Source organism: Bacillus rossius, chromosome 12 (genome assembly GCF_032445375.1).
Source record: "Bacillus rossius redtenbacheri isolate Brsri chromosome 12, Brsri_v3, whole genome shotgun sequence".
Classification (NCBI taxonomy): Eukaryota; Metazoa; Arthropoda; class Insecta; order Phasmatodea; family Bacillidae; genus Bacillus; species Bacillus rossius.
This window is the reverse complement of record NC_086339.1, coordinates 5894172-5966026: the sequence shown is the minus strand read 5'-3', so window position 1 is coordinate 5966026 and position 71855 is coordinate 5894172. Positions and strand designations below refer to the sequence as shown.

Genomic DNA, 71855 nt, shown 5'->3' with positions numbered 1-71855 from the left:
AGAGTCCACGCGCAACAGAAGTGAAACTTCTTCCTTTTTAGGCACAGATAGCAATAAATTATTACTATTATTATTGAACAAGAGATAATAATTTAGAATAGTAAGTGATGCAGGTATGATCTCTTAAATTAAAAAAAAAAAATTCCATTTTCCGCGGCCTGTACTCTCGCATCCGTTCATTGGCCCTTTTTGGTTTCTCTTTTGGTGTTTTATTCCCACGTCGCCTTTGATAACATCTCTTATCTGCATCTGCCTTTTTATATTATGTTTAACCATGGTGTTAAATCACGATCTCCAGCTGAATAAAATGAAATAACAAAAAAAAAATTCCAATTGAACATAAATTTCACTTATCAAGTCCATCTCACAAGTCTGTAAGTCCTTTTGACATTTAAAATAATAGTGTTCACGCATTCAAAATTTAAATAATTCAATGCATCATTAAGGTTTGAATGTCCCACTTCAGTTGGTGAATTGACGGAAACGGTTGAAGTCTTCGCTTGCCGCTCGGCCAGTCCGCGGACTCCTGCCGCCTCCAGTCGGTTGGGTTCTGTGTTTGTTTGTTTTTCCTCTCTCTCTCTCTCTCTCTCTCTCTCTCTCTCTCTCTGTCGCGAGAGTTTCTCGCGGCAACAGCGCGTTCGACGACGTGCCAAACCGGCTAAATTAATTGCGAGTGGAGATTAGACGCGCTTCCGAAAGCGTTTTAACCCCTCCGCGGGTTGTTATCCATCCTCTACCTCCCCCCCCCCTAACGACTCTTCTTTTGTTTCCTCCCCCCTTTTCGCCCCCGCCCGCACGCAATACTGCTGAGTGCTTCTGTTCGCAGCGAGTCCGCTACTAGCGCCTCCAGTGTCAGGACCCCGAGCTACGAGTGGACTGGGCCGTCACGCCTAGAGCACGCAGCGGTCACTGCGTGTGGCTCTGCCCATCACCGACTCTATGGCGCCAGAGATATGTGTATACCACGAAGCCCAAGTATCAGCCTACTCCACGGGGGAAGCCTTCTTTTCACAGACGAGAGAGCCAAACGTCCGATCGTGCCTCTTCGGTTGTTTTTTTTTTTTGGTTCATTGTAAATAAATATGGCGGTGTTGATAAAAGGATACTAATGGCCAATTAGGTTCGGTTGGGTACGTTATAAATACTTTAAAACATTGTGGACGGTTGATTTGGTTAGGATAGCTACATTAAAGATACGGAAAAAAAGCATGAACTTCGGGGAACTTCGGGTTTTGGCTCTCTCGTCTGTGGAAAAAAAAAAGCTTCCCACTCCATGGAGATGTGTATCATTAAATAAATTTCTATTATTGACCTAAAAATATTTTGAACTAAAACGTTTTATTATTATTGAATAATTTGTTGGTTGAATTTATATATTATTGAATATTTGTATGTCTGTTTGAATAAAGTTCTAAAACAACTGGACAGTTTTTGATGAACCTTATTGCGTTTGAAATCGTATGATTAGAATTAAAAACTGGTATATATATTTCATCTCCCTACGATTATGGGAGCTGGATATGTAACAATACAATCAATTTTTTTTCCCTTCACAGCCAAGTAAAACAAATATGTATAAGGTGAGCTGCGATTTCTACCAGCACCCACTTCTACCAAATTGGTCGCTGTGCAGAACACGTAAGCTGTAAATAAATTTGTTGGAGAAAATCTGATATTGTCCGTATGGGCCTAGGCCGCAGAGAGGTTTGGCTCTGTAACAGAGTTAAATAGGGCATAGCTGTTCTGGTGCATGACTGCTTGACGTGTATTTCGGGAGCCCGCGGGTTGGCTGCGAGGATTATGAAGAGGAGGGGGGGGGGCGGTGAGCGCGCGGTAATCTGCTCCGTCCTGCTGCCCCGACAGCCGCCAGCTGGGGCAGGAGGGGGGGGGGGGTGAGGGGAAGCAGAGATAACAAGTGGCGGAGAAGTGGCGCAGGAGGAGGGGGGCACAGACGAGAGCAGCGTTCCAGAGTGGCAGTGAGTGGTTCACCGCCAAGATTAGCGCCGCGCGGCCAGGAGTTAGTAGATGGAGGAGGGTGGTTCTGGACCAGTCTGGAGGGGGCCTCCTTTATTGAGCCATTCGTCACCGCGCGTCAGCCAACACGTCTTCCTTCTCCTCGCCACTTAACTCCCTGCCCTCGCCTTTCGGAAGATAGGTCTTATAAATGTGCGTGCGTCCCTGGTTAAATAAAAACTAAACTATTCAAGTAGGAGATGTATTAGTATAAAGATGCCATCTTGGTTCCAAAACACCTTAGACTACAACAATGTCCGATAGTTTAAATACGTAAAAACTTGGCCTCGTTAAGGCACTAGATACCTCAAGATTATAGTAACTGGCTGGTACAAATAGTTACCCCTTGACACTCAGAATGAAATTAATTTTTGAGAATGACTAAAACGGTAACGTTCAGTCATTGGAAAAAAAACTCACGAAAAAGAGTTTTTATTTATAGTTTTTTTTTACTGCTGACCTACTTTGAATTTTCACATAATCGCCATTCTGTTCAAAGCACTTTTCGCAATGCTGCACCAGGTTATTTATATATAAGTTTGATGCCTGAGAATTAAACCAGATGGCAATCGTAATTGTTATAAATTTTTTCTGTATTTGTTGACCCATGTTTCCAAAATGACACGTTTTTCGTCCCAAAAAAAACGGTAGCTCGACTCGAGTACCGATATTACCTAAATTTTTTCCACATATGTTTACTAAGCGCCTGTACTCAGGCTACACGCAAATCGTAGTCGAAGTTCGTGATGCCTGTAGCCAAGGCGTCCGTTACATTTTCACCGGAGATTGGAGACTTGTTTATACACCTTCACCTATAAATTCGTAATATTCGTGAGCTAAGTAACCTTGATGCTAGAATGTATGCTGACTCGAGACGATACTGGCATGTCCGATGTCCTGCGATGTCTCCAATGGCGGGGAACAGTCCTGTGATTACTTCAGCGCGGACTGGCCACTGTCTCGCTGGAGCAGTAGAGATCCAGGCACATGCATTTGGGCCTTTTCGGAATTTTTTTGAGTAGCCGTCAGATGGACATATTGATTTTTATTTTGAGATTCAGTTAGTTTGTGAATGAGCTTAGACAGAATAGAAACATGCCAAAAATTATCGCGTTTCATTGAGTTGAAGGTTTTTTGACGTGACAACGTCTAATAAATCGATGAACGCCGGCTGCACGCACGAAAAAGGATGACTCATTGTCCCGTTACGCACATTGTCCCGTTACACAGTGTCCCGTTACGCTCATTGTACGCTTGCGCCGCATCTATCTCTCTTCCACTCGATTGGAAAAACCATCTATTTGACTTTTTCGAGGCACATTAAACTTGAAACACTCCCATTCGTTTCCTACTTTTCCTATCATCGTCCTATCCTTAACAGAATAACACAGATTGGAATAATTTGAATAGCAAACATATATAAACGTTATAGTTAAAATAATCTCTTCGTTAAAGTAGTAAACATATTTGAATTAATGCGTGCAAATAAAAGAAAATTTATCAATTAAATTGTAGATTTAATTTCACTCCTTTGCATCCATACAAAATAGTGATAATTCAATAAAAATGATTCAATTTTATTCATAAAAGTATGAAATCAATTAATCAATGTTTTGTTATGACGTCGCGTTAAACTATCGTCCGTAAGACGACTTTACAGACATTCAATTTTTTTTTTCATAAATAATTTAAGCAACGTTAAAGTGTCTAATTACTTATAAAGATGGTTGCAAAAAGGCGCGTTGTAACGTCTGACGCACCATCAGTTGTAGAGGCGTGGCCTGGAACTAAAAGCCAACAGGTAGTTAGAGACACGACAGCCTGCGACCTAATTGAGCCCTATGTGGATCCAGTATTCTTCCTCTTATCTTCTGACATTTAGTAAGTTACAAAGTTTTCTCACTGAAATGAAAGGATAATATTTGGGCAACGCTTTACAGGATATACCTAACCTCGATGTCTGTCCATATCTGGATCCAACGTTCTTCGTTTTATTTTCTGACTTTTAGTAAGTGAAAGTTTTTTCTTGTAATTTCAGGATGTTAACCGGGCAGTGCTAAGCAGGTTGATGTCTGCGCGCGACCACAGCGCAGATGCAGTGCAACCATGTAAAGGATGCAGTCTAGCGGCAAGTCAGTGCCCGTCAACACCCGAGCTCCCGTCCTCACAGGAGCTGTCCTCACACTCGGAAGAGGGCAGCGGGCTGTGAAAAAGGAGAAGTGGGTGGGGAGGGGGGGGAAGCAGTCCGCGCCGCGCGGAGATCGAAATTCGCGGTCGGGAACATCCGAAGGCAAATCGAATCACGGGGAGGAAAGGGTCGGAGGGAAAGCGCCCTTAAAGTGCGTCGCGAAACTGTTTACCTCCTCCCGCCCCTGTCCGGGACGACGCGTCGACGAGGGTCGTCGCCTTCCGTCGTCTCGGGGCTTTGATCTGAGTTCACTTCTTCCCCCCCCCCCTTTACCCCCCCAGAGTTCACACCCCGGGACCGGGCAATTATCCTCCCCGTAGACTCCCGCGGGCAAACACCCTGCCAGGCACAGTCGCGAACACCTTTACCTTCCCCTTCACCTTCCTTTCACTCCCGCGCCGGCGAGCTCGCAGATTCCTTCACCGCGTCCGGCCTTCACTCCGTGCTCGCCAGGGGGAGAGGGGGTGTGGCAGGAGGGGCAGCGGAGCTTCAAGTGAGAGCTGACTCCGGGAGCTGGATGTTTGTTTATTCCCCTCTCGCGCGCGGCCAGCCCTCAGGGTTTCCAGGTCAGCTCACACCTCACCATCTCGGATTTACACTATTTTTTTTCTTCAAAACAGCGGGCCATACCTAATTAGGTACTGAAAAAAAAAATTTTTGGCTACTAACTTTGCAGAGCTAAACTGCGTATCATGCTAGGATATCCGGTATTTGATATTTTGATACCGTCACGAGAAGTCAGAATACGTACGGTATGATTCCAAAATATAATTTTAGTACTTTATAAAATTATGTTAGCAACCATTACGAGTTAAAACTAAATACTCGGCTGAATGTAAGTGAAAATCGGAATTTAATTGAAAATTTAAAGTATGGCCCGGTAACGTAGGCCGGTAACGTGTTTGTCCCTGACTTGATGTAAGCTTTTGGACACACGCCATTGCTAAGCACATGTATGTCATGTATTCCTGTTATGGAATATTATGTGGTGTTTATATCCTGTTGACAACAGCAATTTTTTTGTTTAATTTGTGTTTTTGTCTTTGGTTTTTTTGTAGTTTTCCTCTACAGACACACATGTGCTTAGCAATGGCGTATGTCGAAAAGCTTACATCGAGTCATGCACTCCCATTGCACAAATCTTTCAAAGATAACGTGTTTGTCCCTGACCGCTCTGCGGCACTCGTGACGTCAGCGCCTGATGGCGCGCCACCCGCAGTGCTGCCGCCAGACTGCGGCTCGAGTTGCGCGGGGTGCTTTTGACCGTTAGCCTGAGACCTTCCGGCCACGTGGAAGCCACTGCAGCGTGGAAGCTTCCGTCCCCGGAACCGGGTATATAAGCCCAGGTGCCGAGCCGGGAGGGACAGCGTCTAGCACCGAGGTGACGTCACCCTGATGCCTCGCTAGGGTAAGTGAGCCTGCTCCGCCACTGACAGTCTGCGGACTTGGATCCATGGGGGGAGAAACTCTAATTACCGAGACTGGGACCTAGTTTTTTGAAGTAGTTATGGGCCCGTCCGCTTTATAGTAGTTTTCATAATATATATGGCTGACATAACTACATTAATTTATTAGGATAAGTAATGTATAAGCTATTATCAGGCAAATAAACCAGTGAAAATTCACTCTGTTTAGGTAGCCACTAATTTTGTGGTGTGTCATACAGTGAGTTTTTGCACCTCCTACTCCTTTATTTGTTACATGACGGTTTATTACAAAACAGCATTAAGTATTTTCGCATCGATTAAATTAGTTTTGCGCCGCCAAGGAAATAACTTAATATAACCAAAAAAAAACGTTTCACCTCACACGAAATATCGGCCCCAAAGGACTTCAATGTTGGAAGGGACAAAAGTGTTTGTATCTTTGATTGTAAATACCTTAATGTAAGTGTATCAGATGTTTTCTTCCATGTTTTTCTATTTGTATTCTCTTTTTTATAATAAAGAGCTATTTTTTGGCGGGGCGGACCCCCTGGCGGGGGGTCTCCCATTCAAAAAAAAAATTGTATGAGAACCTCTATTCCGATTTTTTATTTGCTGGTAGTTATGAGCCCGCCCAACAGATAGCGACACATGTCGCGTGAAACATGGTTTCAGTTTCCACTGTAAGAGTCGCTCTTGTTTATTTCCCTCCTTGTTCCGTGCTTGGATCTCGCGCGCTGTTTGACTTTGAGTCTGAGCTGAAGTCGTTGATGGTTGAGGTGGAACATCACAGTTTGGACTCGTGTTCTCGTCGAAGGAACGAGTTGGATGCAAGAGCAGGTGGCTGACCTTCGCTCGCCGATATACAGGCGTACAGAATGTTCCAACTTTGATCGCGTATGTCAGAAAAGGGGATGGATAGCAAGGTGCAGTTTGTGGCATGATGTTCACACACACACCTTAAGTTTTGTTCTATATTAACAGTTACATCACGTATACACGTCTTTTTTCTTATAAAGTTCCTTTTTTTACAGCAGGTAGGGTAGAACATCGAATAGTAACACTAAGTCCGAAACGAAAGGTTTATGTGCCGAAAATCGAATCGTGGGTAGAGAATATTTTAGGTGTCGGAAAATCGTACGTGAAAAAATAAGTGCAATCGTTTGTGACTGGAGAACTCGTTAGAGGGGAGGTGGCATAAACAAACCAGGAAGGACACGTGCGGGTCGTTACCACAACGCCGAAATACCATAACGCCGAATGTCAAAATTGACCACAACGCCGACAGATAGAAAACTGCTGTGTACCACAACGCCGAAATAACAACTGAATGAATTCGTGTGTGTTTCTTAAATGTACCTTAACGCCGAAATTCCACAATCAAACCTAACCTTACCTAACCCAACCTAACCTAGCGTAATATAACCTAACTTAAACTAGCCTAACCTAGCCTAGCCTATCCTAACCTTGCCTAACCTAACCTAGTTTAACCTTACCTAGTCTAACCTAACCTAGTCCAACCTAACCTAACCTTTGTGGCAGTCATGAAATGACATTTTTCGGCGTTAGTGTATTTCGGCGGTGTGGTATTTCGGCGGTGTGGTATTTCGGCGGTGTGGTATTTCGGCGTTGTGGTGCGTCCCCGACACGTACGTATTGGCTCCCGCGCGCGGGGGGTCGACAGTGTGATTATGCAGCGGTGGTTAAGGTTCTTATCCGCAAGCCTGCCTGGATGGGGAAGTGCGAGCAGCAAGGAGGATCCAGTGTTGTGAGGGACGTCTCACGGGGCAACACATCCGCGGTGCCTGGCTGTTACAGTAGTCTGGTCTGTGGGGGGGGGGGGGGGGCAATTATTCGGTGGTCGCCGGCGGACTGCGCGACCTGGGGGGGGGGGTAGAGGCCCCTCTACCGGCTGCAGAGTGCCGCTTAAACTTTCATGTCCCGCCGGCGGGAGAGACCGCTGGGATCCTCCGAGGCCGGGCGTGTGGTGAATGGCTAGTAGTGGAGTGGGGTGACTACACTGCAACACTCGCAACACCGATACCGTCCGGAGCGTGATTCTCGTTACCAGGGAAAACAGGCGGGTACCTTATTTACTTTACCTTATTTGCTTCGCCCACGCAGGTACAATGTTCACTTACATGAAAACACATTTTTTTTTTTTTCGGTAGTAGCTTTGAAAAAAAAAATTAATCAGACCCGTTATAGAACCGTGGATATTTTAAAATGCGTTGCTGTCGAACACATGAACACTAATGTTACTCGGACAAGCAGTTACTGCACTTTTCATGTTCTTCACATATGTACATGCAGAGCGTAGGTACGCCCGTTACGGATTTTTTTGTTTTTGTTTTTAAACCCAAAAGCAGGTAAACGGACTTGGAGTTAGTGAAAAATTAAGAAGTGATGCAATCGCTCGTGTGTGGGGTCAGTGAACCTAACCCAACGCGTGGTCGACCTGGGAGCGCGCTGAACTATGTCAGTCCAGGGCCAATGGGAGCAAGCAAGCCTTCTGTGTGGTGTGTGATGCCACAAGCAGTCGGCGTCGAGCCGACGTCACGAGGCCGTCGGAAGCGACCTCTGGCACGGGAAGGCAGCCGACCAATGAGGAGAGGCTCATGGGGGGTCGCGGGTTCGAGTCCACTCTCGCCTGCGTCGACGTGGAACTGTCCTGCGGCTGGTGGGAACAAGAGGTCGCCTTGAGCTGCACACGTGATCACGGACTATGACTATAGGCGGTGGTGAGGGGCTGATTGGTTCAGGCGGCAGGCCTTGGCACTATTAGCATTGCCCACAGTGGCCTCAATCCGCAACTGATGTGCTCTGTCTCGTCAACAACTGGTAACTTCGTTTGAACAGCAAACGTATTTTTTGACGTGACAACGTCTAATAAATCGATGAACGCCGGCTGCACGCGCGAAAAAGTGTCCCGTTACGCACATTGTTCCGTTACGCGGTGTCCCGTTACGCTCATTGTTCCGTTATGCGGTGTCCCGTTACGCTCATTGTTCCGTTACGATGTGTCCCGTTACGCTCATTGTTCCGTTACGCTGTGTTCCGTTACGTTGTGTTCCGTTACGCTGTCGGCGAGTGCAGTAATAATAGGTTATGTTACAATTGACTAAAAAAAATTATGGTGATTCATATAATTGATGATAGATATTTGATTACAGTTTATTTATATGAAAACTTGTTCATTATTATATTTAAACTTTATAGCTAAACGCCAGTTTTTAAAATTAATTACAAGTCATCTACACGTGAACTGTTTAGTCGACTGTTTATAAAGTGAAGTGAAAAGTTAATGTGGTTTTCATTGCTTATTACAAAAATAATTTCGGCAATATAGGTTAATTATTATTGTATTTTAAAAATCTGATTACTAGTATAATTTCAAGTATTTGTTCTTTTAATAAAATAAAAATGATTCAATTTTTTATAAAAGTAAGCAATCATTTCATCAATGTTTTGATATGACGTTGTCCCGTTCAACTATCGTCCGTAAACCTACTTTACAGACAACCAATTTATTTATATATAAAACAAACCTACTCCGTTGAGGAATATTTGCTGTCCTTTAACATGTAACTTTAATTCATGGAAAATATTTCCTGCAATCCAGTTGTTTATGTATGTTATAAATTTAAGATTTATATTAAGGTAAAACACAGTTTATTTAAGGTGTTTTATATGAAAAATACAAGAATAATTATCATTGCATCAATACGCATTATGTGTGCAATGATCAATACAGTCAACATAAGACAGGGAATGTCCTTGTGAGTTATGAAGTGTTGATCATTGAACCACGTTGGATTTTGTGAAAAAGCAGAATGAGCGGGCCGCAGTATACAGTAATTGTTCTTGCCTTCCTTTTGTCCCGTCTGAAGTCCCCCTGGACACAAAGATCACAAAACGCAATCACAAACTAAGAGGAGCATCTTACAAAGGATTTCATGTCCTTCACACAAGTATATGAAGTTGATTATTGTTCATAACTTAAAAAAAAGTGCGTGTACTTATATGTACGGGCGATAGAAGTTATACTTAATTGGCGTAATAAAATACTAACTTCAATGTTGCATTCAAATAATTTATAAAAATGTAATAATAAAAGGAATGGAGTGAGATTATAAATACGGTTGGTTGAGTATAAATTTTATCAAATTAAAAATTTAAATAAATACTCAGTTTTTAATATTAATATAAACACGTGTTTTGAATCATGATTTAATTTAGTATTATAATTTAGATAAATTTTTAATAAATAATGAAAATCAATAAATATGCTGAATGTTTATTCTAATTTATTTTAATTATGTATTAAATAATACTATAATTTATAATGCAAATAAATTATATATACGGGAACATAACCTCACACACACTCCCATGAAAACGGCCTGAAGAATATTTAACCTTCTACAGACACTTCCTGCCAGCGACAATGGAAGCTTACAAGCAAATTGACGTCGTTATATATTTGGGAACATAACCTCACTTACATAAATACACTAGAAAATTTTAAAAACACATTTAATATCAGTAACAATCACAGTAAATAAATGTATTTTTTATTTTATGAAAAAATTATCAATATCAATCACTTAATTAGATAGGCATTACGTTTAAAAGCGAAGCGGAGTTTGATGGAAGGCTACATAAAATTAAAATACATAGCATATATATTATTATTTTATGTAGCCTTTTTTTCATCGTGAGAAATTTTATTTCATGATAAAAATTCACTCTTAACTTTTTTTTATAACTTGTATTACTGAAAAAAAAATTACATATTCGTACAACTTTCATCAAACACCGCTTCGTTATCGATTATCGTTATCAGTTGTCTCGTAATAATCAACGTGGCTAAGCATGCAATCGCACCCATCCGCCATCATCGAGAAGACGCTCTCGATCTCTGTGTTCGACGCATCGATTTTTCTTCACATCTCCCCGACCGGTCACGGGAGTGGTGGGGGGGGGGGGGGACAACGCATGACAGGCTGAAATGCAGAAATAAAACAGTCTCCCTGCCGCTGACAAAACAATTACGTTGAGCCGGGAAGGGGGGGAGGGGGGTTAGGAAAATAAAAATACATGCACGTCGAGGGAAGTCGCGCTGGCGAGTTTCCGGCCCCGGACTGCTGTTCCCATTAGCAGCGTCGACCGCGCGGTCGATGGGTCGATGGGTCGATGGGTCGATGGCCCTGACCGCCCATATGCGATTCATCTCTGCGCGCGGCCGTCGCAGCGGTCTGTACACGACCTCCCCCCACTTCGCTCCTGCTCGCTGCCACTTGGGCACGCCCACCGCTGCGCATCACGTCAACTGGAGTGTTGGCATTTTACAAAACTGCTAAAATAGAAATCATTAATGATTTAACCAAACAGAAACAAAAAAAAAAAATTTGAGGTGAAGAAAGTATCTGATCGCTAGAGACCGGAAAAATTCGCGGGTTCAATGACCTCCAGGATGGACTCTACTACACTCTACACACTCGGGCAAATGCCACCTGTTCATTGGCTGTTGACTTGTGAGTCGTCTCGACAGAGTGTCTGTGATTCGACACCTTCTTTGAGCGAGGGGTCTCTAATTGGCCCTCAGTCCTCCAGATTAACAGTGAACCAATGGTAGAAGCAGCGCTAAGGTATAATAAATTATTTGAATTGTAGCATATCACGAAATGAATCCGCGAATTTTGCAGGTCTCAACTGATCGCACAGTCATTACAGAATTACAGAATTTGCAATGTAGGATCCACGTCAAACGAAGAGTTAGTTATTCGTGATTGATAGATCAACCAACGGGCACGCGAAAAGAAGATGGGCGGTTTTCTTCAACTTCTAACTCAGTTATTTCACACCCCTTAACATATGTAACAAGAATTTTGAAACATTCTGCATATTTCTCATGAATTCATGGGATCTCTTATCATTTTTAACACGCTTTTATTAACGTCACTTGTAGCTAACTAGCGAACTATGTAAACAAATCATTGGAAGTCGGTTCCAAACCTGCTTCTAATTGTCGCATCGATTTGAAACTTGGGAAGTATGCGTAATCCGGATAACAGTACAATAGCTTGGTTCCGTCGAACTGGCCTGATGATTGAGCCAGGAGGTGGATGGTGGACCTCTTCAATGGCTACCAGCGAAACCCTCACTTGGTTTGTTTTAGCGAGTCACACATTGCACTTTCCGGATTACACGTACGTGCGAAGTTTCAAATCTATGCGACAGAAGTACCGTAAGTTAAAATTGATTTTCAAGATTTGTTTACATTATTGGTTATTTACGTATTTATTCGGGTGTCTTCAGGGGCGAATGCGAAACAAAAAGTAGAAAACAAGTGAGAATCGTTTAAACAAAAAAAAAGCTCTCTCCAGTACTTAGCGTATTATTTTTTATTTATTTTTAAACGGTAATTATTAATGAAAACTTAAATGTATAGTACATGAATGAAATTTGTACATTAAAATTTGCCAAACAATTGTGTAATTTAATAACTTGTGAATTAAGAACGCACCGGTCTTCTTCTTTTTTTTATTTTTACATTACAGGCAGCTGTGGAGATTTCTGTGAATCTACATTGTTCACTAACAATTTCTACGTTTCGTTAAAATTTAATAATAGTTTTACTTGTTTATTTTTATTTTTTTAAAAAAAACTTATCACTCTCGCGACATCTTATCACCAGGTGCCTCGCCAACTTTAATCCTACTGTCTGAAATTGCCGCATTTGTTGGAAACGTTCCGCGGAAAGAATTACCTTGAAAGGGACCGCGGGCTTCTTAAAGCTTGGTTAGGGCATTCCGCGCCGGCGCAGGAGAACTGTCGCCGCGGCGCACTCGCTCAAGATGGCGGGGGAGACTTCCCAGCGAGGAATGATCCAATTCCTGACGTCTGGCACACGTGCTGGGGGGCCATCAGGGAAGCGATCACAAGGGAGTCCTTGGAAGAGGGTTATTACAGTCGGGAAGAGGGTGGGGCAGCGACCCCGATGAAGGGGTGCAATCCCCTCCCTACCCTACCTTACCCTCTTAGGACGAAGATGGGGCGAGCAGAGAGCCCAGGTAACTATTACTAATGGAAACCTAATTCCAGTTCCGATTATCAATTACCTAACCCCCGCTCCCCCCCCCCTTGCCGAGTCCCAATAGGATGACCCACCCCGACGACAACACTTCCCACCCCCCACCCCCCACCCCTCACAAGCCACCCTCGCGAGCCCACAATTGCCACCCGCTCGCCGTAAATTCCCGGGTCATTTGAAAAGGAAGAGTGCTATTGATCGGCCGCTGTTATTGTCGCGCGGAACTGCCTGGTTCCTCGGGCCACCCAGTGGCGTGTCGCGAGCAAGTTGCCGGGGAGGTCCCTGCGGCCGGTTGTACAGGGAACACCTGGTTGCTGGTGCGACGCGCATCCTGCTAAGTTATTACTCTTGGTAAATGCCCGGCATGCGTTGTAATGCCTCGAATCATTATTTTTTTTTTTGTAATTTGTTTGAAGTATGTAAACACGTACAAAACACTTCTCTATTTATCGTTCTATGAATATATATATATATATATATATCCATAGGTGTGCCCAGACATTTCCATTAGGGGGGGGGGGGGGCGGCGCTAAATTTTTAAATCAGAAGCTGAATTTATAATCTTAAATAGCCTAAATACATTCACTCATTGACTTGTTTATATTTTTGTACAGTATCAATGAGATATTTTTACTAGTTAATATTTATATCCATATAATTTTAACAATCTTGAAAAAATATGTTTTTTTCCCATAGACAATGTTTAAAGGGTACTTACACATTTTTCTCCCTCGAATTTCCAATAGCTTGGTCCAGATCTACCTTGAAATTAACTTCTTTTTAGTGAATGCAAACACAGCAATTCAGACAACAGAACTTTAACAAACCTCTGAAAATATTTTTTTTTTGCTTGGCCATTTTAAGGGTCCTCATGTTTTAAATAAACTAAGGCGGCTGTATTTCCAAAACGATAAAATGTTTAAAAATATTGTTAATTAGCATGATGCAACACTGAAACACAGTTTGAGTGTCACAGTGCCAGGAATACACGAATATTAACGAACGCATTAGAGAAAATGCCGATCTGAGTGATTACATTAGGGGGGGGGGGCAGGTGGGCCATGCCCCCCCCCCCTGTAGGCACGCCTATGTATATATCTCTGCCTCTCTATATCTATATAATATATATACAAATATATACTCTTTATATTTCTATATGTATATATACCTTTGTCTATATATCTCTCCTCTAAAAACATATCTTTATCCCTATATGCCACTCTATAGCAATGAAAATATTTAAAATATATGTTTTTACGGAACCCTAATATTATCTATCTTTTTACCAGTCACAAGTGTGCAATGCAGCGTTGTGTCAAAATTTAAAAGCAATCAGTTGAGAACTTTCATAGATTTAAGAAAAATAAAATCTTTCAAATTTTGAAAATAGTATTATTAACTCTAAACCAATTAGAACTAAGGTAAACACGAAGAAATATAAGTAAAACAATAGACACCACATTGGAGTCGAAAGATGTTTTTTAAAAACCTTAAAATTTATTCAACCAACACCTTGTCAATTAGACGGCAAAGATTATTTATTACAGAGAGAATGGGTTACGGTCCAAAGATGAACAAAACATCGCAATGTAATAGCCGTTGTCAAGGAGCCTATCGAGTGGATGAAATCGAAAATCGCTAATAGCCTATAACCCGCGGCTTCGCTCGTGGCTGATATCGCACCACTGTCGAACATTTTTGTGAATCGTTCCAATGCCTTTAACTGAAAAAAAAAAATTGGTTGTCTGTAAAGTCGGTTTACGGACGATAATTTAACGTAACAACGTCATAACAAAACATTGATGAAATGATTCCATACTTTTATGAATAAAACTGAATCATTTTTATTGAATTATCACTATTTTGTATGGATACAAAGAAGGAGTGAAATGAAATCTACAATTTAATTGATAATTTTACTTTTATTTGCACTCATTAATTCAAATATGTTTATTACTTTAACGAAGAGATTATTTTAACTATAACTTTTATACATGTTTGCTATTTAACTTCTTCCAATCTGTGTTATTCTGTTAAGGATAGGACGATGATAGGAAAAGTAGGAAACGAATGGGAGTGTTTCAAGTTTAATGTGCCTCGAAAAAGTCAAATCGATGGTTGTTCCAATCGAGTGGAAGAGAGATAGATGCGGTGCAAGAGTACAATGAGCGTAACGGGACAATGTGCGTAACGGGACAATGTGCGTAACGGGACAATGAGTCATCCTTTTTCGTGCGTGCAGCCGGCGTTCATCGATTTATTAGACGTTGTCACGTCAAAAAATCGCATTGAATATCATATATATTTAAGATTTAATATTAACAAAACTATATATGGATGAAATTAGTAATGTAAATAAATGTACCTCGAGAATCGACACACAAGGGTACCGTCTGAGGCAAGGGTCTACGTGGGTGCAATGGGGCTGGCTGTCCTATCCGAGGGAGAATGCATGAGGGGAAATTATATGGGTAGTTGGAGCACCCAGAGAAAAACCCACAGGCCATGGCATCGCCAGCCACATTTACCACTTGCGAAAATCCAGGTTCGAATCCGCCGGGAATCAAACCCCGGTCGCCGTGGTGGGGAAGGGGGTGTGTATGTATGCTCTAACCTCTCTACCACCGCGCCTCTTACTGGTGCAATAAGTAATATTGATTAATTTTAAATATATGTTAAGTACACCAATTTTATAAATCTCGGTTTAGTGTGTTTTGAGATGTATAACCTTGATGAAATCACACTTATTACTTTTTTTTTTTTGTATTCATTTTTCGAGACAGCCTATTTTAAATTTTGAGAAACACGCGCGTTTGTATTTAACTTCAATATTTATAACTCTGACATTTCCACTTCCATTTGATTTGATTGCATGCAGAAGATGATTAAAATTAAACTTCCCTCTTTATCACTTCATTACAAACACCTACATTGTTTGAAGATTTTTTCCAAGCAGAACTGGTGGTAAGGGGCGAATCACTGTCGAGCCTGGCTCCAGTGAGGAGTGCGAACTGCGGAACTTGACGGACATTGAGTGACTTGCGAATGAACATTTTTAAGTGCCAGTGATTGGTGATCAGACGTTTTTAAGTAGAATTATTAATAAGTAAATATTAGTAATTAATAAAACTGTAATAAAACTTAATTGGGATATACCTTATGAATCCAGTTCCCCACTTTATACTCATAACGATGCGATGCGATTTGTTCGCTGTGTAAAGAATCGATTCTTAGAGAGTCGATTACTCGAGAGCTGAACGCGATTATGGAGGATATATAAAACGCAGAGCGAACGAGGAAAGTGACCCGTTCGTGAGATGACTCGCGACTTTGCGAGACACGGGAATCAGCAAACGCAGCGTCCGTGTTCACAATAGCAGACGACAACTGATCAAAGAAAAGGGGGAACATGAAATTCGGTGGTAGTGAGGGGTTTTACGACTCGACAAGTATCGCGGTACAAATATGCTTCATGGATTGTCTAAGTTTATTTACTAAATTTACCGGGAGAGTTTTTAAGTGCGTATACGCGTCTTTTTTTGTTTTTATATTTCAGTCAGTATACGGGAAGCCTAAGATGTACATCAAGTTCTGTCCCTGCCTGATTACACCTGAACAATTCACCTTCAGCCAACCTCGGGTTAATCTATATATATTTATATTTCTCTGTTTATTTTAATGTAGCTATACTAACCTAACTAACCGTCCATATTTTTTTAAAGTGTTTTAATGTATATAACCTAACCGACCACTTTTAATATTTGAATTCATTTTTCCTGCGCAAAAATAAAACAAATCCCGAAGTTGGCCGAAGGTGAATTGTTCGGGTGTAATCGAGAAGGGACAGAACTTGATGTACATCTTAGGCTTATCGTCAGCATACAGCTTGACATCTGGAACGTGAACTGTCCGTGCCGACCAGACTGCGAGAACCGGCCAGGCGAGACAGAGGCCAGCCGCTTGGACGTTAGCGGAAACCTGAACGGGTGAACGAGTCACGACTCTTGAGATGTGCCGTATCCATGTAGTCGTCGGGAAGTGCAACGAACGGATCTTTCGAGGGAACCGTTACACGGAACTGATTCAAATGAATGGAATCTTCTGCTCGTTAGCCGCCTCAAAGCAGTTTCTTCCCTCGAGAGAACGGCGTGCTGGCGGCGGTTGGACGGTTGTTGCCCGGGGCGTGAGGACAACTCGCAAGGGACCACCGCGTTGTGACGTCACTCACAAGGGGATGTGGGGGGGGGGGAGGTCCGGCTGAGGTAGGCACAGAGATTACCGGCGAACAGCGAAAGGGAACGCAGAAATAACGCGTCTCCCCGCCAGGGAATCCCAAAATAATCCAAAATCGATGGCCCGTGTAAGAGAGCCGAGGGCTGATGGAGTGATTGGCCGAAGAGCTGGCCACAGGACTAGGTAGGGCCTATCTGGTTGCGAGGAGGGGTTGAAGAATTACGATCCCGTCAAAGAGAGAAAAAAATAACCAACGGAACATAATTTTTTTTTATGGAACAGATATATATTCTTTTTAAATTACAGATATTTGTAAATTATTGCAATTACATAAAACAATTACATACTTAAAAACTACTGTATCACTACTAAATAGTGTGGGCAGTAATGCTGGGCTCGGATTATTATTATTACCCGGGCATTTATGCTGCGTGTTGCCCCAGTTCCTCCAATGATTAAAGTTATTTGTAAATGCGTTCCCTGAATAGCTTTCCATTGTGGTTTGAAGGGAAAAAAATTATGCTTGAATGAAACATCGATTTAAATATAAATTTACGCCTTTAATTTTCGTAAGAAATACTCAGTCCCGAAAAAAAAAATACACATTTCAGACATGCAGAGTGGTACTACAGACTGTTTCTCGGCAGCTGGTGCGGAATGTTTGTCTCCCGTGAAGCGTCGTGCAGATGTCCTGGCCAGGGCACCAGGGGCGGGCCTCGAACCAGGTTCCCCGCGAGTGGAGGGACGTGGCGGACGTTTCCGCACTCCCGTCCGCTCCGCCCTTTCATCTCCCCCCGTGTCCCGTCAGCATCTCCACGTCTCTCTCAGTCTGCGGCGACCCCCGATGCGGACCACCCATGACTTGGTGTGCTTCCCCTGCTCTTGGCCTTTACTTCATGTGCAACACCTTAGCTCTCGGCTCACAGCATTCGGTGGTAGCGATTACGTGAATGCAACGGAAACGTGCAACGACGGTGCTGCCATACGTAGCGGATGGCGCAAACAATTTCAAAGGGAGACTTTATAATGAAGTTAAACAAAACGGGCAGTACTGTAGTAAAATTCCTTGTCGAAAATCATGTCCAAAGCGGAGTTAAGATAATTTTTTTCAAGGTTTTTTTTTTTGCACTTTCATCGGTACCGTTTGTTAATATAGTTTAAAATTACGGTCTGCAAATCGAACGATTTCGATAGTCGACGTAGCTGCTCCGGCAACGAATTCTAGCGGCGGATGCGAAAACTACGTGTGATACGCGTAAAAAAAAAATTGTAGTTGAAAATACAATTTGTATATATTTATCACGCTCGGCATTATTTTAAAGAATATTGCGGTAGATCTAGTGTTCGAGTTGTGTATTTAGTTATAAATGTATTTGCAACGTGAGAACACGTGAATTCGCTTGTTAACGAGGTTAGGTGTTGAACATATCTGGCGAGTACTGGAAGCCTTGCTTAAGTGTTTATATTTCATGACTGTATTACATGATTGAATTTATTAAAATTAATTGGAATTATTATAATTAAGAATATTCAAACGCATACGAAAATATTAATAATTTTTTATTAAATAAATATTAACTCAATAAAAATTACTGACATTCTTAAACAGAGAGACAGAGAGAAAATACCACTTACTCAATAAATTATTTTCCATAATCACGAGAAGGTTTAGTTGTCAAAACTAATTCGTTAGAGACAGTAAATTTTCTCGCCGGTTCAGTGACCTCTAGGATAGACTCCACAGTTTGCATTCTTGGGCGAGTGTCACTTGTTGATTGGCTGCTGACTTGTGAGACGTCCCAAGTGGGTAGCCTGTTATTCGAAAATTCCTGTGTTGGGGGTTCATCGATGCTTTAGAGTAGTTACTACAGATGAACTGTGGGCCAATAAGAGCAACCCTAAAGTTTAAGTATTAGAATTTTGGTGTATCACGAAATGATTCCGGGAAATCCTATCTCCTGAATAATTTTGGCTAAAAGAAAGTTTTTTAAAAATACATATAACCATCTGTAAAATAATTTGTAATAATTTCTAAATTAACAGGTCAAATTCTTAATACAGCTTAGTTCTAGTGTAAAACATGTATATACGAGGAATATTTGTAATGTAAGTTACGTTTGGTCATTAAACAAATTAAAATCGCGAGAAAAAAAATTATTGACAAGTTTTAGTTTACTACTTGAGGCCACTTGTGGCGGCCTCAGTCGTCTTGATTTTTATTATTACTTTTATGGTGCGTAAAGTTTGTTTTAAGATGAGTAAATTGTTTTATAATATTATTTATAATATTATACTAGTTAATGGTGTATGTAAATTATTTATTTATTGTTATTTTTTAATCATATACTTGTGTTATTGTACGCTTATTATTCTTATTCGGTAGTGGGACCCGCTAGAAATAACGAGAACGATCGAGCGGAGTGAGGGGTGGCAGTAGAGGAGGGGGGTGACGTCAGCTGACGTGAGAAAGTGAGGCGACGGCCAGCTGTTTTGCGTGAAGTGTGTGTTTGACCGCCGGCCGCGGAAGTACTCGGTGCAGACGAGAATTTGCATTTCAGCGATGAGCTACGAGTGTTACGTTACGTGATTAATATTGAAGATGACGGTAATGCCACGACACCCTCGGCGAAGTAACACCAGTGGTGGCATATGAGAACGCGATATCGTGGGCCTAGTGCACTGGCCATCAATGTAGCGCGATGCTAGAGGCGCTAAAAGGTGAGCGGGGTTTACATCCGACCCCGGCGGACACCGACTACAGAGGTATGCTTCTAGAACAAGTAAGTGCGAGAACTGGATTTGTACTTTTTGTTCGGCTGGTTTGACTTGCGGGCAACGTGTTTAAAAACAGAGTGCGGCGATGGAAATTGCTGGTAGAACTATCTAGACTGAAGGACGTCACTATTTCGTTTTTCCACCCTCCCCTCCTCCGTAATAGACTTTGTGGGACTTTGGTTTATTTTAAGTATAGTGTAAGAGTGTTTGTATGCAAATGTCACCAACGTACGTTAAATTTAATTATAGCAATTTAAATGGTATCACGAATTGAATTTATAGGTTCCTTTCCTTTTTTACAGTACTTAATGTTGGTCATTTTATTTCTGGTAATTCATTATATATATATTATAACTATCGCAATAAGTTTGGCAGGGCTGTCGGTCAATTTAGTACGTTAATGATTCCTTTTGCGCACTGGTCAAATTTTAAGCCAGTCCATGCGCGTCTATTTAAGTTAATTTTACTACACTTTCATTATCAATATGTCAGTGGAGACGCGTATACAGGACTGGCGTGGCGAGTGCGGACGTGTTCAACTACCCCGGTATAAGGGGGGTTGGCCACATACTTATGTATTTCATTTTTTCACATAATCGCTTTTCAGTTCCAAGCACTTTTCGCAACGCTACGCCAGTATATTTAACCCTCTGCATAGAAGTTCGCCGCCTGGGAATGGAACAGACGTCTTGCCCTTAGGCATCACGCACTTCGAATACGCAATGCGTGTAGCCTGAGTACAGGCGCTCAGTAAACATCTCCGGAAAAGTTAACAAATATCGGTATGTACTCGAGTCGAAAAATGATGGCCATCGTTTGGTGATTTAATGAAACGTGGATCTAACAATACGGTAAAAATTATATAAATTACTATTGTCATCTGTTTCTATTTAGAGGAGTTAAAGAAACTGATGCAGCGTTGCCAAACGTACTTGGAACTGAATGGTGATTACGTGAAAATGTAAAGTAGGTCTGTAGTAAACTAAAACTTTCAATAAAAACTTTGTCTCGTGAGTTAACATTTTAATGACCGAACGGAGCTTAATTTACGAACAGCCCTCGTACTTGAACTTAAATCCCTAAATATGGTCAGCACCTTAAAAAGGGCAGAAGATAGGCGGAAAGAGGGGAATGTTCGGGATGGGAAATTTTTTTTTTTTTTGCTTTTAAAGCTTTGTTGACACGAATTTTCCCAGGTCGGCGAAGCGTGCGCAGTGGCGTATCCGGGCGCTGTGGCAGGGGAGGTCTCGTGGGGAGGGTAATGTAATATGTGCCGGCAGGGAGGGGGTGATTGTACTCGAACGAGATAAGCGAGCGAAAGCCGCCGCAAAGTAGCGTTCAAATATTTAAGTTGGCAGCATCTTGCGATGAGTTCGGGTGTTATTAACCGCCGCGACCCGGCGATAGGACACGATCCCGCCTCCCGCCGAGGACTATCACTTTCCTGCTGGCGCGGCGCGCTACTGTGCGCGCTGAAAACATGCAGTCGCTCTCAACAACACGAACCGCATGTTTTAAATGCATCTGTGTTGATATCGGATGTTTTTTTTTAACGTATCAAGTAAATATGACGCACTTTTTCTGGGAATCTTGTAGTTGTGTTTATTTCATGTATTATTTAAACGCTGTTAGAAAAAAAACAGTAAACTTACGGATTTTAAACGAAGAAATTTACTTAAATAAACTAAGATTTATTTATAATTTCAAATAATTGAAACTTGGTAGAAATTAAACTTTATTTCGACTTCCAAGTTGAATGAACTTCTTTTTTTTAAAAACAAAGGTAAACACACAAGGATAAAATAAGAGTGTGGACATTGCCATTTTTTGAATGTTATTTTTATTAATACACCGATTCACGTGCAAAGTGAGTGAACCTAGTGTCCGTAAATTTACGAAGATCCCCGGATAATTTGTGACCGGAGTTATTAGTAAATTGAAGGAGGAATTTTTTTAACACGAGTGAATGTGCCAACATCACGAATCTACGTTTTTATTTGTGTGAAAAATATTGTCTCGGCTAATATGAGAATTGCAGAAGATTCTGGCGGGCAAAGCTTTTCGATGGTGCAATGTTCGTCTCCCTCTCGCTGCAGAGCCGCGCCGGGCCTGTGTATAACGAGACACAGAGCCCTGCAGCCACTCGCCGCGCGAGTAGCGGCGCCCTGCAGCCACTCGCCGGGCGAGTCGCCGCGCGAGTCCGACTGGATCCTCCTCCAGCTGCAGTGGCGTTTATTTTTGGTAATGGAACAGAAATATTCATGTAAAACTACAGGTACTTGTAAATTGGTACATTTACACGAAAACAACTGCACCACCACAAAAAATGTATTCGCATTTCTTACCCGGGAATTTAAAGCTTTTGTGATTTCCCAAAGCCTTGAATAGTTAAAGTTGTTTGTAAACCTACACCTGAATAGCTTTCCACTATTAACTGCGCATATAATAAGCATGATACAACAATATAAAGTCCATTTATTGAGTATTCGATTATATTTTCCATAGTTTAGAAAATTTATGCTTGAATGTAACATCAATTAATTTGTAATATTATGTGTTAATTTTCGTAAGATATACTTGATATTATCTCTTACAAATGTAACTTGCAAGTGCTCAACTCTTTTAAGTGTTACAAATGTTTATCTCTTTTATGTGTTACTTACAAATGCTTATCTCTTTCAAGTGTTACTTACAAATGTGTATCGCTTTCAAGTGTTACTTAAACAAGTGCTTATCGCTTTCAAGTGTTACTTACAAATGCTTATCTCTTTCAAGTGTTACTTACAAATGCTTATCTCTTTCAAGTGTTACTTACAAATGTGTATCGCTTTCAAGTGTTACTTAAACAAGTGCTTATCGCTTTCAAGTGTTACTTACAAATGCTTATCTCTTTCAAGTGTTACTTACAAATGCTTATCTCTTTCAAGTGTTACTTACAAATGCTTATCTCTTTCAAGTGTTACTTACAAATGTGTATCGCTTTCAAGTGTTACTTAAACAAGTGCTTATCGCTTTCAAGTGTTACTTACAAATGCTTATCTCTTTCAAGTGTTACTTACAAATGCTTATCTCTTTCAAGTGTTACTTACAAATGCTTATCGCTTTCAAGTGCTACTTATAAGTGCTCATCTGTTACAAGTGCTACTTGCAAGTGCTCACCTGTCACAAGTGCTACCTACAAGCTTGGTACCCACGCGAGTAGGAAGAGACCTGCGCTGCTCGCTAGAGAGGAACGCGGTCTCCAGTAGCCGGGGCTGGTAGGAGACAGTCTCAGGGGCACCGTGCCCCCCCCCCCCTCGCAGATTTACTCCCGGCCGAGGACCCCCCAGGGGCGGGCCCCCAGGCCGAATAAAACACCATGACCCGGGCTGTCCTGGGGCGAGGGAGGTAGGGGGTGGGGGGAGCTACGCCGCCTCGCAGGTCGAATAAATTATGTTCTTTCCTCCGACCCGCTGTCGCTCCTTTCCTCGAGCTCTCCTCTCCCTCTCTCTCTCTCTCTTTCTCTCTCTCTATCTCTCTGTGCCGACGCGCAAGCAGTAACCATGATCTGTACTTATTACACATTTACAACTGGGATTTCGTCCGTAATTTCCGGAATCTTTCGGAATCTTTCAGTACTCGCCAAAGACGTGTAAAAATCTAACTTCTGTGTTCTGACTTATAATACGAAACTCTAAAACGTATTTTAAAGTAGAATTCTTTTTAAATAAAAAATGCTTAGCTTAGTAAAAATACGAAAAAAATACGAATTCAACTACATTTCTTGACGCGAATCACACGTAGTTTCTTCACCCACCGCTAGAATTCGCTGCCTGAGCAGCTACGCTGACTATCGAGTAATTTGATGTGCAGAGCTAAAGTTTAAACTATATAATAAAACGGCTCCGATAAAAGAGAAAAAGATATTTTAAAAAATATTGAACCCCGGCTTTGAACCTGATTTCGACATGGATTTTTTTTTAAATACTGTCCATCTTTAAAATCTATTACACATTTAATACCGTAAAGTTTCACCTTGTCTCTAAGAACATTGGTTCATGCCATCTGTCACAGATGGCAGCACCGTAGTTACCCATTTCCGTTCCTTGCGACTTCCGTTTCATTCACAATATAACGCAATAGTTCAAGATAAAAAGTACATAACCCCGTTAGTAGTATCGAGCCCCGTTAAAGTCATTGTAAACGTTCTGAATATTAACTAGAAACGTTTCTCTGAAACAATTTTTGATGCGACGAACCTTTACTGCAAAGGTTTACAGTTGGTTAAACTGGACTTTGGCATTTTCAGAATTATTTCGTCCTCTTCTCTATCTTACAGTAGCACGAGTGTTATTTGCTACGCAACGGAGCGAACGGCATTGATGATAACTACGTATTATGGAAAGAGAAAAAGAAAGACAACTGTTTCTGTTACGACCGTACGTCTTGAGGTTTTCTTTCTTTGTAACTCGCTTGTGGAGACAGATTCTTTGTTTGAAAATGAATGAGGGGGAAAAATGCGATCTTCCATAAATACGTCTGAACGGTATCTTCTAATTCCTGTGCTGCTTCTGAGAAAACTTGTTTCCCTCTTTTTCCCCTACCAAACCCTTCCATCAAACCAGACTTTCGTTTCCAACTATACGGTAACTTGTATGGCTTCCGAGTTTTCAGAACATCATTTATCGCCTGTATGCACTTCCCCGAATATTTGAACAGAGACGATCGAAAAGAAAACACGAAAATAGTTTGACATCGCTGCACAAGTCAGGTACATAAATTTATTTTCCAATTAGTTTTTTTTTGTTTAAAGTAATTACTAAGTTATCAGACCCCCCCCCCCCCCCCCGGGTCCGCCCAAAAAAAAAATCTCCTGAGAACATCGAGACGAGAAGCAACTAGTTATCTACGACAAAAAACATAAGCAACGGTTCTTATCTTTGGAGCTAACGCCAGAAATACTCTATTTAGTATTTCACCTTTATCAACAGGTTCCGTTATAGCTGACGATAACTCATTTCACTGATGATCATCTTCAATTACGAAACTATGCGTACAGTCCGTTGGATGTACTTGTCTCAAATTTAACAGTTCTCAAAAAGTACCAATGGTACCCATTTATAGAATTTCACTTCAAAAGTCTCACATAATGATAATGACAGGGGCAGAATAGTACTAATTATTATACCTGTCAAATTTGAGACAATATTACATGACACAGACAATAAGAAGTAAAAAGATTTGTCTCGGGAGCAATTTTCATTTGTACAAAAGGAAAAACTTTTGTTATGGATTTTACTTCGTCATTTATTTAAAACACTTTAGAAAAAATTGTTTCTACTTGTTTGTTACTTAAAATTAAATATTTCTTGCGAAGAATAACTACTGTTGTGGCGGTACTTGTATGCTGCACTGCAGTGAACAACGCAGCACCTGGGCCTGCCGGGAATCGAACCAGAGACCCGTGTTTCCCCGGCCGGGTCCCGTCCACTGGACCACACCACCGAAGGACCGCGCGAATGATCCACCAGTTCCGAACAGCAAGGTTTGGTTCGCATTTTGTTAATTCACTGTACGTCCTTCGAGGATCTGTGGACGCGTGTCGTGTTCCCCTGGGTGCGGAAAAGAAACATTCGCGATCCTGCTGAAAGAGGAGAAGCACTTTCCCTTCATCCGTGTTATCATCCTTCCGTTTCCACAACGGACTCGTCTTCAGGAATTTCATAAAACGCACGGGGAAGGGGGGGGGAGGTGGGATGGAAAAAAAAGAAATAAAACAATATTGTGCCGTAATAAGGGGTTTATCTTCTAATTTATTTTCTTTCTTTTTTTTCTATTTTTTTTTTGACCATACGTAATTTCAGGTGAAGGAATTTCGTTGTTCGGAGGGGCTTATTACGAAATTAAAAAAAGAAAAAAAGCTTTTCTTTGAGCTCCTGGGCTCTTGGGGGGGGGGAGGGGGGGAGGTCCGCGTGAGGCACTGCGCTCCGCTTCCTTCCTGCACCGCTATTCATAACAATGCACCAGCCCCCCTCCCCCTGTACTTCGACCCCACTCTCACCGCCGGAGGAAGAGCAGCCAGGATTTGTGGTTATAATATACATGGCCGGAAACTCACCCCTCGCCGCATTACCATATTACTTACATAACCATTTATCCGTCCACGGCCGCCGGTCCGCCCAAGTGGCGGGGGGGGGGGGGGGGGGGGGGAAAGAGCAGGCACGCGTGTCTTCTGTCTTCACGTGATCCTCCGTCACGGGTCTGGCCTCGCCTCGCCTCGCCCGAGGACTCTAAGTGTATCTTCAGTAGAGCAGACTTTGCTCGTGGTCGTTACATATGGCACTCATCTGGTTAAAATTTGCAGTGATGACGTAATAAGTGATGGTGGGGAGTGTCGAACTGAAGTCAGTGAGAGCTGTGACTGCGATTCGCGTGGACACTGGGTTGTGAAAGATGAGTGGAATAACTATGACGTTACTAACTTTTGGTTTTGGAGCCATTAATCGCAAAGTAAAGACGCAAACACGGGTTATGTTGGAGAAAATAATGAAAACAAGCGATATAGCCCGAGCAGAAGCAACTAAAGATGCAGGGAAGAGCGGCAGGTATCGAACGAGGCAGAAAGTAGCCGAGAGAAGCGAGCCTCAGCCGTCCGCCTCGCGAGAAGCAGACAGTCGGGTGATGGGCGTGGATGTGTTCTCTGGTGATCCTGGTGCTGATGTGGAGTCAGTCGGGCCGGCGCGGCGGCTGTGAACGATGGGCCGAGATTGTCGAGGTTTGGTGTCGGCTTTTTCTTTCGTCAGCCGCCAAACTCTCAAGAAAGAGAGACTAATCAGACAATGGAAGAAAGGCCGGTATATTTATTCCACAACCAATAACTAACGATCCCCTTCACTTCTCTCTAACTTTGTTCTATTTCCGGCTAACCCCTTCACCACTCTAACTTTGTCCTGTTTCCGTTTAACCCCTTCACAGCTCTCTTATATTGTCCTGTTTCCGGCTAACCCCTTCACCTCTCTAACTTTGTCCTGTTTCCGGCTAACCCCTTCACCACTCTAACTTTGTCCTGTTTCCGTCTAACCCCTTCACCACTCTAACTTTGTCCTGTTTCCGTCTAACCCCTTCACCACTCTAACTTTGTCCTGTTTCCGGCTAACCCCTTCACCTCTCTAACTTTGTCCTGTTTCCGGCTAACCCCTTCACCACTCTAACTTTGTCCTGTTTCCGGCTAACCCCTTCACCTCTCCAACTTTGTCCTGTTTCCGGCTAACCCCTTCACCTCTCCAACTTTGTCCTGTTTCCGGCTAACCCCTTCACCTCTATAACTTTGTCCTGTTTCCGTCTAACCCCTTCACCTCTCTAACTTTGTCCTGTTTCCGTCTAACCCCTTCACCTCTCTAACTTTGTCCTGTTTCCGTCTAACCCCTTCACCTCTCTAACTTTGTCCTGTTTCCGTCTAACCCTTCACCTCTCTAACTTTGTCCTGTTTCCGTCTAACCCCTTCACCTCTCTAACTTTGTCCTGTTTCCGGCTAACCCCTTCACCTCTCTAACTTTGTCCTGTTTCCGGCTAACCCCTTCACCTCTCTAACTTTGTCCTGTTTCCGTCTAACCCTTCACCTCTCTAACTTTGTCCTGTTTCCGGCTAACCCCTTCACCTCTCTAACTTTGTCCTGTTTCCGGCTAACCCCTTCACCTCTCTAACTTTGTCCTGTTTCCGGCTAACCCCTTCACCTCTCTAACTTTGTCCTGTTTCCGTCTAACCCCTTCACCTCTCTAACTTTGTCCTGTTTCCGGCTAACCCCTTCACCACTCTAACTTTGTCCTGTTTCCGGCTAACCCCTTCACCTCTCTAACTTTGTCCTGTTTCCGTCTAACCCCTTCACCTCTCTAACTTTGTCCTGTTTCCGGCTAACCCCTTCAACACTCTAACTTTGTCCTGTTTCCGTCTAACCCCTTCACCTAACCCTTCACCTCTCTAACTTTGTCCTGTTTCCGCTAACCCCTTCACCTCTCTAACTTTGTCCTGTTTCCGGCTAACCCCTTCACCTCTCTAACTTTGTCCTGTTTCCTGCTAACCCCTTCACCTCTCTAACTTTGTCCTGTTTCCGTCTAACCCCTTCACCTCTCTAACTTTGTCCTGTTTCCAGCTTACCCCTTCAACACTCTAACTTTGTCCTGTTTCCGTCTAACCCCTTCACCTCTCTAACGTTGTCCTGTTTCCGGCTAACCCTTCACCTCTCTAACTTTGTCCTGTTTCCGTCTAACCCTTCACCTCTCTAACTTTGTCCTGTTTCCGGCTAACCCCTTCACCTCTCTAACTTTGTCCTGTTTCCGGCTAACCCCTTCAACACTCTAACTTTGTCCTGTTTCCGTCTAACCCCTTCACCTCTCTAACTTTGTCCTGTTTCCGGCTAACCCCTTCACCTCTCTAACTTTGTCCTGTTTCCGTCTAACCCCTTCACCTCTCTAACTTTGTCCTGTTTCCGGCTAACCCCTTCACCTCTCTAACTTTGTCCTGTTTCCGGCTAACCCCTTCACCTCTCTAACTTTGTCCTGTTTCCGTCTAACCCTTCACCTCTCTAACTTTGTCCTGTTTCCGGCTAACCCCTTCACCTCTCTAACTTTGTCCTGTTTCCGGCTAACCCCTTCACCTCTCTAACTTTGTCCTGTTTCCGGCTAACTCCTTCACCTCTCTAACTTTGTCCTGTTTCCGTCTAACTCCTTCACCTCTCTAACTTTGTCCTGTTTCCGGCTAACCCCTTCACCTCTCTAACTTTGTCCTGTTTCCGGCTAACCCCTTCACCTCTCTAACTTTGTCCTGTTTCCGGCTAACCCCTTCACCTCTCTAACTTTGTCCTGTTTCCGTCTAACCCTTCACCTCTCTAACTTTGTCCTGTTTCCGGCTAACCCCTTCACCACTCTAACTTTGTCCTGTTTCTGTCTAACCCTTCACCTCTCTAACTTTGTCCTGTTTCCGTCTAACCCCTTCACCTCTCTAACTTTGTCCTGTTTCCGGCTAACCCCTTCACCTCTCTAACTTTGTCCTGTTTCCGGCTAACCCCTTCACCTCTCTAACTTTGTCCTGTTTCCGGCTAACCCCTTCACCTCTCTAACTTTGTCCTGTTTCCGGCTAACCCCTTCACCTCTCTAACTTTGTCCTGTTTCCGGCTAACCTATTCATCTCTCTCTAACCTTGCCTTGTTTTCAGCCAACCCCTTCATCTTTCCAACGCCTTGCGTTTTTCAATTGTTTCCAAGTTTAATGATGTCCACTGTATTTGTTTGGGCCTGTCTCGTCTCCTTTCATCTACAGGTTAGTTAGAAGCCTAATTTTAAATAAATTATAAAAGTTTTTAAGTACTAGTTAAAGATGTGTAACATCTAAGACCGATAACGAACATATTCAAATGTTTTCAAGGTTTTGTTGTTGTTTGTGTAATACTACGGTATTTACAGATTTACTGCACTGAAATTGACATTTGAAAGTTGTGCATGTGCCTACTGTAACGGATCCGATTTTTGGAATAATAATTTTGTTATTAGGTTTCTCGAGATAACTGTTACTCTGGTCATTTATGTTACTTATGTCAATTATTTATTATAAAATAAATATTGATTTTTATTGTTATGTCTAACGGCCATTCTGTGTGTTTCATTAATGATCACTAGGTTAGGTTAACCGTAATACAATGCGCCCAAATTAATGGTATTCTTAATTGTGTTCATTATTATCTTTTAATTTAACATTTTAAGTAATAAATTAAATTACAGAGAAGTAAAATAATATAAAAATAAAAATTAAGAGCTTACATATGAGTGTAAATACGTTTATAATAAGTATCTCATACAAATTTTTTTATTATAATTCTCTGAAACAATGCCTAGCGTGATAAATATACACACATGTTTTTAACTACTTTTCTTGACATGAATCACACATATTTCCCGCACCCGCCGCTAGAATTCGCTGCTGAAGCAGTTACGACTATTGAAATATTTCATTAGCAGACCGAAATTTTAAACTAGAAAATGAAACGGCTCCGATTAAAGCGAAAGAGGCTTGGAAAAAAAAAGCTAAACCCCGACTTTGGATGAGAATTTCTACAAGGAATTTTATTAAATTACTTTTAATTTTGTTAAAATTCACTAAACAGTTATTAATTTAAAGTTTCGCTTTGTCTTTGTGAATTTTGGTTCGTGCCATCCGCCACAGATGGCAGCACTTTGGTTACGCATTTCCGTTCCATTCAAGGAATTACTCCTACAAAATGCCGTGTACCGTGAGCTAAGATGTTACACGTTAGGAACATGATGAGTATGTTTCAGTGACGGTGGGGTTGTATTTAGCTTTTGTGTGCGTGACGTTGTGACGTAGATCCTCTCCACTAGAGGCGGGCATGCAGTTCTTCGCCGCTGATTCACTGCGCAAAGCCCTAACGAGCGAGATCAATAGCTACTTCCCGTCGTGTAGCTCTTTTAGGCATGGGGGGGGGGGGGCGGGTAGACTCTCTAACAAGCTCGCAGTCGACCGCAGATACCGCGATCCCCCTTCCCCCCCTCCCTCCCTCCAATTCTAACTCTGCCGCTCCATCCCTTCTGGAGTGACGTCCACTGCTACAGTTCGCGATTAATTAACCTAACTTAACTTACCACGAGTGTAATTAATATTTGCGCAACACGACCTCGCCATTGTTTTAAGCGAATGAATGTGTTTGTGAGTGTGTGAAAGAATGAAAATATCATAACAAGATTCGCAATTTTATTTTATTTATTTTTTTCTATCTAAAACAATATTTAATATGTTTACGTTAGTTATTTAATTGCATTTTAATATTTTGATGTTTAATACAATGTTTTGTGTGATTGATGTTAGTACTAAACTTGGATGTTAAATTGGTAGATGATGTCAGTAATTGCTGTAATTTGTAATTAGTTAGTGTGTAATTTCATATTTTATTCCTGGGTATATCTTATTATGAGTTGTTTATGTCTAATGTTCCAGTGTAAGTTAAGGCGTACACGCCTTAACTCAGTCCAAAGACACGTCAAATATAATAACACATGCTGACTGGCAGCCGCGGGGCGTCGAATGACGTCGCTCACCGCCATGGGTACCAACCCAACGCGCGCAAACAACAGTGTGGACCGCAAGGACCAAGGTCCCGACCCCAGCAGGGCTGTCTTCTTCCTGGACCATCCTTATTGTCGTATACTGAACCTGCCTGCTTAAAGCTTGCTCTGTTTAACCCCGTGTAAATGTACTCAGGGTTTTCCCTGTGTCTATGCAGCTTTTACTTGGGCGCGAATTAACTAGTTGTTATAGTCTACAGTTTAAGACAGGGTAGTTAGTGATGGCATCAATCGCTGCCGTGGCTGGCCAATCCCCGAACGAACCACGTGGTGCATGCTACCTTCCTGCATGGCTGAAACCCAACGTGATTAGAGGTATAAGCTTCGGCGTGAGACGCGCTTAGGGCCGGTATTATAAGACACAAAGATAAGGGTTTAGGTGTTGATTATGCTACTCGTGTACCTTAACCGTATTCCTAGTGCACATAAACGCTCCCAAACACTCAGATAGGACACGGCCGGTCCCTTATTTTCTGGGAGCGGATTTTGGTTTCTTATCCGTTACCCATCTGTAGCTTAAATTCCGCGCATGCGCAGAGCTCGCCTCTTCGGCGATTCCGTCAAGATGGCGGACCCTATTCTGGAGTCTTTAACTCGTATATATTCACTTTCGTGAACATCAGGGGACGTATGTACCAAGCGTGTTGGTGTGCCAAATTATACGTTATGGTAGCGAAACTAACCTGGAATACATTTTGCACTCTTTAATGGTCATAAGAAGAAACTTGGAACTTGGAACTTTAAAAGTACCTATACTTGAGAAAATTAGAACAACTTCATTCAATTCACGTTGTTTCTTTCATTCGCTTGTAAAGTCTTTCCTAACCCAGGACGTGTTCGTCTGTGCTGTCTTCATTGTGTTGTCCATAACACCTGTTTAGATTCATCGTTGGGGTTCATCTGTTTGACATCAGCTGATTTAGGCATGTTCTCTGTGGGTTTATGTTTTAATCTTTAATTCTTAACTTGCGTTCTTGAATTTTTTTTCCATTGAAAACAGTGCAAAACTGCAATGGTTTATGCGCAAGAAATTGTATTGAATCAAAATACCCATTGCATGAATCATAAAGAACGTATTCGGATACTATACATTCATTAGAAATGATTCCTTTAATCTGTGGCTGCATTTGCTAATAAGTGATGTAGGGATGTGTTTGCTATGGTAGCATCCCTGTGTGTTCGGACACAGCTGTAGTTTTAGTTGGGTCTGTACAACAAACTGACCCCTCGTCACCCAGCGCCACTTGCGTGACGGCCCGCGCGGGGGGAGGTAACTACGCGGAGATTCAAAAGTGAGAGTAGACACGATACCTTCTGACGTGTCGACCGGGCACTCCTTTTTCCCACAGCGCAGTGCTTGATGGGAGATGATTCGTGCTCGGTCCCACCCGCCGCGTAGTTGGTTATTCATCTTCTTGTCGTCACCCTTCGATTTTGAATGTTTTATTTTATTTTTTGCAAAATATCAGTGAATACGGTATGTTACCGCGTGATAAGCCACGTTGTCTACGGCCTCTACTGTAGGCCCGTGTGTCAGTGTGTTAGTGGCGATATCATGGAAGTTTTGTTTATGTGTAACATCTTAGTTCTCCTTACGCAAGCGTTACGCAGCATTTAGAGAGTGGAACGGAGGTCACATGGAACGGAAATCACGTGGGAATGAAACATGGAACCACGATGCTGCCATCTGCTGCGGATGGCGCGAACAATTCCGAAGGAAAACTTTAAACTACTTAATTTAATTTAACAAGATAGACGGTATTATAATAAAATTCTTTGTCGAAAATCAGGCCCAAAGCCGGGTTTTAATACTGTTTTTTTCAAGTCTTCTTTCGCTTTTATCAAAACCGTTTCATTATATATATATATATATATATATATATATATATATATATATATATATATTCATATTATGGTGCGCGCGCATTGTAAAAATTCACTCTGATCATTTTTTTTTCCATAATGCGTATGAAGAAGTGTAACTTCAATAAAATGTTTAATGTTATCGAGCAGGGTGGTATCGACCTGGTAACAGCAGTCGCCATCTTCTCCGCCCTGCAGTCCAGGCGCCGGCGGCAAAGAGCTGGTAATGTCCGTTATTTGCGCGGGGCACGCCCTGCGGTTGGTATGATGGCCGGGGGAGGCGGGGGAGGGGGCAAGGAGGAAGAAGAAACAACGTATTTCCTTCCCGACGGCGAGCCACATTACCGCGCGCCAACCGCTTTCAGGAAAATAACCCTCTTTCAACAGAATTAACCAACATTTCCATTGTTCGAGACAAAAGAAAAATATGTATTGTGGACATTACGGAGAATTTTTTTATAGAAATTCGCTCTATTTGATCGTCTGTGATTGAAATACAACGAGCTACCCCTAAAATACAATTTTTTTTTAAATCGTACAGAGACAAATCCATTCCAAACTCAGCTAACAATAATTGTAGTCATGCTGCTTCTCAAAATTTAATTTACTATTAAAAATATGTATATTTTTTTTTACTTCAGCATCAATTACTCAAATTACCGAAATCCTCCTCACTGAAGATGGAGAATTAGGCTACAGGTTGTTAATAATGGGTGGGTTAAGCTACATGCGTGTTGAAACAGCGCTCTACAGGCAGTGAGACGCCTTCACAATCAGCGTAGTTTGACTTTAAAGAGGAGGCTTTAGGTTATTTGAGTTTTTTTCCCCCAACAGCTGCCTATAGCATTCAACGGATCCTGCTATCCCCTCCTCCCTGGATCTGGATAAGACCGCTGCAGTATTTGCCTGAAGTGATTTCTCTCTTTCCCCCTCTATTTATTCTCTCTCTCCTCCCTCTTCACTTTCTCGCCTCTCCATATTGCCAGTAACGAGTACCTCTCCTGGTCACCCGGTACCATCCAGGACAACCACGGGGGTCGTGTGTGTCGGTAGTTCTCAGTGAACAGCCTTCATGTTTCAAGAGTTGAGTTTGCACCCACCGTAGTGTTGTTGTTGTCATCGTCCTTTCGGGCAGACTGGTTGCAGCGTTCCTGGCCGCTACAGCCTAGCCGCCTGCACAGGCCGAGCGAAGGTCTCTGGAAGATGACCCTGTCCCGTCCTGTCCCTTCCTGTCCTGGGGGTGACGCCTGCTCGCCTCTCCAGTGGCTGGAGTGTGTGACTGCCCCCACCACTCCCTCCCGCCCGTCTCCCCGTCACAGGTCGACTTCCTAGCTGCAGCGAGAATCGAACACAGTTTCTCTGTGCCGCTGTTCACACTGCGCCACCTATCTCGGACTACAACACACTACACCGCCAAGACCACCGTGCATTCATTTTATTATTTTAATTACAGTCAGAATTTTTTTTAAAAACTTTTTTATGCGAAGTGACGATTATTTTTTGTCTCCGCAGTTTAAATGAGCTAGGAAATTACAGCATCTTCCGTCTTGGAAGTGTCCTTTCTTTCTCCGTTGCTCCTCTCCTTAGCGGCGCGTGGACTTCCCGCCGTAAATAACCCGCGCCTCGCTCGGAACGCGCCCGGTGCAGACCCGCGATATTAGCGGCGCGAGACGAACGGGACGTGAGCAGGGGGAGGGGGGTGCCCTCAGAATAACACCCCTCGGGGTTTGGCGAGGAAAGAAGGGAACAGGAAACAGACGCAAGGAACAAAACAGAGCGTATAATTATCTACAACAAATCACGTGCCACAAAGCTCGGTTCCCCACCGAGGAATAGTTTTGGCGAAGAATGAAGTCGTTCCAAAGAGAATACGAGATTACGGCGCTCTTGGGAGCCACTATATGACTAGACTTAACGGGATAGAGTTGTTTGCCCTAGTTGCAATTTCGTTTACTCTACTAGTGTAATCGCCCCTTTATTGATTTGTTCTGTCAACTATCCTTCCTTGCCAACTTTTTTATTTATCGCGCTTTCAAGTAAACTCGACTCGCACTCTGAAGTTACCAAGTTCCAGTCCCGGCCAAGCTGTTTTTGACTGTCGTTTGTCTCGAGTTCCCGAAATTGATCCAAGAAAATCCTTAAATCTAATAAACTCATGGCGACGAGACTTAAAACCTAAAAAAATATAGAGAGTATTAATTATTTCGCTGGGTATTCGTAATTTAATCTCCGTTTGGTCATTAAAATAACTCATGAGAGAAGGTTTTCATTGGCAGTTTTAGTTTACTACATATATACTACTCATTTTCACATTATCGCAATTCAGTTTCAAGCACTTTTCTTAACGCTGCACCAGTTTCTTCAAACCCTGTGCACAGAAGTTCGCCGCCTGGGAATGGAACAGACGCCTCAGCCACAGGCATCACGTGCTTCGAATACGAGATGCGTGTAGCCTGAGTACAGGCGCTCAGTACATATCTCCGTAAACTTTTAAGCAATACTCCGTACTCGAGTCAAAAACTGATGTCTACCATTTTATTTTTTAGGGACGAAAAGGGCGTCCATTTGATTCATTTCATACAACGTGAATCAACAATTACAACAATTACGATTGTCAACTGGTTTTATTTCCAGACGGCGAAATTATATGCAGAGAGGGGTTAAAAAAACTGGTGCATCGTTACAAAAAGTGCTTGGTACTGAATGGCGATTAAACGAAAGTGTGAAGTGACGAGTTAACATTTTTTTAATGAAATAGCCCCCGATACCTGCGATCCGAAGGCTAGCCGAGCGGAAGCTGCGAGCGGTGCCGGAAATGAAGGAAAAGCAAAGATGACACTCCCGCAGACACTCCGCTGAAGAACGTCTGGCGGGCCTGTCTGCACATCTCTATGGAAACACGTTGCTCACAACCGACCCCCAGAGCCGATTATTCCCGACTCGGCACGACCGGTTACACATCAACTGTCCTGAAAACATCGATCGTGGTAATACCGCCGGTGCGGGTTGAGCCGTACATGGTCAACATATTAAGAAAGGGTGTAGCCAAGGAGTTGGAAATAGTCAGGAGACGTTGGTGAAGTAACTTTTTTTTTTACCTTGCCATCACCATATTGTTCCGGCCAAAACATTGCGGAAATGGTACTTAACCACTTCTGATGGTAGATAGTATGATTTAGAAGCTCCGTCATTTAACAGAGTTATTTTTATAAAAAGATATTCGTTTAAAACTTTTCCCACGATGCAAACACTACACTTCGGCCAATGTTTTGGGCATCTATCCAACATGGCTCAGGTCATTAACCGTGGGGTGGGGGGGGGGGGGGGGGGGCGGCTTCAACCGGTTCCAGTGTAATCATGCAGACACGAAGATATTCCAGCCTCCTTGGCCGCCAGTGATACGTATTCCCTCCCCTACTTCCCCTTCCGCCCCGCCTACCCCTCTCGCTGACAGCTCGCCAGACTTCGACCCGCACTATGCATCACAGCCACGAGACATGCCGCAGGCTGGAAACGAGGCGGACGTTTCCGTTGGTGGATTTTCTCGGGATGAATACACTGTTCGTTTATTCTTAGCCATGCTACCTGCCGTTTGGTAGATATGAAGTTTCTAAGCCCAATGCTGGTAAACATATTGCAATATTGTTAAATTTTTCATTAAAACTATATTTTCATGTTAAATGTTATTTCGTAAATATATTATTTTTCATTTAATGTTCTGCCATAGCTTTTAGTATTACATACGATATATAAATGACTTCAAGGACTAAATTGTAATAATATTTAAATATTATTATATTATTTAAATATTTCAATGTGAGGAGGAGTTTTACTTGAAAACATAATAATTTTCTACACTTTGACTAACTCAAAGAAAAAACAATATAAGTTAATAGACGCCAAACGAGGCATTACATGTAAAAAAAAACTAAAAAACCGGGTGCATGCAAAAGTTTTTATGTACAATAAAAAACAAGTTTTTATCCACACATTTGCACATACTAGATCCGTATTTGCATTTTACTCATTAATAGCCTTAAAAAAATCTACAATTATTTATCTGCCAATATATAATATAAAACATTTTTAACGAACTAAAATATAATAATAATTTCACGGTAAATTAACTTTGCAACAATTACCTCCTAATATTTTTATCCGCATTATTTTTTCCACCATTTGGATTAAACTATCTACAGGATTCACCGCCTTTCAAAACAAAGCACCGCCTGTCAGCAGCATTAATACTGTTCAATCAAAAAAATAAACAAATGAATAAAAAAAAACTCACAGTTTTGATGAGAACAGAAAAAAATATATATATGTGTGTGTGTGTATGTATGTGTGTATATATATAAACTCACAGCCAACCATTAAAGGCTAAATCCAGCCAAGATTTGACGGACGGAAAATTGCAATTTTGTTTTTAATGTCAGTGACCCAGTGACTGACTTTTAGTTACGCGATTGACAAACTGTTGCTGTATGTAGGCCGGCTTGGTTTTAAACTATTTGTATCCAAAATCTAACAATTTTAACATGTGATTTAGACATTGCCAGATTAAAATCATTCTTACCCAATAATTTTAAAAGAAGCCTAGGTTAGTTAACTAAAAAAAAAAAAAAAGCCCTATAACAATTCAATTTCCCAAACGCAGAACAGATAATCCACATGAATGTTAAAAATGTTATGACCTCTCTTTTCTATGGTTATGACTTATTCCGGCAATAACAGCGTATTCTACAACACTGAATACAAAAGTTTATAAGATTCGTTTTGTTGATTACTCAAAGAAGTGTGTCTTGCTGGTGAATTCAAACTTCGCATGTGTTACTTTCGAAATAACGTGTTTCTAGGTCTGGCAGGAAATGCACTGTAATGGAGTTTGTACAATAAGTTTTGTCTATGAAGCACGTGGAGTTACAGCTTGTTTCGAACTTAGTAGCTATGGTTCTCCTTCTAACAGCGTGTATTCCACTCTCGAGTTACGACGGAAACTACAGTCTCAATGTTGTTTCGAATCTGGAAAAATAATAATAAGTAAAAGTTTTGGAATGAAATTTTAACTTAATTTCCGAAGTTTTATTACTTGTAGCTGCGACAAATTCAAAGCGGGAGCGTTGTAAACTCGTAACTGTTTTGACTGCGCCAACTTAGTTACGTTCATCAGAAGGAGTTATCTTAAAACTCTACGCTTATCTCTTAGGCTAGTTTATGATTGAGTACTTAAAGAATAAATGTCCTTAAAATATGACTCTGCGTATACAAGTGTAGAGTATTACGATACATAAGGTTAATGAACAGAAGTTACATGCATAGGCTTTGGATCATTCATAGCTACCTATTGGGCTAAACTAGAACAATAAAAAAGGTAAATACATAGACTTTAGCTAATTCACAGGCACTGCATTCTGCATTGACCTATTTGTAAATTAAACAGTGTATAGGAACCATGATTATTTTTTTCCCCTTAATTCGATGCATTTTCTTTGACAGCATCACCAAACCGCACTGATACCTCATCATCATCCTCATTGCCGTCAAACAAATTATTTTCGTCTATCTCTTCCTCGTTTGAAGATGACGAAGATTCCAACATAAGACATCTTAAGCGCATCTTCAATGCCTTCTTTTATTAACATTTGCAGGATGATTTCCTATTCTTTCACTCGTATATGGCAGCAGACCTACATTTCAACAAATGTCTTGTTTTTGACTTCTTGAGAGTATGTCTTATTTGGACTCGAAGTGTGCTGCTTTCTTGAGGCTTTTTTTCCGCCCGACTTGGATGAACATTCCTACTTAAGACTAGGGGAGTGTTTTTTTTCCAGCTAGGCCTAAAGGAGACCCACACTTCAATGTCCTCTCGATGTTAAACGTAAAGATTGTCAAGCAGAAATTAAAAAAAAAAAGAATTTTCAAGATGGTGGCCGTAATGATGACTCCAGTGGTACGTAATAATTCATGATTGCGGCCGTGACATCCTGTAAGTCGAGGTCATGACCTCGGTGGCTTAGAGCAGCGGCTTGTCACATGGGAATTGAAGCCACTTTGGGGGATTTTCAAGCCGTTTACATATTTGAGGACTAAAACGGAATTTTTTTTTTCTCAAAACGTGAATTTTTTCCTCGAAATAGAGAAGTTTTTATTTTTCAGATTTTGTAATATTTTTTGGCGGAATTTTTTTCTCCTAAAAACTGAACATTTTGGGCGGATTTTGGCAAATGTTGGCAAATTTTTAAGGTCAAGGTCAAAGTTAAAGGTCATCCAAGATGGCCACCTTGACATTACAATCATAGATGGTGGACATCGGCATGTACTGTAACAGGATATAGTCATTATTTGTTGTATGGAAAATATATATGTTTGCCCCCTTTATGAGAATTAAGTGTTGATGCAAAAGGAGGAAATGTTATTAATGATCATAGTGTAGAGTCTCACCCACGAAAGTGTGTGTTTAACCCGTACAAGTGAGAAGTAGCTGCATTAGTAAACTTGTCTCCGTTAGTATATCTTGGTTCCTTCAGCTAATACATTTGTCGTTTTAAAGTTTCAAACAATTTCCTTGTGCCTACGTGTCCCAACAGCATATGTGTTTCTTTAATGACCTGAAGTGTTACCACATTGGGTATGACTGGTATCCAACTATCATCAAAATGTGACACAATATTACCCTGCAGAAATAATATTCCTGTATCGGATATACAATATTTGTTAAGCATGATATTGTGATCAGTATTGTGTAAACTAGTGCTTATTTTATAACATAATTAGTCATGCTCCTTAACGAAAATTAATTATCGAATATGTCTTTCAATTTAGCTAGCTAATATATTAGCAATTATAAATTCGTTAGTGTGGGAGGTTCCCGCCAATACATCTAAGTTAAAATCCGAAGCTCGACTTAGAAAGTCGGCCACTAATGTGGCAAATTTCGATGTCGAATTCCTGTATCAACAAACACAATCTCGTGATGCGACTTCCGAATACCTTGCTTACTTTCAAGCATGTTAATGCCTGATGATCGGTGAGTAGTTTTATCTTCTCCCCTAGTAATAAGTCTCTACATTTCTGTAAGGGCCAAACAATTGAAGGGTCTACATTTCTGTCATTGTATAATTCTTTTCGGCTTGATTTAGCATCCTACTGGCCATAGCCACCATCTTTTCAATACCACTATCATCTAACTGTGCCAGTTTAGATCCTAATGCATATGCGGATGCGTCTGTATAGAAAAGAAACTCACGACCGGACATAGGATGATAAATGACATGTGGCTTTAAAAACACAGCTTTTAGATTTTCAAAAGCGTTCTGCTCTGCATCTCCCCAGGTCCATACTCGGCCTTTATTTTTTAAGTATTTCGAACAGAGCTAAAGCTAACTTGGCTATCTGATTACTGTAATTCCTATAGAATCGATCACACCAAGAAAAGCCCTTAGTTACCTTATATTCTTAGGAACCAAAAAATTTGATATTGTTTGTAACTTTTCGGGAGCAGTTCTTATGCCAAAAGACGTCAACACTTGACCTCAAAATAGCAGTTTTTGCCTACAAACATCGATTTTTTAAGCTTCACAGTCATTCCAGTATCTCTTAGTTGGGATAGCACGATGTGTATGTGTTCAATATGTTCATCATAAGTTTTGGATGTAAATAATGTCATTGACATATGCCCGCGCAAATGACTTACATTCGGTGCCTAATGTTTTGTCTAAACATCGAGTGAACTCAGCTACCGCATTGCACAAACCGAACGGCATAACCTGGAATATGTTTTGGTAGTTCCTGAACAGAAATGCTATAATATACTGTTTCGAATCGTATGTAATAGTATAGGCCAATATCCCGCCGTATAATAGCAAAAATTAACCAGAAATACATTAGAATAATCAATTTCCGAAATATTAAAGCAAAATAAATATTCCAATTAGAGCTTATATTTTTATTTTCGTGCAACTTTTTCTAAGTATTTTATCATTTATTAGCATAATGCTAATAATTTCGTATTTCCTTCTTATGTTCTACATCATAACCTGATTTCTCAACGAAATATTACTTTGCGCCAACAGCACATTCTACTGTGCTCTGGAACTTCTCTTAATTCTTAAGGGAAAATGTAAAATATGGGCGCGGTTACACGGGAGTCTGAACTACTTCAGGTGAACATGTTTAGCTGTTGAGTGCGGTTACACACAGTCTGAACATGTTTCGTTCGAGGCCATTTCTCATTTAACTTAAACAGGTTGGCAAAGTAGTTCAGATCGACATATCTTCTACATTAGCCTCTGATTGGCTGGTTAGAATATAAACAGTCTTTTGCAGAAATTCTAGATGGAAAGTGTTTCTGGCACAAGTTCGAGTAATATTTTACCGAATGCAACAAAAAAAAAACCAACAGATAATTACATATATTTTTTAATTTATCCTGACCTTAATTTTCTTAAAACTGAGATAGGTACTCTCGCTCAAAAAATAATAAAAAATAAGTTTAAAAATTTTACTGTGCATGTTTGAATTCCCGATTTGTAAAAAAATATTGAGCAATATGTAAACACATTTCATTTCTGCTGATACTGCTGTATAAACAAGTGAGAAAATCCCGCGTTTTCTGGATGCAATTAAAAAATAGAGATCAACAACACAGTCATTCGTTGACAGTAGACAATCGGTTTTAGAGCTAAACACACTTTTCAGCAACTACCGTGTAACCGCACACTTTCGCGTTTGTAAACGTGTTTACTTAAACATGTTCACCTGAAGTAGTTCAGGGTCCCGTGTAACCGCGCCCTATAACTATCTCTTGTTAAGTCTTGACATCATATGGTTCGCACACGGCCCATAAAAATTTTTACACGACAATCATAAACCATTCCAGTAGAATTTATAGTATCATATGGTAAATACGAGACTAATCATAATTCTTAATTTTTAGTCGTAAACTTATCTTTAAAGAAACCAAACTTTAAAAATTAAATAAAAAAAATATGGTTTTGAAATTACTGAAATAAAATGAAGTCTTTAATTTTGAAAGATAAATTGTTCGCTTTGTGTGGTTTCGCTATTCGATTGATGGTCCATTTTGGACTCTTCACTCTGGATTTTTTCTATGGACATTTGCTACTCTTTATTCTATGGGCTTTGAGTAAAAATGTCGGTATTTGTGAATAGTGTTAAATTGTGCAGTAGGTTTACTATTGTACGTCGTATTAATAAAGCTTTATTTTGTAGAGAAAACATAAAATTCTTAAATGGTAGGATGTCTGGTTGCCATGCGAAACTACCCGCCTGCACGTTTCTATCAGGTGGTGGTCGCAAAACCAGTTCTCGTTATTGTGTGTTGTTTTCTGGATTATTGGGTTTCTTTCGCAGTGAAGAAACTGAACCGGAGTCGGAACTGATTCTAACCATGAAGCGATCAGTTTTGCTTATGCAGGTGAGTGTAGTGTGAATCAAAGCACTGTAGCTGTGAGGTTATGTTGCAGAAAGAAAACTCGGTAATGCATTTTCTTACGTTGCGGCTTTTCCGAAACTTAATAAACGTCAGAAAATTTGAAAACTAGAAACGCCCTTGTATTTACAGTGTCTTCATATTCCAACTGATTTCTGAGAAATCACATTTTATAGTTTACATTATATTACCAATGCATTTATATTCAGCAGTCGCATTTTTTTTACGTTCTTACACATGCAGAATCATAGAAATTTTAAAGTTAATAATGACAACAATCCATTCCGAGGCCGCATTTGTTCATGTTCGGAATAAATATTACAAATTTGTTACATTGTAAGTGGTAGTTTAAATTAGGTTAGCACCATTAAAACAATATATAGTGGACAGTTAGTTTGGTTAGTACGGCTACATTTAAAACACTGTAAATTATTTTTAGTGGTTGCCCAGGAATTGCAATGTAGCAAGTCCATTCCGAGGCCTGAATAGTTCCATAGTTCACCAAAGATTACTTAAGTTCGCAGCTCGCACTAGCATTTCAGTAGCACATATTACAGGATAAATAAGCACATGAAAGTTGTCCGTGTCATATTTCATCAACTTGGAAATTAGAGAATAGTCTAGCTACTTAAAAATCTTTAAAAAAAATGTATGGATGGTTGATTAGGTTAGTATAGCTACATCGTAAAATTGGTAATTCCTAAGCATTCATTAAAAATATTAGAAAGTATTTTTAATGTCACTAACTTAACCTAATCAACATTGTCTCTTTTCACTACCTAGTATTAAAGTGTCATCAGAGAATAGCACAGTGCTGCCTTGTGGATTGTTAAAAATGTCTGCGGTCGAATGATTGCACGAACGGTGATATCTCCTAAATTATTTGGAATTTCTTATCCCCGCCGGGTTTAATGAAAAGAGGAAGTGAAAGAGCATATAATAAAAGTATTTTCGGATTTTTAGCATTCTTTTTCGAAAATACCGCTACTCTACATATTTACCCTATTTTATTATATGTGATTTTATTTTCACACTTTGTTTGCAGTTGAGCAAACACGAATTCATTAGTCTCAGATACCATAATGATTCACCTTTTGAAGCAGTTTTGGTACCACTTGTTTCATGATTGAATTTGTATTAATTGGGAAAATAGTCCCTGTGTAACTTTGTTTGATATTATTTGTGGTAAGACAGGGATGTTTGTTGACAGTCCAAAGATCATGTAACATGTCTATTAATTATGATCGTAAGTTGAATGCGATTGCAAAATTCCCACAAGACCTGACATAATTTATTTCTATTGTGACACGTGAGTTTTTTTTTTGCCAGGTTATTTTGACACGCGCCAAATTGAAACGGCAAGAAGCGTGTACCACACAATCGTGTCGTCTGGATCAGGAGGTGAACTCGGGTGCGTGATGGGGAACAACTGCGAGTGAGACGGAAGGGGGTGTTGCTCTTGCAGAGAGGGGAGCAGATGCTCCTCCTGGCTCTGAAGATGGCCCGTGATAGGGAACAACTGCGAGTGAGACGGAAGGGGGTGTTGCTCTTGCAGAGAGGGGAGCTGGACAAGGCGGAGCAGATGCTCCACCTGGCCCTGAAGATGGCCCAGGAGCTGCAGAACGCGCAGGCCGTCACGTACGTGTACGACCTGCTGGCGAACCTGGCGTACGACCGCGGGGACCTGGTCAAGGCTGAGCCGCTGTTCGTGAGCGTCCTGCAGCGCCTGCTGGGCTCGGGCACCCCCGCCAGCGACAACAAGGTGGTCCACATTAGCCTTAAGATAGCCGACATTTTCACAAAGAGACGCGAGCCCAGGTCAGCACCCCAGCATTTCGGTTCCCGTCCTATTGCCACGCCCCGCTGTGCTTCGAGCCATGTACAGAGATTCTCCTTTCCTGGTTTTCAAAAACTTGTCCGCCATGCGGATCTAGGGAGCCTCAAGACGCCTTAATCCTGACAGCTTCCTTCACTGGAACTTGAGGATGCCTCAAAGAAGGGAGGTTGAAGCTTGGTTCTTGCAGGGTAGTTGAGGCTACTTTTACTTTTTGTAGAGCCTACAAGTAAAAAGGAGATCTCTGCATATGGCTCTTCAACTGGTAGTAAAAAGGAGATCTCTGCATATGGCTCTTCAACTGGTTATGTAGTTTAGTAAGCGCTGTAACTTTACCACATAAGCTTTAAGGTGGGGTCCCACATGTCATTTTCATTTTTTCACATTTGTTGATTTGTTATATTAATTCCTTGCATTGTGTTCAATGCTACACTACACAAGTGTCATTGTCATTGTGCACACTTGGAAATAAATATTCATGTAGATGAAAGAGAGCCCTACTTCAACAATCTATGAACATGCTACTTCAAGCCATGCTGTAGTATATTGGCATCATTACTTCAAAACCGTGCAAAATGAACGGTTTTGGATTTCAAGGTTTCCAAACAGACATTGACTTGAATTACCTGAGCAAGATTTAAATCAATTTGCAAAGTCTGGCAAAGAAAATTAAAAGGAAAACATATCAGGTTTATCAAACGGGAAAATGCTTTCCTTTGCCTAAAGTAATTACTGTTAGCTGGTCGGACTGGATTAATGGGAAGTGGTGTTCTCTGGGCATTGCGACCTAAAGTTTCAAACAAGATACAATTTATATTTTTCTTTCTGGAACATTTATTTAATTTTATCTAGCTTTTAAAGTTCTCAAATTTGTGATGATTTTAACAGCTAAGCAAAGTAAAATAAATTTTAAGTATATATCATGAAGTAGCCAGTAAGATTGCTTTTCAAACCTTGAAAGATTTAGTTTAGGAATTACGTACAAATAATGAGGAAGGGTTACAATCAACAACTCTCTCTCAAGACCAATGATAAAGTTATAAATAACCCTACTATAATTGCTAACTGTTTTGCTAAATACTTTTCAAGTGTCTGTTATTCCACTCTCAAATATGTACTAATTTACCCACATTATACTACTAATTGTTTCATTCCTATGACTAACATTTCTGAAAGTTTGGTTCTATGGAGTATTTAATCACTAAAATCTACCTTTTCAACAGGACCAGATGATATACTTAATTTTATTATAAAAGATTGTTCTTTACTCCTTACTCCTGTCCTTATGCACATTTTTAACAGTAGTATTGAAAAGTGTATCTACCCTTGTAAATGGAAGCTAGCTAAGGTTATACCTATACATAAAAAAGGTAACAAGCTTAACGTTTCTAATTACAGGCCAATTTCTCTGTTAAATGGTTTCGCTAAAGTTTTCGACAAAACAATATTTAAACATTTAAACTTTAACTTAAAAAATCAACTATTTGACTCTCAACATGGTTTTATAACTGGTAAAACCACTACGACCAATTAGGTTTTGTTTTTTAACCCTATCTATTCTCAAGTTATAACTCGTGGTCAAGTTGATGCGTGTTATTTTGATTTAGCAAAAGCTTTTGATACTGTAAATCACTAAATTCTTCTATATAAATGTGCTAAATTCGGCTTATGTAATAAATATATATCCTGGCTGACTAGTTATTTAAACAACAGAAAATATTTTGTAGCAATACAAAAAGCACACACTAATCTACATCCGGTTGGTTCTGGTGTACCACAGGGTGGTACACTTTCACCTCTACTTTTTAATATTTATATTGACAACGTAACTGTTGGTTTAAATCATTTGATTGGCACTCTTTATGCAGACAATCTAAAAATATACAAGAAAATTTCATCCATCCATGATTGTTATCTACTCTAGTCGGACATCAATTCAGTTATTGAATGGTGCAACTTAAACTTAGTTCATCTTAACAAAGATAAAACCACCATAATAACCTTTACTAGAAAATTATTTCCCATCAATTATGAATATAAAATAGATATCTTACCTATCATTAAGACCCCTTTTGTGAAAGATCTTGGCATCCTACTTGATTCTAAACTCTTTTTTTATCTACATATAGATTCCCTTGTATCTCACTCAAGAAAAACTCTTGGACTTATAAAATTCATTACCTTCTATACATCCAATCCAGATTCTATATTATCCCTCTACACAGCTCTGATTCAATCAAAACTTGAATATAGATCAATAATCTGGAATAGTATTACTAGTAGTGATAGTGAAAAACTTAATTCAATTCAAACCAAAGTATCTAAATATATAACCCAAAAAACAACCAAGTTAATAGATCTTAACTCTCTTTTAGGTTCCCTTTCTGATAGAAGAAATATTCTAGATTCAATGTTTGTTCATAACTGTTATAACTATAAACTGTTTTGTCCCCACATTTTTGAAACAACAGGGATAAAAATTCCTTCTTTCAACAGTCGCAAACCGCCATTTTTATGTACCTTATATTAGACTGATGATATAATTTACAGATTAGTTACCAATTACAATAAATATAAATATGAGGAATTCCTAAAGACAACAAATAATAGAATATTCTTAAAAAGGTTTTTTTCCTTCTGCTCATCCTTAGATTCTCAAGTGTTAAGTAAATAAATAAAATAAACAAATAATTAACTATAAATAAAAATTATGTATTGTATTAATAAAGATAATTAATTTTTTATCCACATCCGGAGAATTTAACTTTATGATTTTGACTTGTCTAAATTGGTTTATTTCATCTCTTCCTGTAGAGAATGATTGTTTCACTAATAAATTGTTTATTGTGTCTGTGTCTATTGTTTATTTTGTCCTTTGCATTTTGTTTTTGTTTGTATCTTTTATTGTGATATGGTTTTTTTCTTTGTTTTCGTTTCATTTTTATATCCCCGTGCACACCCTAAAAGGCGTAGCCAGGGGGGTGTGTGTTTAGGGGTTCAACACCCCCCCCCCCCCCCTCCCCCAGCACCAAATATTTAATTCATTTCCTATTCATCACTCAACAAATTTCATATTAAAATTAATAAAAATTTTACCATTACAATATTTAAATTTAAGAACCGAAAACTGCTAAAATAGCACTATTTTACACCTTAAAATCCAAATTTTTCCGGGGGAGGACCCCCGGGCTCCCCGCTTTAATACCGCGGGGGGGGGGGGGGGGGGGGGCCATGCTTCTTAACACACCCCATACACAAATCCTGGCTACGCCACTGCACCCTAGTACACTCTTTATGAGGTGTTGGTGTGCATGTCACAACTGAAAATAAATAAATAAATAAATAAATAAAATAATCAATTTAATTCTCTGTACTGGTACTGCAGAAAAATGTTAACAACTAAGCAAAATGTTATACATACTTTAGCTGTTTTTTATAAGACAAACTGGTTTTAGGAAGTCAACCCAATACTAGGATGTATTTTTTTTTTGGCGAGTCTCTTTCTAACTGTTCAAAATTCAAATCGGGACTGAATTATTTCCAGACAGTAAAATCAGTATAGTATTTTAAAAACTTTTAACAGTGGTTGTAATTTTGGAGAAAATAATAACTGTTGATTGTCTTTTAAAGATAGGTATTTCAAAGTTATGACTTGCCAAGAAATGTATTAAATGAGTAGTTAGATTATGCTGGATAAAAAGTGGAGGTTAAGTACCAGGCAGTTAAGCAAATAAAACTTTAAGATGTATGTCTATATATACAAGAAAAATATTTAAAGGAACTGTTTAAGCACCCAGAAACATGAGTTTAAACATTAGCTTTAAGTAATCATAAATGAACAAAAAAAAAGAAAATTGCTTCACAGTGGGGTCGCCTAAGGGTCTTAACTTTCAAACAGCAAGTAAATAATGCTATCAGTCGGACCTTAATGTTACTCGGTTGTTTCCAGCAAAGCGGAGAATGGGTTCAAGTTCTGCGTGGAGAACCTGGAGAAGAAGATCGACGCAGGGGTGGACGATGAAGACACCCTGACGCTGTGGGGCATGACCCTGGACTGGTTCGGGCGGTTCCTCCTGGAGGAGAACAGGGCCGCGGAGGCCCTCGAGTGCTTCGAGAAGGCGTACCGGACGTCGCTGAAGGTGCACGGGGAGGAACACGAGCAGACGGTGGTCCTGCTCAACGACCTGGGGACGGTGGCGTTCCTGTGCGGGGACCACGACAGGGCCGTGGGGTACCTGGGCCACGCGGTGGAGGTGGGTCGCAGGCTGCCCGGCATGCAGGACTTCGCCGCGGTGCACGTCAACCTGGGGGCCGTCTACCTGAAGAAGGGCATGTACCGGGAGGCGCGGCACGCGTGCGAGACCGCCCTCAGAGACGCCAGAGCACACGACAACAAGGAGGGCGTGGAGGAGGCCAACACGTGTCTGGACCAAGTGAAGAGGTTCCTGCACTCAGAGCAGTGAATTGTGCAATGTTACCCCATGTACCATCATTTGGCACTTAGATTCATACCTTTATTTATTCTCTTGTCTTTTCAAATTGGTTTTTTGGACTGTTCTTTTCATTAATAGTTATTTGAGTTGTAATATTCATTAATAGTTATTTGAGTTGTAATATATGTTTTATATGACTCTTGAAGCTGTACTCACAGGCCCATTAGCAATAACTAGAGACCTGCAAAATTTGTGGTTTCGATGGCCTTCAGGATAGACTGCACATACCCCTGTACACTCCGGCAAATAACGTAAGTTCATTGGCTGCCGAATTGTAAGTCATCTCAGCTGGTTTGTCTGTGATTCGATCCTTCTTTGGTTGAGGGTTTATAACTGGTTGAGATTCGTCCAGATGAACAGTAAGCCAATAGCAAAATCATTTAAGAGGTATATGTGTTTGAATTCTAGCCTATCACCGAACAAATCTGTGAATTTTGCAGGTCTCTAGAAATAACTTATTCAGAGTTTTCTGTATGACTTCATGAATACTTTCAGTTTTTTCCACAATACATCACCCCTACTGACATTTATGTAAGTAATTTAATTTTCCCATGAATGCATGTGAAAACAGCAACAATGTGTAAGGGGGAATGAAAGGAACTGAAATACTATCGTGATTTGAAAATTTTTTAGGCCATAACAATTTCCTGTGGTTAAATTTTTATAAATCAGGTTTTATTTAAAAAGCATATGGTACACCCACCCCTCAAAGTAACACACTAATTTGTTTCAGGAAAACTGAGTGTTAATCAAATATTTTTGTACCGTAAAAGTGAAAATTAATCAAAACGATTTGATTCTTCTTGACATCTATTTTAATTCAGACAATCTCCAGTTGAAGTCGGTGTTAATTTTATGTCTAATTAAACATTTTAATTATATTTTGTGAATAGACATCCTAAAACTAAATTACACTGGGAAAAAAAAACACGGGCTGCCTGTTTAAATTATGTTCATGGGCACACTATGTTCTCCTTAGGAGCTAACTCCGTTTCAGAGTTACAAAATAGTAAAGTTATTAATATAGAAAGTATATTTAAATCCTCTATAATATTTTAAATCATAAACGTAATATTTTCTATTAAAAAAAAAAAGATTATTTAACCTGTTAACATAATTCCGAACTGCATGTCTGCCATGAATCTCTATCCACATGCCTTATTACTAGCGCATGCTGATAGGTGTGAAGTAAACTAGCTCTGAAAGATTCTGGCTTTTCTCAAGAGTTGTTGCTCACATTTCTCCCCCTTAATGATTGATCTCCATTGTTCAAGTCATCTGATTGGGTCACTATATAAAATTGTGTGTGTGAATATAAAATGGAAAGCTTAAACTCTGGAGATTATAATAATTTATGAAGAAATAGTACAGTTCTGCTCAAATCATTTCAGCTCATTATCTTGCAGTATCATTACCTAATAAAAAAAAAGTTGTATAACATATAGATTTAAAGTGCAATAAATTCAAACACTATGAATTTTTTTTTGTGTATTTTTGTTTACATGTGTAAAGCATACAAAATATATCTGTTCAGCATTACTGTAAAATATATATTGTAACAGAATGTCCATTTGTTGATAATATACGTACATTTAGAGTATTCAATTGATTAAAATCAGCATTGACATCAAAATAGGTTTGTTATGCAACTTGATTGTATAGGGAAATGTGAGTGGAAGTTGGGATGTGTGGGAGAGGGAGGAGGGGAGTGTGGGTGGAGGGGTTTTGGGATGTGTAGGAGAGGGTGGAGGGGAATGGGGGTGTGGATTTTGGGATGTGAGGGGAGTGGAGGGGAGTTGGGATGTGGGTGGAGGGGTTTTGGGATGTGTAGGAGAGGGTGAAGGGGAATGGGGGTGTGGATTTTGGGATGTGAGGGGAGGGGAGTGGAGTGGAGGGGAGTTGGGATATTTTTATTTTCCTAGCCTAAGTTAATTCTAAGTGTGTAGGGGAGGGTGCAGGTTAGGGGAGGACCTAAGTGTGTCTCAGGCCGAAGCCTATACACTCTACCAGGCGGGTTTTTAACCATGTAGGGCACGTGCATCGTGTGCTATTGGGGTTTACTGGCCAGCCATGGCTGCAATTGGCGCCATGACTGACGCCCCATTGGTCGCCTAGCTTAAAAGCTAGCTAATGTGACCCAGGTAAAACCTGCATAGACACAGGGAAAACCCTGGGCCGGTTCATGCGGGGATCAAATAACATGCATTAAGCAAGCAGGTAACTACTGGATAAGAGGAAGAAGGGTCCAGGTAAGAAGAGTTGGAGGGGCTGAAAAATCAACCATGCTGGAGTTGGGTGCTTGGGCCTTGCGGCCGGCATTTAGAGGTTGGGAACTCCTGGGTTATTATTAACCAGGGGCGCATGCGTCCTCAGGGGCGGGCGACTTCACTCGTCGGCCCAGCCAGAGCTGCCCAGGCAGCCACAGTTAAAACAGAAGTGGGCAGACGAGCCAGTAAACCGGCTCGAACTGCTGGCTCTCTGAGCGAAATGCAGCCTGACATTGCGCCATCTTCATCCTTCCAGTCAACAGCCAACGACCTTTCAAGCCAGGGTGGGGGTAAGTCGTTCAGGCGAATGAAGTATCTTGTGAGTCGGACCCTCTTGCCCCCCAAATTCTCGGGTCGGTTGAAGGTCGCGCTGCCCAGGCTACCACTGGCTCCAACAGGGCCCCAACTTGAAGGCGCCGCAATCTCTTCCTTCAGAATTCTGATGCTGTTCAGTTCCGTTGCGCGCGCAGCAGTCCACAGCTCCGCAAGTTGCAGCCCGCAGTTCGTCTACAGTTCGCATCCAGGGCACATCGAGCTTCCCTGCGGTGCCTTCGCCGACGAAGCTGCTTTCTGCCGCGCGCCGAGCTACATTCAGGCTACCTTTCTCCCCGACAGCCGTGATAACGACTCCACAGGCCGGCCATTGGTCCGCGGACTGCTATTGGTTATTCACAGCCACCCCAGCGAGATTGCAACTCTCGAGCTGGGCTCCCGTATCCGCCACGGGAGTTGGGATGTGGGTGGAGGGGTTTTGGGATGTGTAGGAGAGGGTGGAGGGGAATGGGGGTGTGGATTTTGGGATGTGAGGGGAGTGGAGTGGGGGGGTGGAGGAGAGGGAGGAGGGGAGTGGGGGTGTGGGTGTGGGTGGAGGGGTGTTGGGATGTATAGGAGTGAGGAGGGGAGTGGGGGTGTGGGTGGAGGGGTATTGGGAGTGGGTGTATGGGTGGATGTGCATGCATGTTTGCATTGTCCATTTTCTTGTGTATAAGAACCCTGTTGTTTACATCTTTGTTGACTTTCGACCCATTATGAGGAAGTAATTATATCTTATCTTCAAGCTGACATCTTCAGGTGCATTCTGTCCACCTAATGCATCAGTTAACCTAAAAAAAAAACAATAATAATACATAGAGATATTTGACATTAACATTCCTCCACTAGAGAAATAACCATTTGCATCACAAACTGTTAGTAAAATGTTTTTAATGAAATTTAATTTTTATAGAATAGGGATGGTTCCCATTTTCTTTATCCTTTTAAAATGTGTACTACTTTGCAAAAATCAGAAAGCCATACTGATTATAACAGACATGCAAGTTATTTGTGGCAATACAGTAAAACTTATTTTATGATATTTAAGGGACTAGGACAATATAAAAAGAATGTATTCTCATGTCAGAGATGCTTAAGATTTTATACAATAACTCTAGCCATTCTTGTGCAACAGACGTACATATGGAAGCATCTCAAAATGTCAGTTTTATGTGGTGAGATTTTCTTACATTTTGTATAATCGCATGTAAACATTTAATTAATTTCATAATTTTGTCTGAAACAATTCTATTCAACAGACACAACTGCTTTCAAGCAATTGTTAACATTTAAGAATTGCCCTTGGCAATTGTTGGAAATTCAGTGCTACCTACTGCCTTTTCAAACATTGCATCTAAATCCTTTTTTTTCCTAAATGTAAACAATCATTGTGAAAGTAGTTGTGTTCTTTTAATATAATTATTGCTGATAAAAAAGAAATCTGAAATTAACTGAATGTTACTTCTCGATTATTAATAATATCCATTAATTAAATGTGTAAGAAAATCTCACCATAAAAAGTGGACAGTGTGAGGTGTTTCAACATTCACATCTCTTACTCATGAACTGAAATTTTCATGTTCAACTTTAAACAAATGTGAATTATTTCAAGATTTGATAAATTTATTGTTTTCACCATGTGAGAGAATGAAATTCTAGTTAATATAAAAAAAAATCCCTTTAATTAGTGTGGTGTTTATTGTTTTCCATCACAGTGAGAATAAAAATTATTATTATTTTTAACTCTTCCCTTTTTCTACTTTTTCCTGGTTAATGCATATTTTTTTTCCTGGTCCCTTCAGATATGCGAAAATGAGGTTTTTCTGTATTTCTATAAGCTTTCATTGTGATTATTTTTTTCTATTTCTTCTGATTATTTACATTTTGGTGTAAACATTTTTTAGATGTTTCAACAGTTCTTGAGAACATATTCATATAATTGCTACATTTGTTAAATCTGGTTTCGTAAAATTGGGGGTCTACTGTACAAACATGCATAAATGGTATGATAAAAATCCTAGAAGACAATTTGCAACAAACTACACTTAACAATATAGATTACCAAGTGATGCAAAAATGAAAGGAGGTAAAAAATATATCTACATTCAAAAGAAGTAAAATTTGCTTTCAACTCGCTCTACCGACTGAGGTAAATTTCTATACTGAATAAAGGCTTGTGCAAATGTAGCTTTATATACCTCTGCAGAACATCTTGGTAACTTGATTACCTGCAATGCAACCTGTAATTTTAATGGGATTTTAAATTGAGCTTACGGGGGGGGGGGGGGGGATGATTTTTTTTTCAACCAAGCCAATGGTTGTTTTTAGAGAAAAAACCTTTCAAACAATATTTTGATAATATTGTTAAGAGGTTTAATAAGTGACAAATTTATTTGCCCCTTGAACTAATTATTGACATTACAAAAGAGAGTTAGTGAATTTTCAAATTTAAAAAAAAAATTCCACTGGTCTTGATTTAGCCCATTAATGAAATTGAATTAAAATTTGGCATATCTGTACTTAATGTAGCAGTTTGGAAGTAATTTGTGCAAAATTACAGCAGTTACGCCCATAAAAAAGTGAATTTTTTCATAAGTAGCATCATGGTAATGACTTCTATTGGTGGTCTTTCTTTGAAAACTATCTAACAAGAGTATACACTGATTTTAGGCAGAAAAAATACACAGTGCTCCGTACAACTTTTGGGACTAGTCCTTCAAACACCTTAAGTGTATAAAAAAATTTAAAATGTCTTAATTCTTAATGCACCTACTTAATGACTAATTAATTTTTCAGGTTTAAAATTTCTGTGTAGCGGCAAGGAACTATGGTTCAAACGAAACCCACTAATAACTGAAGTTAAACTCAAATCAAACCGTGAACACCCCACCACCAAACAACTGTGCGTACAAGCTGTACCGCTGATTTCCGAGTGATGAATATCGGGTATACCACAAATGTTTGCTGTTTTAATTCTTGCCCACCCACTGCCTGAGGTTTTTTTTTTTAAACTTACTCTTTCTCAAAGCTCTGGAGTATCTCGCAACTCTTCTTGTCTCCCTCCTGTTTGCGATAGTTCTGGAAGGCCGACCAGGTGCTGACGTAGCCCACCACGTCTGCGACGCTTCCCGGGAACTCCACGAACGTGGACTCATCTCTGAAATAATGAGCAAGGAAGACATTTGAACTCCAGACTACTTTCGCATGACTTCATTTTTGTCTGTCAGGTTTTAATAAACATTTATGATTATGAAGTATTAAAAAAAAAGTTTTGTTTTAAGATTTAAAGTTAATATTGTTTCATGTAAAAGAAAAAAAAAATTAGTCGAGGGTGATAACAAACATCACGTTAAGTTTTTTGTTCCTAACTTAGAACACCTTCAACACCACAGTTGTAGGGTGAAATTAAACTGAAGGGAAAAAAGCAATACAAACCATTAAAAACCTTTTTATGAGCAATAATAATAGAAGCATCATCATGAATAAAGGGAGAATCTAACTCCTATGTTCAAATTATGAATTTTAATAACTACATATTATTTTAGTTTTGATGGTTAACAGCAATAAATGTATACGAACATTTTACTAAAGTAACAATGTTACAAGTTACAGAGTATAAAATATAGTCAAAATAAAAATCATCATGATTCCAATATGACAACATCAATGGATTTCCGAAAATCTTTCAGAATGACTGTGAAAAAACTATTCTTTGCAACCTGGTAAGTCATATCTACATGCAACAGTATGTTACAAAGCACTTATTTTATCTCCACTTTGCCTCTCTTCCCATCTGCCATACAGATTGATGCAGGTGTAAGTAACCATTTAATATTTCTGTAATTTTTTCTTACAATGTAAAGAGGTTAATGGAATCTCACATCATATTTTACCTATGTGTGATATAATATTAAAACTGTACTCTAAATAAACATCATTAGCATCACCAGAGCTAAATCAATCATATGTTTTAAAAGGAAATGTTTAACCTTAAGTTCAACAATCAATACAATTTTTAAATACCTAACAAGTGGTTCCTCAATAAATGGTATTTTATAAAACTCTTCATCTGTGTACCGGCCGAGATACACATTCTTGCTTTCAGGTGGGACATAGTCGCAAAGTACTTCTTTGTAGTACTAAAATAAAGAAAAATACAGTATGTTCCTATATTAAATAGTTATTTACCAAGCATTTCAAATATGTCAAAATAAATAAAACAAAAAAAAAATATTTAGAAATAATTTTTTTTTTTATAAAAATTATAATTATGAAAAGAAACTATGAAATAATTTATCTAGTTTACTAAAAAATTTCTTATTCATAAAATATGCTCTCATTATAAATCTCTACTTTAAACTGTCATTCAATATTACGGTATATAAATAGTTTTGTAAAAATTAAAGTTACTTAAGTTTCTGTTTAGCTTGAATTTGTCTGAAACATGTTTAAAAAAATGCATTTGAAAACCCAGCTAGAGAAAAAAAAATATATTAATTACTAGAAAACAAAAACTTAAAACTGACGAAAGATTTTTCGAAAAGATACGCAACTTACCTAAACTAACTTTAGCCCTGCCACATCACCTGGCTTGTCGAGACTGTGTCTTGATTTACACTTACAGAAAGTTTGCACAATCCAGATAAGCATGCCAAACCCTGCAGTGCAAGGGGAGTTACGACACCCAAAGACTTCACTGGCCGGTGGCTTCAGTGACGCCAACTACTGCTCTGTGCGGGCTGCCAGGCGACACCCTGTACGGGGCCGGACGATCGCGGAGAACACGGGACTTAAAAGAGCTGTGGAGGCTGCGTTAACGTCAGTGAGATCAGACTTTGGCAGACCATTCAATTATTGTGTTCTCTAAAACATATTTCCAGGTTGTAGACTAGAGTATATCACATTGTACGTCAGCATAATGTAACATACAAATACCTGCAAAGCAAACATTGAAAATATATTTTAAGGAATATAGGTAGGTTTAAACAAAAAAAAACATTCGTTATTGCAAGTGTTTTAAATAATTGATAAAATGTAGACAGATGACTGATGAAGCAGACCCGTGGGGACCGCGCACGCACCTTCTCCACCACGTCCCCCAGGCACGGCGCGCCAGGGTGCGTCGGCAGGGGCAGTGTGTAGCCGTACATCGCCAGCACGCCGCTGGGCGCCAGCACCCGCCCCGCCTCTGCGTAGAAGCGCGGCAGGTGGAACCAGTGGCACGCCTGCGACGCTGCCACCAGCTGCGCCGAGCGCTCCTCCAGCCCGGTCTGCTCCGCCCCGCCCACCCTGCCCGCACACACCATTACTCACTACCTCAGAAGAATAACATTCAGCAATAAATAAATAAAACTTATGACAAGCTCTTAAAAATGTAACGTTTAGAAATGTGGTATATAAAATTACGTGCAGAGCCACTGCGAGGGAGGGGTGTTAAATTCTCCGGGCCCAGCAAGATATTTTTTTTTAATGTTTGGGTTCAACCTTTGTGAGGCAAAAATTACAAGACTACTGATATTATTAAGAGTGAAACCTGCAACAGCCACGTCGATGATGACGTCAGGGCGCGGCCACTGCTATCCCGTCTTCCGTTAGGCTTTCTCTCTCTAGTTCCACCTCTCACTCCTTTCTTGTATCCCCTCCAGTCTGGGTTCTGCGCGTGCGCGCCTGGCCGGGGCCATGTTATTTAAGCCCGGGAGAGCCCGGACTTGTTCTTATTCTTCGTTTAGGTCTGCACCGACTAGTAACTGTTGTAATTACTAATCGAATGTAGAGGTCTAGAAAAGACTTAAGCGAGTGACGGCGGGGCAGCGAAAAACGAGCATGGCAAGTATTCGATAACTGTGGTGTTCGTGGCAGACGGTGGCTCTGCGTATCCATGATTTAAATTAATGATAGTTCTCTTTTCCTCTAAATTATATGTTTTGGATGCCACCTGGAAAAATTTAAAGTTTGGGTTATATCGGTTTTGGATTGCGTTTGTGAGAATTTAATGTTTTGAATACTCTTTAGGGAGCTTCACTCCTCGAGACCTTGCCATGGGTCGTTAACCGCAGCCACGTGCGTGGATCTTAATTGTAAAGTCGCTCTTTAATATCACGTTGGCTTAATTGATATTTCCGTATATTCTAACGTGACGAGTCACTGTAAATGTAATTGTCCATTTAACTTTTCCATTTTAAATTGAATCAGTAAGTGGTCCACGTGGCCAGTTGCATCGAGCTGTAGATGCTGATGTAACTATTAAGAAGATTGTTTGTAGTGGGAATATGATAAGGATTCATTCCCCTGTTCAGTCTTAAAGTTGCATGTTCGTTCGCAAGGGATTAGATGAAGCGTTTATTCGCTAGAAAGAAAACAGGCGGGTTTAATGGGCATTCAATGCTTAAACCTGTATTGTCTTTCATGCCCAGCATATTCAGTCGTGTAATTGTCGTTTAAATAAGTTTGTAGATTTTTATACACGCGGGACGTTTGTGTCCCTGTGGCGTATCACATGCACGTGCGCGTGTCGACATAAGTGTTACGATCATTGTAAATTATCTATTTTAATGTGATTGAGAATATATGTTTAATGTCTTATGAGCACTATTTTGTCCTAGTGCTAATTATCTCGGAAACTTAAAGTTTTCTATTTACTGTTGTCAAGATAAATATATAAGTAATAAAGTTTTGTATTCGGATAAAATTGTGAAATGACACTTAATGTCTGGTTAGAGTGGAATAAATAAGGTCGACTTGAATAAACTTTTCCTTATGGTTCACAACCCAGTGCCAAGCTCACTTGTCCATTACAGCATGGACCTTGTATGTAATAACATGAAAATTATGCGGCTAGTGTAAACTACGCTAGGACTTAGGGCTATGGACATATAGGCCCTTAAGTAGACGTTAGAAATAGTAGACCACATTTCAAGAGTATAGGGAAACCTCACAAGTAAAGTGTTGAGCACAGATCAAGTTTACAGTCACGGCCACTGTAACATTTACGGTATAGATTTTTTCAGACTGAGGGTACTTGGCATTTGGTTTCTCTCACTGGCTTTGAATGTACGTAGTGTGTTGCTCATTTAAACATGTGGTTAGGATCCATGGTGGGGTGGAGGGGGAGATATTGGAACAACTGTAGTTGATCTGAGCAGAGTTCCGAGTTCCGAGTTCCGACCATCATGCCTCATCATGCCTATAAACATCGTCTCAGATTTAAACTTACAAATTACCATTTGAAGCCAAAGAAGAATTAAAAGTTTCTGCCCTGTCTACTTCAGTGGCTATAAAATTTATAGTCTTTGTTACGGAAACTAAAAAGAAAATTAAAATATTCGTGAAACTTTCATGTTTTATGCATCACGGTGAAATGGTTCCCTAAAATAGCTATTCTGTTGTGTTTCACCTTGTTGAAACATTTTTCACTCAAATGAGGAAGAAATTTATTGAGTCTAAACCCTGAGAAGCTTTTCATTTGGGTCCGTTCTTAAGTGTTAATACAAACATAGTCATGAAGTGTTCACGATTTTGTTGTGAAGCCACACTGTTAACAGGCATTTATAAATGAGATTTTTATTTAAATCCATCTTCACCTCCTTACGAATCCTGAATAAAGTTCAGCGTGTCTACACATACTTTTGAACCAATTTCACAACTTTATCAGGAACTTTGTATAGTCTCCAACTAATTATATTTAACGTACGACAACAAACTTAAGTGAGGACGTCAAAACATCAAAATGCAAGTTAGCAAAAGACTGCTAGAAATTAATGTTTTGTGACTCACTGTCTAAAAAAAATACTTTCACTGTCTGATAAGTATGATTTTAACTTAAAATTACCATTTATGGAAATTTTCCATGAATACTCCAGGATTTTAAGAAAAATCCCTGATTGTGAATAATATACAATAATGATTATAATATTCCATTATTGCTATACATTTTCCTAAAAATGGATGAGCAAATGAATACCTGAAAGAAACGTTGGCTGCTGTGTTGCGCTTGCGTGCTGCTTCGATCTGCGCCGCGCTGGGGTCCACGCCTACGACGTGCTGGAAGTGAGGCGACAGAACGAGCGTGCTCTGCCCCCCACCACACCCCACGTCGACGGCTGTCCCCAGCGGGGGCGGTACCTGCACCATGCGACACAGCTTTATGGCCTGCGCAACTGTCCGTTACTGTATGGTTGCACGTTTAGTCTCTTTTTACCTTCACACCACTTCTCAACCACACATCTCCTGGATAATAAATCAGACATTTGTACAGCTAAGAACAGCTCTAAATTTTCTTTACTTTAATTCCCCCTTTTTTTCATGTTGTCAATAGCCACTGCCTATAGTGAAGGGAAAAACCAAGAATTTGTCTGAAATGATTTTGGTCAGCCATTCTGGATTTCTTTTAAATGGTTCAAATACACAAGTTTCTTGAGAAATTAGTTGGATGCATAGAAAAAAAAAGTAAATTTAGTAAAAAAAAAATAAATAAATAAATAAATAATGGACACTGGAAAGTTACCATAGTTACGAAAAGCAAAACAAGTTGGTCATGAGACTACATACAAATTCCTCTACTAGCAGGGGACTGTATGGAGTCAAGAAAACCTTTTCTTTGACGTAGTTGACAATCTTGGCTATCAGGTGCTCTGGGGGCGAATGACGAAACTTGTTGTACACCGCAGCATGGCCGGTCACTTCAAAGTAACGAAAACTCATTCCTGAAACACGTTCCCTTGGAATGAGCACATTCCAATGTTATGAACTGAGATGATATTTACATTCAACATCATTTTAGTTACATGGTATTTATTTTTGTGTGGTTGTAGATATATAAGATCAGTTTAGCAATGAGTAATGTCTTGCATGATAAGGGACAATGTGCGATACGGGACACTTTTTCGTGCATGCAGCCGACGTTCATTGATTTATTAGATGTCACATAAAAAAAAATGTGTGCTCAAAGAGCACATAACTGAAATCTGACTAGCTACAATCGTAATTGCGAAAAGCATTTACACAAGCCCAGTAGTTGTATTGAGTAGAGTTCTCTGGGTTCAACGCTTGCTTTATACTGTGTTATTGCTATTCGGCACATCAGAGGTTCTGAAAATCCTACTACATAGAAACTAAGGAATTTTATTTTAAAAAAATGATAAATTGTGAGTGTTAACTACATTGTGCCAAATGTTTTCTTCTGCGACTGGGCCTTTAGCTAATTACGAATGTCAGTTGGCCGGTAAGACCGGCCGAGTTGTGGCGGTAGTCTGCAGATACAGGGTACATTTTCTTATCTACATACAGTGCCTTTACACAATTTAAATATAAAACATGTGACTTATCCCAACCAACAGTCAGGACTTGAGACAAATTAAAGTATTTCTCCATATTATTAACCTGCAAAGTTTTTGCTTAGATTTGACTAACCTGACTTTGCAAGTGGCCGCTCAGATTCAATAACTAAAAAAACATCCGACCAGTTTTAAACAAATCCAAAGTATGCCGTTTGCTTGTACAACTTCAAGGTCGAAACAAATAAAAAATTTGCGAGAATTGTACAATTATTAATCAAGAGTATCATAAATCTCCATAACCAAGCCTAACCAACCTTTCATTTTAATTACAATTACATAGAAATAAAACAACCTAACCTTCCAGGGGGGAAATAAATACTGGTTTTTGCGTGTCTTTTGTGTAGCTAAATATTTCTCACCAACAATTTACAATACATTCACGACAGCTAAATATGTATGTATAAAAACATATCCGAAGATGGACGAACGTAAATATTTTCCGGACATCTGACACAGTGAAACAAGTCTCACAATCAATACCACGATCGTATAGGAAACGAAAGACGCCATATTGGTTTCAATGATATTCTATATTCAATTTTAGAAAATTAGGCTTTGTTGAAGCATAGTGGAGGAGAAGGGAAGGCGAAGGCAGGATGGGGGAAACACACAGACCATCGGTGATGATGAAGGAGCTGGGGTGGGCCACGCTGCAAGAAAGGAGAAAGGTGGAAAGGCTGGTGAGATTGAATAAGGTAATTCGTGGGGGGGAGGGGGGCTGGGGAAAGCTGGGAGCTAGGTTGCACAGAGGGCTGTATCGAGGAAGGAGGGATCATGAGTGGAAGATTCAGAGAGAATGGAGACGGACAGAGAGAGGAAGACAGGTATTCCTTGTGAGGACGGGGCGAGAGTGGAACGAACTTGAGGGGAGGACACTGGATCTGGGAGGAGGGAAGGACTTACGAAGGAGGCTCCAGAGGGGGGAGGAGTGATGGTAGTTGGGGGGTGGGAACTCCTTGCCACCGGGCGGAAGCCCAATTGCAGGTGTAATTGTTATTATTATTATTAATTGCCTGAAGTTAATAGTGAATTATTGCTACAATTAGACTCCCCTTTGAGGACAATGACTTCTAGTACATAATTTTAATATTGTTTTCAATAGAGTTGTTGTTCTTTGAAAATCTCGTTTTTCTCATGCATTAACGAAAACAAAATTTTAATATTTAACATTAAAATTTTAAAATAACAAAAAAAATCTTTCAACGTAAAACCAATATGGCGTTTTTCGGCTCATATTTCTCGCCACGCTTTCATCAGCTGATTTTGACAGTAGTATTCGGAATTCACAAGCCAATGATATTGGATACATGCTGTATATTTATTTTGCTATGTGGACGTTCGGTCGTTGGACTCAGTTTAGGAAAGAAGAATCACGGCCCGTGTTTTGGATTCAAAAATCGATCTGCAGCACGTTCCTTTAAAATTTGTATTATGTTTGTAACATAATTTAGCGTTTTATCAAATAGTTGGATTAGATTTGTGTGTATTTTAAAATACTTAAAATATTTTTAATGATTATAATTTGCAAATGTAGTTAACTTGGTAATTTTGAAGGAAAGCCAATTTTCTGTAAAATGATTTATTTACTGACCTGTTTTACAATCATTATCTAAGGGGGTGTTGTGAGTAGTTTACCAGTAATTGACTTTTATAATGTGGCTTTTTTAGGTTAGGCACGTTAAAATTATTTTTAAATTGTGAGAATTTTTGGTTAGGTTGGTTTAGTTACATTGAAATAATTAAAAATTGTGTGAGAAAAGTTATTGGGATCAGGATAGCAACCTTTAAAATACTTAAAATGGTAAAGTGAATGGTTCGTAAGCTATTGGATATACTTTTTATTGTGTGATTGGTAGTTAGCTACATTTAAGTTAGCTAATTTTTATATTAGTAATTCCTGATCACTTGTTCAAACAATTTTACAGTATTTTTGACGTAACATCTAATAAATCGATGAATGCTGGCTGCACGCACGAAAAAGGATCACTTGTCACATTATGCTTTGTCCCGTTACGCTCATTGTACACTTGCGCCACATCTATCTCTCTTCCACTCGATTGGAACAACCATCGATTTGACTTTTTCGAGGCACATTAAACTTGTAACACTCCCATTCGTTTCCTCCTTTTCCTATCATTGTTCTATCCTTAACAGAATAACACAGATTGGAAGAAGTTAAATAGCAAACATGTATAAAAGTTATAGTTAAAATAATCTGTTTGGTTAAAGTAATAAACATATTTGAATTAATGAGTGCAAATAAAAGTAAATTTATCAACTGGTAAACTACTTTGAAGTATCACACTGCTATCTTATAGAATGATTGTAAACATGCAGTGAAATAATTTAATTAGATACATGAACTACCGGGAAAAAAAATGCATGGGAATTTTTTTTAATTTTTTCTACCGTTTTTTAATTTAATTTAATATATAGCTGCAATTGGGTACAAAGTGCCCGGTGGCAAGCATTCTCCCTACTTTCCCCTCACTCTCCTGAACTGGTCCACACTCCCAGCCGCCACACACTCCTCCTCCAACCTATTCCATTCCCCTACTGTCCTCACGACCATCACATTTTTTCCCCTTTCTGTTCTCCTCCTCTCTTTGAAAACCTTCCTAGTATTTTCCTTCCTACTTCTAGGCATTCCCATTTTGACTTTTCCCCCCAGCTCTCCCCATCCTCCCACTCCACTCAGCACCTGGTACATCTTGACCAATCTCTCCTTCTGTCTTCTATCCTTTAAGCTCTCCCATCTCATTCCTATCATCATCTCTGTGGTACTGCACTCCCCCTTCCCTTCTCTGTCCGTTCTCCTCCACTTGCCCTTCACCCATCTAGCTGCTCTCCTCTGCACCCCCTCCAGCTCCCTCTCAAGTACTGCCGTGTATGGGTCCCACACTGCTGCGGCATACTCCAGCATGGGTCGGACCATAGTTTTATAGGCCTTGTCACGTATGCTGCTGCTTCCCCCCCTGAGCACTCGTCCCAGCAAGCCCAGGGCCTGTGTGCTCTTCTTCACTACCTTGTCTACATGCTCCCCCCACCCCAGGTTACCCTGCAGCACCACCCCTAGATATTTATAGCTGTCGGCCTCACTTATCACGTCTCCCCTCCAGCGATATTCCCTCCTGACAATCTTCCTCTTCCTGGTAAACCTGACCACTTTCGTCTTTCCCACATTTATTTTCATACCATTATTTTCCACCCATTCTTCCAGCCTTTCCAGATCCTCCTGTAACCCATTTCTCTTCGCATCCATGTAAACCACACAGTCGTCTGCAAAAAGCCTAATATGCCCTTGTATCTTCTCTCCTATATCATTCATCATTATGGTGAAGAGAAGTGAAGAAAAGACTTAAATATTTGTATTGTGATATTCAAACTTTTGTTATGTCCAGGATCTTTTGCTGTACTAAATTAAAACAGCAATCATCATGTACCACAGAACCACATTCAAAGATTGTAGGGTTAGTGATGTCTTGTGTTTATCTTGAATTACTAACATGGTTTATAAACCTACTCAATATAGATAACCCTACGAACACACACACACAAAGACTCACATTTATGGTGTCATTTATAATTACTGGTACATACATCAACAATTGTCAAAAAAAAATCCCATACATTTTTTCTTAAGTAAAATATAAAGTTGAGCTGTTACGAGGGCTGTGTTGTGTCGGTTGTTTCCAGGAAGCTAACTAGACCTGCTCAAGTATGATGTTCAAGAAGAAGCCTAACATCCCGCCAAGGCCAAAGCCACCTCTTATAGAGCACATAATAGAAGACATTAAAAATGCTCCCCATGACGACGTAGCATTCGCAGTCGGCGAGGAAGAAATAAACAGTGAGTATGCACGTTCTTCACGGAGTGCACGGAAATTTCGTACGTGTTGGCGTGGCCCAAGATGTCAGTCAGGAGTGTAGAGTAGAGGAGGCAGTGGGACCGAGTCCTCGACGGCCGCTATCCAGGGAAGGACAGTAGCGAAGCCACGAAGGTCGCTACGTAGGGAGGAAATGTTTGGATGACAGACTCCAATTCTTGTAAGGCTTCAATGGACTCATGGAGAGGAGCTTGCTCTGAAGTTGGGTTGTTTCGCACAGTCGACCACCACATTCGTGCAGGTGTACAATCATAAGACATTGTGTTAATGTCGTGGATAGTCACACACGTGAGTGACTAAGCTAACATGTATTTCCACACTTGATAATGCATGCAACAGTAGTGCTATATATTGCCTGAACTGTCATGATTGCACTTAACCGTAAGTGCAATCTGTCGGCCCTCCTACAAATACAAACCCTCTCGAGGCCATAGATAACATTGATTGGCGAGCACATGGTGTCCATTGGGGTCATGCAACGTAAGTGCAGCTTGCCGACTGCACAACTTGCCCAGTGAGTTTTCTCAGGGTTTCTTTCCTATCACTTTCTCCATACCATACAGCTCAACCCATTTGCATTAAGCACCTCTGAAGATGACATGTTTACCTTTACATTTGGCTTTTCACTTAAAAAAAATCTAAAAATGCCAATGAGGTGGTGTTATCAACAAAGTAGAAAATTCAAATGGCATACCGGGAATAATAAGCAGTGAACTCGTTAGTTTGAAATGGAATAGCTGCCACTTGATTGTCGGAAGAGAACAGTAGTCCTTCTGACCATGTAGATTTTTTTTTTTTTTTTTTAATTTCTGTTTGGTTCTCATTCTCACATTTTATATCATGCCTTTTGAGTAGAATTGCCTGCTGATAAAATTTAAAATACAGAACAAACTTAATTCTACAAACAAGAGACAAGTGTAGCCGAAATGGGGCTCCAGTAAGAAATTTAATAGTAATAAAAAAAAAACTGTGTGTGTTACTTACACCCTTAAGATATCTTCCCCTTCAAAGAATGTAAATCGATTAATGCTACTGTTCACTTAACATGTTTTATTTTATTTTTTTTATGCCTGAGGAACAATAATGCTGTACTAACAGACATTTAGAATTGTAATCCAAAGTGCACTCAACACAAAAGTCTGTTTTTATTATGTGGCGCCCATAGATTAATGCATGCAGTGCATATCACACATTAAACAATCGCACAACTATAAATTTATTAAAACTATACATTTGGGAAACCTTTCTTTTGAACCGTTCATCATAAGCCTCTCTCTTCTCTAATTCTCTCCCATTGTTGTAATAAATTGTGAAATGAGGTCCCTCCTTAAGACAGATCAAAAAATGATGTATTTATATTGTGGTCAGTTAATAATATAGTAATTGCTCCTGGGTTTATGAATTAAACGCCAATCTCATGACACGAGTGTAATTTTTGTTCTCAGCGCCTTCTCGAAGTGGCAACAAGGACGCCTCGCAGGCGAGTGACCAAGACAACCCTGAGGCCACGTTCCAGAAGATGAAGATTTTCATAGAAGTTAACAGAGACTTGAAAGAAATGATCGTTAAACTGGAAGCTCAAAACGAAGAGCTGAAAGAGGCGGATGTGAAATTGAAGAACATCGCTGAAGACATACGGAGACAAGCGAGCGAGGCGTTGAAAGAGTGCGGTTGATGTTGCAGCAGATTGAAATAACTTTTTTTTTCTAAAGCTTTATTTATTAAAAAAATAATAATCATAACACAACAATATATTTATCTTTGAAATGCATATTTATTTCTTTAAGACAGGGAAGATTTGTTAAGCTTTTGAAAATCAGTTATACAAATAAAGTGACAAAAAAATGCATGTTGTTTCTTCACGTGAGGCAGAGTTTTGATGTGTGGATGGATGTTGAGAGGCTAACACCTTGTAGTGCCATGGGGGATTTAGTGTGTCCATTTTTAAATTTATTTTGGAGAGTATGATTATGTTTACTTAAATTTATGTATTAAACTTTTCTTTCATCAAAAGATGTATGAAACTTTCAGATTCAGTACTTGGCACCATTAATTTGTAAGTATTCCAAGGCCTATCTTCGACTTATTTCATGATGAGTTTCGCAACTGCATCCTTCGTCAGCTAGCCCCCCGACAAGTCTTACTGGAGCTGTCTCTGCACAAGACATACACGTCTGCTGTTCCTATCAGGTGCGGATGATGAACTAAGTGTGTCGGAAGCTAAAGAGAGTAACAGATGAAAATTTCTAATACTAAATTTTTAACTTCAAAGTTAATCTCAGCATAAGATCGCTGGTTAGTTATTGATACCCCACAATTCCTTTCAAACTAAAAAAAAAAAAATACTTTTGCTACTGTCTTTATTAAAATATTCTTGTTCTATTATAGTAAATACACAGGAATGCATTATGAAAAAACAATTGTTATATCCGTATTCACAAGAGTTATAAACACAAGTTTATATGCTACTTTTAAGTAAGTTGTGATTTTTAATGACGAGATGCAATGATAAAAACAAGTGTATATTTGCATTCTGTCTTTAAGTAAACAATGCTTAAAAATATTTTAGATTAGGATTGCAGAAAGTTAAAATTTACTCAGTGACTCTCTTAACAAATAATTTTAATTGCTAATTAAATTGAGATTAACATGAAACTGAGATTGCAAATTGGCTTGTGCTCACTAAAAGACAGTCATAAAACAAGATGAAAGTGTTTAAACAACCAACCTTTTTTCCCAAATAAAAGCATCATACTTCCCTTATGAAAGTGACTCTGAAAACATATAACTTTAATCAAAACTTGTTTCTGCGGGAAAATTCTAGTTCACTTGAATCTACTAGCATTTTTAGTTACTACCGTAATTACAGCTTAATGAATGTACTTCAAATTTTTAAACATCAGCATTTTTGACGAAACAATTTTTTTTAATTTATAGTTCTTGCTGTCACATCTTCCTTCAACATGGTGGCTCTTCTCGATACGTAGCCATTAAAACTCACAGTAAAAATCCTCAATATGTTGATGTGGGCATCTCCATGACAGTTTACTGCGACAACAGAGACTACAGACCAGGCGAGGCGACCTACGTGACGACGTTGACGTGTGTGTCTGGAGCGAGGCTGACGTACGTGGTGGGGTCGCCGTGAGCCACGGGGACGGCGTACAGGGACTCCGGCGGGGGCGCTCCCTCGTGGCACTCCTTCACGTGCCGCTCCAGCTTGGCGCGCCGGTCGAACATGCTGTCGCAGGCCCAGCACGCGTGCCGCACGCTCTCTCCCGTGTGCGTGCGCGCATGGCTCAGGCAGTTGGAGTGGCTGGTGAACGCCTTGCTGCAGTGGCCGCACTGGAACGGCTTCTCCCCCGTGTGCTGGCGGGCGTGCACCTGTCGGGTCGCGGGAGCAGCACGCTAGAGCCCTGTCCATCACCACACGCCTTTCTCTACCAAAGTCCTCCGTTACAGCCTTCACCCTCATTTCATCTGTCTTTGCTCCAGCTAGACTCAACATAATATGGTAGTGAGATCAGCAATAAATAAAACAGCAATTAAATTAAAAGCCACTCGCTGGACTTGGCTGCGGGTGGTTAAACTCATAATTACTGGAACATTGTTATAACTAAATTATAATTAGTCTCGGACTCAAAATAACGGACTATATTCCAGTATTTTAAACTTGCTCGTGCCCATCGAAGGCCGAGATAATACCCTATGGTCGGCGTTGATGCTTCTTATCCCAGAACTTAATAAAGTACTAATCAGTGCCGGCCCTCCAAAGGTTGGACACGTCCGTATGCCTTCATGGCCGTAGTCAGACTCACACCATGTCCCTCGAGGAGACCTATTCAGTGACCCGGAGTCCTTCAGGTCCACCAACAGCACTCCTTGAAGGTCAGAGCCCTGCCCCGCAGCCAAATTTGATATTTGCGAGCAGAGTCTTATTGCCATTTTTTTAATTTTACATTTCTCAGACATTCATAAATCGATGAATAATTCTTTCAAAACAGAATTCATATTTTTATAACATCTTAAAAAAAAGATTTTTGACATGCATTATTTTCTCATCCTTGAAATGAAACCTCCCCATTGGCCAGAAGGAAAGAAAGAGTGCTGGGACCGTTAGCTAAGGCAGGACTGGATGCTTCTTCCCGTAAGAAGTGGCCCAGCACGTCCCTTAGCAAGCGACACTAATCCTGCCATTTTCACTGCAAAGTATTGGATTGTTTGATCATAACATTTATGATTAATGTATTTACCGCCTGAATACATTTACAATATCAAATTAAATGAGTTACACGGGCTGCACCTTGTAGTCGTCGCGCCGCGCGAACAGCTTGCCGCACACCTCGCACGCGTGCGGCTTCTCGCCCGTGTGAGTGCGCGCGTGGCGCTCCAGGCGGGACTTGACGGCGAAGGCCTTGGGACAGGAGCCGCACCGGAACGGCTTGTCGCCGGTGTGGCTCCTCACGTGGACCGAGAGGTCCTTCTTGCGCACAAACGACCTGCTGCAGAAGGAGCAGAGGAAGGGCTTCTCCCCAGAGTGGATGCGACTGTGCTCGTCCAGGTAGTACCTGCGAGACATGCGGGCACGGCTTTCTTTGACTGAGCAGCAATTAGTCTTTAACCTAGGTAGTGTTATAGAGCTTTGATAATAACTTTATCATTAACTAATTAACTAATTAACTAAAGTGTTTTTTAAAGGTGATAAACAAAGCACTGAATGGTATTAAGCTCTCTAAAATAAAAATTAAAAGCATTTGGGGAAAAAAAATTAATATTATAAACAAATTTGCTTAGCTAAATGATATAATTGATTATAAATTTATAAATGTAAAGTAATTTTTACAACACAAGTCCATGAAATCAGATTTAAAATTTTTTAACTAAAAGCATTATTATGATTGTTTTCTTTGTGCTGTATATAATAATCTCTCATATTTAACATGTATGTGACTTAAAAGAAGGAGTTTTATGGTATGTAAAGAAAATAAAAATTATATATATCATCACAAATATTAATTTGTAACTCCCATGATTAATTTCTAGCCATGCACATTATTGACATGTTTCTGGAGAAACTAGCTAGCAGTGATACGCACTTGTCCACGAAAGACTTGCCGCACAGTCGGCACGCAAACGGCCGCTCACCCGTGTGCTTCATGCGGTGCACCTTGAGCGCGCTCTTGGTCCGAAACAGCCTCTTGCACTCGGGGCACGCCCAAGGCTTCTCACCCAGGTGTATGAGCATGTGCTCGACGCGATGGCTGAACGCATTGAAGCTCTTCCCACACACCGAGCAGGCATACTTCTTGCCCCCGGCCAGACCTTTCCGCCTCGTCTTCTTGCTGATCGGGAACTTCTCGATGCCGTTCCTGTCCACCACTTTGCCTTCCTCCGTTATCACCAGTCTGTGTCCTTCGTCCGTAGCACCCTTGACACCTTGACCTCTCTTTCCTCCTTGCTCATGTTCATACAGAACGACGGTTTGATTGTATTTGGACACCAAGTCCGAGCGTAGGGCATTTAGTTTTACCTCTGTGCTGTGCAACTCGGCTAGCATGCCGAAGCATCGCTGGCAGACTGTATCACTGTGGACAATTATGTTGGTTGAGGGTCTATCCAGCAGCTGCTGTATTTTTTCCACTATCGTCAGCTCGGGGAAACTGCCTTCTGCAGCTATCAGCGTTTTGAAAATGTCGAAAGTGTCAGCAACGTTCGACTTGAGTGTCACATTGCAAACAAGACAATGTGTTTCCAGGTTCTGTAAAAAAAAAAAAATGTATGTTAAAAAATTAAAAATTCCGAAGCTCATTTTACATGAAAATAGATTTCCATTTTAATATTTAATGGGCATCACATCAGCTGACGTGTGAATGACAGATAAGATTTATGATAAACTGCAAGAAAATTGGTTTCATTAAAAAACAATTTCTAACTTACTTAAGCTGCAATTCTTATGCTCTGTGTATCATGCCAAAAGCTATTAAGACGTTTTTTGTGCCAAAGTTAAAGTGCCAAAAGCTCATAAGATCATTAGATCGCTGGTCGAAGAGCAAAGTGGTGCAACTGGCTATAATTGCCAGATAGCAGAAATAGTGCTTGAATAAAGCTTGATGTGACATGTCAAGCTTGCCGTGGCTAATAAAGGCAACCTTGATCCAAGCTAACTAGTCCCCACGTGTCAAGCTGACAGCAAGCCTGCCAAAGGGCAGCCCACAACAAGTGTCTGGATGCCTTCGGCGAGCTTTCATTAGTGGTCAGATCTAATCTAATTGAGAGTCTCTAATTGGCACAGAGTCCTGATTAATAGTGAACCAATAGCAGAAGCAGCACAAAGATATTGAGCTTTAGCATATCACGAAATTCATCCGTGATTTATTTTTCGGTATCTAGGTATATTTGAAATTACAGTTCGTATTTTTTAAATGATTACTACTGAGGCACATGCGTGAAATCTTCATTTTTGGACCAGAACTTCACCAAAACGTTAAACGTGTTAGTTTCATGCTAGAATACCTTTTTTTCTTAAATACTGTAATATACCAGTAAGTACAGCTGTTCTTAAGATTAGCTATGCCTATGAAAATATCAAAAGTAACGTTAAATATGAAATGGTATAGTTTCATATAGGTAATAAACATATTACTTATTTAACGTTATACAATTTATATAAATTCCAACAACTCAGATAGGTATCAGGCTTATCAGCTCAACGGAGTATTATTTTTTTTTTTTTTAAATCATATACTCACTATCTGTACTTTGTAATATTAACCTACATTTGCCTCCATGGAAACACTACCAACTGATCTCAATTTCAAATTTTGTTTCTAAATTAAAATATAAAAATTGCAGCATTAACACAAAAAGTGATTTATATCAAATATTTGTTTATACATCATTCCCTCTTACAATAAGGTATACCATCTAATCTGAAAGAAAATACTTTAAAGTCAAACAAAATAAATATCATGTAGTAATGTTGACAAAATAAAATACTTCGCTAAAAAAAATTATCTATATTAAAGATCGTACATTTTAAAATGTATTTATGAGCTTGCAACTGTTGAAACAGTTTTAAAATAAAAATTAATTTAAATATGATATGGTATTCAGCAGAAGTATAGAAAATGTTAAGGAGGAAGCCAATATTAACCAAGCAAATAGACGCCCAAAATTCCAATTTTATACTACTTGTGCATTTTTGGCAACATAGCGATTATTTTCGTATTTTAAATGAGGTTTACCTAACATGACCAAGACTTCGTATATGTTTTAATTTTATAAATTTGTGTAATTAAAATAAAATTCAATATTTTCAAAATTATTCTATCCGGGCTGGTAACAGAACACCAACATCTTTTAGCTGACGTCGTACCGCCAACTTGATGTCACAATTTAAATAATTAAATACATTAAAACCATTGTTAAGCCTTAAGCACCCAATTACAAGGTACTACATTTTAATTGGGCACCAGGAACATGTTTTAACTGGTAATAGAGTAAATTCAATTAATATAAGTTTTTTGACGCCGACTCACAAAGAAGAGAAAGTTTCTCTTCCTTGCGAGGCGGCC

The 71855-nt window shown here is 40.2% G+C and overlaps 4 protein-coding genes across 13 annotated transcripts; 2 read left to right on the top strand and 2 right to left on the bottom strand.

Annotated features, from left to right (window-relative positions):
- Positions 1–41813: 41813 nt before the first annotated feature.
- On the top strand, positions 41814–50108 carry LOC134537414 (tetratricopeptide repeat protein 19 homolog, mitochondrial). Its single transcript, XM_063377806.1, has 3 exons — positions 41814–42138; positions 43709–43971; positions 47937–50108. Exons 1-3 carry the CDS (start codon positions 41854–41856, stop codon positions 48448–48450), a joined length of 1062 nt encoding a protein of 353 aa, XP_063233876.1. The 5' UTR covers positions 41814–41853; the 3' UTR covers positions 48451–50108.
- Positions 49954–61439, bottom strand: LOC134537413 (putative methyltransferase DDB_G0268948). Of its 4 annotated transcripts, none has more exons than XM_063377803.1 (7): positions 60754–61439; positions 59649–59761; positions 59020–59180; positions 56141–56348; positions 55083–55198; positions 54076–54216; positions 49954–51850 (listed from the first exon to the last, which is right to left on the bottom strand). In XM_063377803.1, exons 2-7 carry the CDS (start codon positions 59757–59759, stop codon positions 51748–51750), a joined length of 840 nt encoding a protein of 279 aa, XP_063233873.1. In that variant the 5' UTR covers positions 59760–59761; positions 60754–61439; the 3' UTR covers positions 49954–51747. The 4 variants fall into 4 exon arrangements, with proteins under 4 accessions (XP_063233873.1, XP_063233871.1, XP_063233872.1 ...); XM_063377801.1 differs by having other exon boundaries at positions 60468–61438; XM_063377802.1 differs by having other exon boundaries at positions 60692–61438.
- On the top strand, positions 61108–66130 carry LOC134537415 (UPF0449 protein C19orf25 homolog). Of its 6 annotated transcripts, none has more exons than XM_063377813.1 (3): positions 61108–61218; positions 64091–64244; positions 65727–66130. In XM_063377813.1, the coding sequence occupies exons 2-3, from the start codon at positions 64115–64117 to the stop codon at positions 65954–65956; spliced, it is 360 nt and encodes a 119-aa protein (XP_063233883.1). In that variant the 5' UTR covers positions 61108–61218; positions 64091–64114; the 3' UTR covers positions 65957–66130. The 6 variants fall into 6 exon arrangements, with proteins under 6 accessions (XP_063233883.1, XP_063233881.1, XP_063233878.1 ...); XM_063377811.1 differs by lacking the exon at positions 61108–61218 and adding an exon at positions 61646–61820; XM_063377808.1 differs by lacking the exon at positions 61108–61218 and adding an exon at positions 61646–61873.
- Positions 66131–66627: 497 nt separating this feature from the next.
- LOC134537412 (gastrula zinc finger protein XlCGF17.1-like) lies at positions 66628–71259 on the bottom strand. Of its 2 annotated transcripts, none has more exons than XM_063377799.1 (4): positions 71058–71259; positions 69378–70039; positions 68585–68849; positions 66628–67665 (listed from the first exon to the last, which is right to left on the bottom strand). In XM_063377799.1, the coding sequence occupies exons 1-4, from the start codon at positions 71067–71069 to the stop codon at positions 67366–67368; spliced, it is 1239 nt and encodes a 412-aa protein (XP_063233869.1). In that variant the 5' UTR covers positions 71070–71259; the 3' UTR covers positions 66628–67365. The 2 variants fall into 2 exon arrangements, with proteins under 2 accessions (XP_063233869.1, XP_063233870.1); XM_063377800.1 differs by having other exon boundaries at positions 71031–71202.
- Between the last annotated feature and the right edge of the window lie 596 nt (positions 71260–71855).

Coding starts and splice junctions, on each gene's coding strand:
- LOC134537414 (XM_063377806.1), top strand. CDS start 41,854: ATGTCGGTATTTGTGAATAGTGTTAAATTGTGCAGTAGGTTTACTATT. Junction 42,139..43,708: donor GATCAGTTTTGCTTATGCAG/GTGAGTGTAGTG, acceptor TTGCTCTTGCAG/AGAGGGGAGCTGGACAAGGC. Junction 43,972..47,936: donor ACAAAGAGACGCGAGCCCAG/GTCAGCACCCCA, acceptor GGTTGTTTCCAG/CAAAGCGGAGAATGGGTTCA.
- LOC134537413 (XM_063377803.1), bottom strand. CDS start 59,759: ATGAGTTTTCGTTACTTTGAAGTGACCGGCCATGCTGCGGTGTACAAC. Junction 59,181..59,648: donor TCAACTACGTCAAAGAAAAG/GTTTTCTTGACT, acceptor CGCATGGTGCAG/GTACCGCCCCCGCTGGGGAC. Junction 54,217..55,082: donor ATTGAGGAACCACTTGTTAG/GTATTTAAAAAT, acceptor TCATTATTTCAG/AGATGAGTCCACGTTCGTGG.
- LOC134537415 (XM_063377813.1), top strand. CDS start 64,115: ATGATGTTCAAGAAGAAGCCTAACATCCCGCCAAGGCCAAAGCCACCT. Junction 64,245..65,726: donor CGGCGAGGAAGAAATAAACA/GTGAGTATGCAC, acceptor TTTTGTTCTCAG/CGCCTTCTCGAAGTGGCAAC.
- LOC134537412 (XM_063377799.1), bottom strand. Junction 68,850..69,377: donor GGCAAGTCTTTCGTGGACAA/GTGCGTATCACT, acceptor CATGTCTCGCAG/GTACTACCTGGACGAGCACA. Junction 67,666..68,584: donor CGCGGCGCGACGACTACAAG/GTGCAGCCCGTG, acceptor GCGACCCGACAG/GTGCACGCCCGCCAGCACAC.